At 36.1% G+C, this 72,089-nt stretch overlaps 1 pseudogene; it reads right to left on the reverse strand.

Annotated features, from left to right (window-relative positions):
- Positions 1–30,519: 30,519 nt before the first annotated feature.
- On the reverse strand, positions 30,520–32,833 carry LOC149153523 (uncharacterized; annotated as a pseudogene).
- Positions 32,834–72,089: the final 39,256 nt, after the last annotated feature.

The following is a 72,089-nucleotide window of genomic DNA, read 5'->3' on the forward strand; positions in this document are numbered from 1 at the left end:
TGATGACAACAATGATGATAGAAATTACATTAATGATGATGATGGGGATGATGACAATGATAATGATGATGATAATGGTGGTGATGATGATAATCATCATCTCTCAAAAATAGAGTTTTTATTTCTCATGAATATATCATATGTGTCTTAAACAGCCCTTTTTTAACACTCACCACATTTTTTGGGTTGATGATATTTCTTACGACATTTATAATTATGAACAATTGACGACAATGTTGATAATAATGATAATGACAATGATGAAGATGATGACAATGACATGAATGGTGATTATGATGATAATGCTAATGATGACAATAGTGGTAACAATGATGGTGGTGTTGTTGATGATAATGAAGATGATAACAATGATTATGATGATGCCAATGAACTTACAATCTTATGAATTCATGAACTTACTAGTTTCAAGACCATCTTTTGCATACGTATTACACACAATTTTCATGTACCTCAATTTACAAAAAAAAAAATTGTAATACAATAGATAATAATCACTCTCTAGTAGGGGAATAAATGGATTATTTCTTGTCTTTTCCTACTCCCTTGTGTTATCCTCTACAATGTCCTAGGTTGAGGAGGAGATCGAAAGAGGTAACCAAAAAAAACTTGCAGTTCAACAGCTAGCCCTGCTAAATCAGAGAGGGATATCTCTAAGGATTTCACAGTCAATGATTGGAAGAAATATGGATTTTAGGCTAGATATAATAGTTTTTGATGAGTTTTTTGGACATTTAGGGTTTTTGGATTGCTGGATCAGGGATGAGAAAAAGCAGCTAGGTCAAGGCCTCAAAGAGTTGCAGTTGCAGGCATAAGGAAGAGAAATATAGGAATGTCTTGTGATGGATCTGAGATTTTGGTCAATGTAGTGTAGGGTATGAGAAACTTAGGAGGTCATAATGAGCATGTGTGCCATGAATTCATTAATATAGAAGAAGAAATACATAGAAATGATTTTCCACATAAACAAAGATTTAAATATAAATAATTCTACCTATATAAATGTAAGGAAAATCATCGAGGAAATAAAAACATGTTAATAAAGATGGATTCATTCATAAGAAACTAACATAAAAAGAGAACGACATCACAAAATCACTGCACATGAATTCCTGAAAAATAGTTGTAACTACTCCTTTGATTAGCTAAGTGAAAGCACTAGATACAAATTCTCTCCTCAAATGTCCCACCCTTCTCTTTGAATGAGAAATGATACATATAGACTCAAGCAAACAGTTTCTCCACCTTTAGGGTTCGAATCCCTAAGTGGTGGAATAGTTTCCAAGAATCTCTCAACCAACAAGCGAGAGTGAGAAGGTCAAAAACAAACTCTTCTCGTAGACTTTGATTTGAGTTTTTCTTCATTTATGAGGCCTAATTAATCATGAAAACAAACTACAATGCTAATTTATTCATGCTTACATCAACAATACTTCAAACTACTAAATTTACACCACCAAGTTACCTTTGACCAAGTCAAACTAGAAAATCTGAGAAATTACATAGTGAAATTTTAAATAAAATCTCAGAAAATTGTAGAAGCATAGCGCCAGCTTTGAGGCCACTTTTAGGTGACTTCCTAAAGTCAAATTTGAAATTTGAAAGAATTGTAAACTAGCCTTATCTGTATAGTTTCTAAAACATCTTGAATGTTTGAAAATGACCCATGGGAAGGCCTTCAAAAACTGATTCATCCAAAGTGTCTCCAAAAGCACAGGGCCTGTCAAAAAGAGGGTCAAAATGTTGATTTTGACCCCTTTTTCTCAATTTTCTCAAAATCTGAGCCCTGTCTCAGAAATATGAGGAAATGGGTTTTTAAATGAGGGCATCACCTTTCCAAAAATTCAAGCCACTTGTAATTTTGAGATCTAAGGAAAAAGTGTAGCGCCAAGGCGATGTGTTTATGTAACTAGTGTATTTTCTAAATTTTGCACCAAATTTCACCAAAAACCAAAAATGCTCAGAAAATTCCCAAAATTGGTTCAGAAGTGCCAAATGAGGTATATTATGCTCTCATGGATGCTTCAGCAAGCATATCCAAGTTTTCCCTCTCATCTTTGCCTATTAGGGTTTCCTTAAGCTTGTTTTGCATTTGCTTGACCTTGAGGTTGCAAATCTTGTTTTTGGTTTGGTAGTGGTGGGCCATGTGCCTAAACATCTTGTTGTCTTTGTTAGCCTTGTCAAGAATCTTCTCTATATGGCCATTGACTTTTCCTAGCCAAAATTCTCTGTCTTCATTGATTTCCATAGCAATTATGTCTTCAGTATCCAAATCTTCATCTAGTAGGTTTTGGTCTTTTTCCTTCTGCAATGCTCTTTTAAGACCCTTTGTCATAGGCCTCTTCTTTCCAACTTGATTTTCTTTTCATCATTCTCATCATGCTCTAATATTCATTTTCCTTTTACCTCTTACTTCAACATCTTTGATTTCTCTTTTTCCATTATTAGCTGTTTGGCTTTGAGTTGATTGTTTTCTTGCTCAAGGAAAGAAATGATAAATATGGCCCTTGCCAAATTGTCCATGAGCTCTGTGATCTGGGAATCCTTCTCCTTGATATATTGTTGCAAGGTTGAATTCTAATCTTCTGCCTCCAAGTCAACTAGTTCAAAATCATGCTCAATTAGCTCCTCATCTTGCAAATGTGATCCCTATTGTGTTGATGCAGAAGGCTTGGCCCTTTTTTCAACTTGAGAAGTAAACATAAGTCTTTTTCCTCTCTAGAATATTTTGGTCACCTCAGGTCTAGGTGCCTTAGGAAACTCCTCTAATTTTCTTGATGACCCTACCTCCATTGGACGTGTTGATGTGTCTGAGTGATGGCTTGGTGAAGTAGCCTCATGCCTCTACAAAGTTGTTTCAATGAAGGTATCCCATGCTATGTTATTTTCTACCAACTGATGGAGGACTACAACCTTTATCAAACTATGATAAAAAAGGCTAGGGTAATGCTCTTTGTTTTTTATTTGCACCTTCTCAGACACTTTGATGAGACTTCTAGACAAGTAGTTACAGAGGTTAAGAGGTGTCATAGCTGTGAAATTCATTAGCAGTCTAATGTCGTATTGATACAATCTAGAAAATCTCCCCTCACTAGTGAAAATATTCATGATAACCTTCATCAGTGGTGCATATTTTTCCAACAGGTATCTGAATGGAATGATGTGTGAATCAGCCTCTCTGTAAGGTGATTTCAAGAAAGGTTTGTATTGCTCAAGGTCTAGGCTCATGCCTTTGAACCAATACTCCCCATGATTTGGTATCCCTGTGGCAAGAGAGATGGAGGCAACTAAGAATGTGAAATCAATACCTGCTATGGTGGCTTTTTCTCCCTTCATATTGATGGCAATTCAACCAGTGAGTTTCTCATGAAAACCTACTTCACTCACTCTTGACAAAACCCTAAGAAGCTAACATCTTCAAAGAATTGTCTAATGAATGGTGAAGAGTTGATCTCATTGAAATTTGTGGCCTCATACCTCAGAATCCTTCCCACTTTATAATTTTTTCTCTTTTATGAAGGTGAAGAATCTCATTCCATTTTGAAAATCCTATATGACAGGAAAATGGAAAAAACAGTGAGATATGAGTGAAGTGGTGAAATGAGGGAGTTAGGGAAGGGAAATTGTAACAGGGAAATTTTTGGAGATGGACAGGGGTTTTAGAAATGTTTAGGAAGTTTAATGAAGGGAAATGAATTAGGGAGATGAGCTAGGAAATTTAAACACAGTCCTAGCTAGGGAAACTGCCCAATTTGATATATTAGGGCTAAGGTTTGTAGGGAGGTGAAGTGGAATGAAGGGAAATTGTTTTTTGGTGAATGGGGATGATGAGTTGCATGCAAATAGAGGTATATGGATAGTGATTTTAGGGTTTCAAAGCTCCAACTAATCATTTCCAAGCTCAAAACATGAAACTCATAGAAAACCCTAGAAGACTAAACTCACAATCATTTCTTTGTTTTGCCAAAGGAAGAGAGGGAATGAAAATGAGTGTACTTACTTTTTATGAGGCTTAGAGGATGAAGAAACAAGAATGCTAGCTTCAAGTTTTAATTTGAGTGATTTTTGATGATTTTTGGGAGACTCTGTCCCGTACACAATGCAGTTCAACGGTGCACAACACCAAAACGCAGCGCAATGTCTCTGTGCACAGCGCCACCTCGAGAAACACGACGCCACCTGCAGAAACGCAGTGCCAACTTGCAACCCACTTTTGGAGGCCTTAAAATACTCCCAATTACGAACTTGATATCTCTTTGGAAATCTCTTGAAGTCTACTACAATATGGACACCTCAATAATGTAATTTGGACACTCTAGCAAGGAGAAAAATTATGTTTCCCAAGGTCGCTCCAAAAATGCATGGTGTCTCTAAAAAAAGCATAGTGCCAACTTGAATATCACTTTTGACTGCCTTCCTAGAGAATTTTTTGGCTGAAAGTGGTATGGTTTGAAATATTATGATGTATGCTACACAATAGAGTCCTTAAGCACTGCCAACACCTGATCCAAACCCCTGAAAAACTGTCTTGAAGTCATGCTAGCCAGAAGTGCACCAACTCTCCCGTAGAAAGTGTAGTTAGGGAATTTATTTAACATTATAAAACCTATGCATAAAATTAAGGAGGTTTTTCTTCCTTTGCCTATCATTGATAAAAACCTCTCTCACGTTTCTAAAATTATTCTCCATTTGGTTAGAAACATATTTTGAAGGAAAACTATCCCTATGAGAAATGATGAGACGAGGTAGTGTACTGTAGCATTGTCTTATTTGAAATAAAACATTACCTTTACCTTTATTTTTATTTCCCTAAGCTGCTAACTCCCTTTACCCACTGAATTAAATGATGGACATGTTTTTGTTTTGACATATGGTATCATGATGACACATGGAGTGAAACCCTAGACCATGACCTAAAATGAGGAATTTAACCATTTCATGACCCAAGACACTTAAATGAAGATATGATACCTCAAAGAAGACAATGACCATGACGAGTGATGAATACCATGAATAAGTTAAGGGAGTAGCAATGACCTAGACACAACAACCAATGACTAAATTTATTTTGAAACATAATGAAATGGTAAAATTTGACCTCGAGACCCTAACAAACCTTGTAAGAGCATATTTTATCACTGGTGATAGGCAGAAATGATTGACACTAACAGCTTGCACATTTCATGGTCCTCAACATCTCTTTCTAACAAGTTTTTATTTTTTTTCATGCTAGAGGATATACATCTCCTCTTGTTCAAAGAAAGGTGATTCTCCATTTGACTTTTTGATGTTTAACCAAAACGCGTAGTTTATTTATGCTAGTCATATGTGGTTTGATAAATTACTCATACTATATGACTCCTTTTGATCTCATAAACTTGTTGGACATACATCATATGATATAACACATGTCATTATATAACCCTTCCCACATTCTATACATGTTTAAGATGGCACATCAACCTTTTATCTTGGGTCGTGGTTTTCATGGAACAAATGAGCACACAGATTAGGGGTTGAATTTATGCTATGATGTGCTATTATGTTTTGATTTTAGTTCTTAATATATTGTTGACACTTGATCCTATGGGATTGGGAAAATATGGTGTAAATATGTAAATACAAAATAAGAAAATGAAGAGACCTTAGAATGTGAATTCCAAGGGTTTCTATCCTATGTGTGTATATTAATGTTCTTCTTAATATAAAATTTAAATATTCTTGAGTTACCATATACCTGGCTTGACATGGTATTAGAGTGCAGGTTTGCAAGTCCCAAATTTGGCATCCTTTTTCCTTTGTAACTCCTTTTCCATTAGTTTAACATGTGCCTTTGTCATTTCTTTCCTTGGTAGAATCATTTGCACTATGGAAAATTGAAATTCATCCACATCGACCTTAACGAATTCTCCTTTTGTCGCCTGACTATAACATTTATGTAGTCATTTTATGCACTATACACATTGGTTGAGTGCCTCCATCAGTTGATACAAGGTTGCACATTTTATGTTGTAAAAAGGTTGCAAAAAAAGTTTCAACACTTGGGTCCAATGGGAATGCCTTTCTATATGCTACAATAACTCCAAATTCCTGGGAAACTCCCTGAGAAACAAATTCATCAAGAGATGAATTGGCTAGAAATGATAATATATCGGATCCACCTTTGTTTGCACAGACAATTTCGTCAAGATTCACTCAGGCCAGTACATTTGACAAAGTTTCATCTTGTAGATGGAGGTTTAGATGACCTTCAGGTTTTGAACATAATCATGAGCAGTTTAGAAATTATCATCAACGTTTAGGTTCATTGCATGAAACTAGAAAAGTTGGATTGGATTCTGGAAAATTTACCTATGGACTTAGTGAGCGGAATAACATTGGATGACGAGCTAAAACCCCAACTAGTTTTCCCAAGGAGGGCAAGGTCGATGGCACTTGAGATGAAGGACAAGCAAGAAAAGAAACTGGAGAGGCTTCTCAGAGTGAAGAACCCCCAATGTGTTCAAGAATTTCTAAAAACCCTAAGGTATTTGTAACACATTGTATGTCTTCCTCCGATCTTTGGGACGATAAGGAAACTAAACTCAGAGCCAAAGAACCCCAAGAAGAGTTCTCTAGCCCCTGATAAACATCCTCAGGCCCTGGGCTGGACAAAACTAGAGGACCCAAATAGTGCGTGGCTAGAGAAGGTGTTAGGGCCTTCGAACTACTAGACGACCGCTTATTGAATTCTTAACATTTCATGCTAAAGACCAAGTAGGCCTAGAATTCGTGGTATGGTGACCTTCTATGTTGAATTCGAAATAAGAATGGATAAAATCCTTGGGACTAGCCTAAATTTGTTGAAATCCCCCTTCCTCTAGTTCATAATACACCAACTCCTCCTCCTCCACGTGGGTCTAATAGTAAGCAATTGACATCTAATATGAAAAGCATATTCGACAAGTAGTTGTGTGTCTTCAAAGGGTTTATCATGGTAGTCATATTTTCACGTAAAAAATATATATCATGTGGATAAAAAACTCATGGTTACAATTTAATCTTATTTTGCATTTTGACAAGGATATCAAAGCTTGACATTGTCTAGAGCCTGTTCACTCTTTGTCAAAACTACGCCTTACTCTAGTTTGAAACTCAATGACCGTTTTTCTGCCTATAATTTTTTCGTGGGCCTGTAGGGTTTCTCCAGTGTTGAATTTCTCTTCTATTTTAGAGATTTTTTAATGTCCTCTTTAACATTTTGGCTCCATAAAAAAAAAAAAAAAAATTAAAAACATAAAATTAATGATTATAGGTAATAATTAAACCATTCTAGATCCATATTAACTCTAGATCTACCAAGTTCTGCGAGATATGAATCAAATATCTTGAGATGCAAACCTATTTTAGAATGAAACGAGATTTGATCCCTTTGGGAACTTGGTAGATCCAAAGTTAAGATGGATCAAGACCAATTATATATAATGAAAAGAAGAAAAAAAATGACATGGTTTCCACCTTTCTTTTGAAAAATATTATAAGTATGTTTTCACCTTTTCTTTTGAAAAACATTAAAATATTTACAATATTTGAATAACTTAAAAAAATAAAGTATTTATTATATTTGAATAATGTTTTTAATAGTCTGATACTAGTTTTTGACCCATCTGATTAAAATGCTTTGACTCGTTGAATATCATCTTCTGACTCCATTTAAATTTATGAGGGTATTTTCCATGGAGGATTGATGGAAAATCAAACACAGTTAACATTTCGTTATCAACACAGTAGGGCAGAGCTACAGGAGGGGAGCCATTACACCCTCTCATCGATACGAATAGTACATTGGAGAGTTTGACTCAAGCAAAGATGATGAAGCGATTATTCAGTTTCAAGAAGAAGAAGGTTGGCCCAATTCCTCCATCCAGTGGAAGAGGCCTATGAGAAGGTAAGCATTTAAATCATTATTTCCTGTATAATGTAGCTTCCATGGATGATCAAACATAGTAGCTGTGCTAGAATCCACTGTGTAACTTATTTTTTGGTTGGGGTAGATGAACAAGAGAGCGATGTGATTAACGAAAAGATCATGAAATTGGACGTGGAGCTCTACATATACAAAGAGAAGCTCAAGAAGACCTGACCCAGTCCTTCTCACATCGCTATAAAGCACGAGCTATGTGCATCCTAAATTAGAAAAAAAGAAGTATGTATATATGCTCTGCATTTTTAACATTTGTGTGGGTTTTAATTTGTTCAAAATAACTATGTTTTAATTACAGAAAACAAAATTATGCACAACTGAATTTTGAGAATTTGGATACAAAATGTAGAATTGAGTGGTGCCTGAAGCGTTGTTGGGTGGGGGGGAATTTCTAACTAGTGAGTTTGGGGGTTCAAATACTGCTGGAAAAAAAACATAACTCATAAGCTAAGGTGGATGTCCTAGGTCATGTTGTGTGGAGGGGGTGTTGGGGGTTTGAGTCCAGTTGGAAAAGGATACATAGACTCATAATCTAAGGTGGTTGTCCCATGCCTCTGTTACCTTTCAACATAACAGGGACCTATAGACTTGCCTGACCTTAAAACCAATCTCCCATGTAAAAACTGTAGAAAAAATATACTGAATCTGAAATTTCCACCTCACTAATGTGAGGCCATGGATCTACTTCATAGAGTTTCCAACAATGGTGCTTAAACTATTTTCTTCCACAACCCTACAAGAAATATCAAATCTACCCAACACTACTAGTCAAACTCAAGAGTGTAGACCACAAAGACTTCACGCATATATCATTTCAGCAGCCCTAAGGGCAAGATCTATCTCAGTACACAGATATGAAAATCACTTCATTTAAAGTGGAAATATAACAACAACAAAGAGATTTTAAAGCTTCATTAAGCATGCTAAAATCAACATAGCATCTAGTGTTGTTGTCCCAATAAATCAACATACTAAAACAACCCTGAAATTTGTTCAATACTTGAAAAAAAAAAAATTGGAAATCACAAATTTAGGACAACAGTGGCACACTTCATATTATTAGAGTAATGAAGATAAAGTAAAATACCTCAACTCATCCAATGTTGGTACAACAAGTCCTTTCAGTACATCCTGAGCAAGGACTCTTCAATACATCCTTAACCCTAGCCAGGGCTTCCACAATCACTGCAAATTTGCAACCCTAACCAACATTACAAAGGCCAAGCAAGGCATCCCAACAAGCTCTACAAGCCAATCCCTTGAGCTTCCAAATAGGCCATCATCACACCAACTATCAAACCCCAAGATCTCCCACTTGCAGTTGTATCACATAAGCTATTAGAGCGATTCACACACTTGTGACCCATAAGCTATAATACTCAACACTTGCATCCCACAAGTCAAGGAACCCTAGTGCTAGTATCCCACAAACATTAATCCTTGTTACAAGTGTAATACATGATCTTCCAAGATTTTCCAAATAGCTAGCATCACACCAACTATCAATCTCTAAGATACAAAGTAGTTACTCTTAACAAAGGCACTTTCCTCCCTTTATATATGCTACAATCCTATGCTAAGTCAAGCAACCCTAGGCTAAGTTCACAAGAAACTAGCTTAAGTCAACAAGGAAAGCCCTAGATGGAGCTCTCCTCAGAGCAAGGTGTCCACATATCACACTATGGTTTTTTTGAATCCAAGGTGGTCACCTTCCAAGCTAGGTGTACACATGTCAAGTGCTCCTCCTCCAAGATGGTGCAATCTCCAATCAATGGTCCTCAACTCAAACTGTGTGTAAGGTGGTAACATGCTTCAAGGGCCAAGCACCCAACCTCCAAGTGCCTAACACCCCCCTTCAGACTAGTTACTCCACATGCCAAGAGCCAATGCTCCTCAACAAGTGCACCCTTGTAGAAGATGCCAAATGCACCACGTAAGCCAACTACCACATCAAGAAGTGTGCCTCCCTAGCAGTGATCCCAAGGAAAGCATACATCCAATCTAAGCTCTCCAAATGTAAGTAAAAAATAAACAAAGGGGCTAGGAAACCACAAGCCCTATACATACCATGAAAAGTGCTTTCCTAGCTAGCTGAAAACACTTTCAGACCAAAAGTTGTTACTATTATCCACATCACCAACAATAATAACACAAAAATGGAAAACCCCTTGCACACAAAATAAAGAAAAATCTCCTCTTACCAGATGTGCCTAGACTTGTGCGTCCAGTCTTTCAATTTTCCATATGCTTGCCACATCCTTCCAAAGCTTGCCTCTTCTAAACCGTTGAACTATAGCATCAACCCAATTGGATTTGATCTCCTATCACTATATTTTCTAGAAAATGCATGTTTACAAGGCCTAATAGAACCAAAATCAACTAAATTGTTCATAGATGATGGATCAACAATCTTCTAGAATATTTTACTAGTTTGAATATTCAAGAACCTTTTGCATACTTAAAATATTTGTAACGCTGCAATACAAATCACCCATGTTACATCAAAATTTTAAAATTTAAAGCTTAATCAACAGACTAAACAAGAATAAAATTGTGATGTGTGGCAGTTCTGGAATTTTTCTATGGTTGAAAGTGAATGGAGCATTCTCACCCATTAAAATCTAGCACCATGCTTCAAACTTGTAGTAGAAAGTTGAAATGAAAACACTAAAGAGAATCAAAGCAGGGAAAATTTTAAGGATGGAAATTTAACTTACATATTAGAAACCTTGGTGAATCTTTTTACTCCATAATATGCAAACTATAAAATGATTAGTGATATTTTAGTGAAAATATTCAAACTTCTAATGATTTTATATTATCTTTATAACATTTTGGCGATTTTTAAGGTAAAATAATTTGTTCTTATAAAATTTGGGCAAATCATTTTTAGGAAAAAATGGGAATTGACGAATCCTTTTTTTTTAGAAAAAACATGGAAAATTAGCCCATCTATGAATATTAGCCCCTAAAATTTTCCTTGAATGAAAGGGAATTTTATGACGAGAATGCCTAATCCTAAAAACAGAATCACATGAAAATATTGTAATCTTTCCTTCATGGGTGAGGCCACAGGAAATTAACATAGCCCAGCCATAGTCATGATCATTGGTGTTTTCCCTTGTAACTATCAAATTGTAATAAAATATTTATTAATACAAATAAGGCATAGATTGAAGTGAATTAGGAAAGTCTTTTAAGACATTGGTTTCAAGTTTCTCTGCAATTTACTTAGGGAAAAGAAAACCTCTATATGTAATGTTTTAAATCTTGACATTTTAAAGTAATTGAAGGTAATGAATGGTCTTTTCAACTATAAAATCCCTGTGGATATTGGTATTGCAGGAGTTTGAAGTTTTAAATGACTTGAGGATTGAGATGGAACAACTGCAACAAGGAATGATAAACATGCAACACATGTTGGAGGCTTGCATGGATATGTAGCTAGAATTGCAGCGTTTTGTTAGGCAGGAAGTTTCTGCTACTCTAAATTGTTCAAGCCAAGGCCAAGGTGAGTATGGTCTATGGAAATATGATTATGAAAACTGAACATGTTAAGATTGGGGTGAGGTATCCTTGTACTAGTATTAGTATAAAAGAAAGGTTGAATCAATCTTGTTGAGATTAATTATATGGTGAATTTAGCAACACAGTAGGGGACTCCTTGAGATAGATATCACATATAGCAATTTTTTTTAGTAGACTTTTGTTGAACTCTAGCTTGAGAAAAGACAAGATATGGTGAATTGTACTGAAAGGAACACAGATGAAAAGTTATGAGCCTTGAAATAGTAAGCAGGGGGGATTACAAAAGTATATTTCAAGATAGATGAATTGAAAAGCACATGCAAAACCACATAATAACGAGAACATGAAGGAGATTACAAAAGACCTAGATAGAACAATGGATATGACATTTTATGGCCTAAAAGTAGTAGAAAACAAAATTGAAATGTTTTTGTCTTTTAAATTAGGAAAATGGATGCCAGATATTTTGATGTTTATGCTATTTTGAAGTTAGGAACATAAACAATTTTAAAATTTTATGAGCTCTCTAATATTTTTGCAAACACCTGCAGAAGTGTGTTGTGATTTTATGTTGCATGTTTGTTTTGTCCTTCTATCCTTTTTCTACATGACTCAATCATTAGAAGCTTTAATAGAATTTTAAAAGAATTGTTTGATTAGTTAAATAAGAGATCAATATTTTTACTACTACATTTTGCGAGAAACATAGTTACAAAATATGAGAAAATACAAGTAGGAAACACAACTCATATTATAAGCTTTTTCCATATGGGGTATCCAAGAACTAAGGTTCTTGATGGATTATCATATCCAGAATATAATGCATTGATATATAGAAGATATAGAAAGCCAAATCTGAATTGAACCTCAAGTTTATGCTAGGAAGGGATTTGGAAACATAATTGTCATGATCTTGTTTGTAAGTCCTTATTTTGTAACCATTCATAGTTAACCTAAAACTAAATGTATCAGCCATGCATAAATGGTTAAAGATGCGTCATAGGATTAGATTAATGACCACTAGTGGGCTCATATTATGATATAATACTTGCAAATATCACTATTTCAAAACATTCTTTGGACTTTTTATTGGATAATAGGATTTAGTAGTTGTTGTGATATCTGTGTCAAGGATTTTAAGAGAAGCTAAGCTAGACTAGGTTAGGTCCAAATATATGACCACTCATATGGTTGTTTTAGATTGATTTATGCCAAAAATATTCTCCATCTTTATTGTGGATTTGGATTCTGGAATTATTAATTTCCTTCCAGGGTTGCATATATGTGAGGTTGTTGATATTCTATGGATATTGCATTATTCTAGTAAGAACCGATGTTAAATAATTGCTGCAATACAGACTCTATATATAGAAAAAAATCCCTATGTATATGCTATATTTCACAACATTAACAAATGATGCTTAGCTCATTGGTCTACTCATTATCACTTCTTATTTTCATTGCTTGCACATTTGCTTTTCTGCAAGTATATAAGGGAGACACTCACAATGGCATTAACATACCTCCTTCAAGCTCTAGTATACAGGGAAAAATAGTTTGGTTTGGGGGGAGCGAGCTCCTTATTTCAAGTGCTTAATATTTGTCCCTAGGTAGTAAGAAAAGTATCAAATGTGAACTTGGGGTAGTTGAATGAGCCCTACACTTTAGGTATATGTAGTAGTTCACAAGTCTATTTTAGCTTGAAAATAGTTTTTTTTTGTGAAAATGATGAAAATGTAATAGTTTATTCTCTCCTATATTTTTTATAAACCCCAAGTGGTTTTTATCATCCAAATGTAAAATTAGGTAAAAGTATAAAACATATTTGATAAAAATATTTATGTCGGTTTGTATTTATAGTGTCTATCTAGCCTACATATATAAAAAAACGGGTATCTACCAATCTGCTCATAATTTATCCATCTTTCTAATTATTGTGACAATCAAGGTAGTAATGAAGGCTCTTGTTGTGAAAAACGTTTGTTGTTGGTATACACATTCATGGGCATGTGTGTTTTGAGAGGTGTTAAGTAGCTCTTGAATTCTTTCTATATTTTTCTATTTAGAAGTATGGATATGTAGATATTTTATTATAGATAAAGGTCTAGGCTTAGATATATATATATATATATATATATATATATATAGATAGATATATTTATTTATTTACTTAGCATAAATATTTATTTTATTTGAGTCTACTTGTGATCATTTTTTATTTCACGGGCTTCTTTAAGATCTTGTAGATGTTACTATAAAGTTGTTGAAATTGTAACTAGGCTTGGTCTTCATAATGTATATTTATCATTGATGTATTTTTTATAATTTTTCAAGCATGTTCTTCATGCTAGAGTCACATCCTTTGGTGTTTCCAAAAACTTCAAATGTCTAATAGTAAGGTTGGAGTTTCCTACAAGAGTCATCTTCCTTATACTTTGATTTTTTGGCAACTTTAACCCTTCAAATATTGCCCAAACTTCTTTTCTGTTATTAGTTTTTTCTCCTATCCCCCAAGCACAACTAAACTCTATATTTTCTTTGGGGTTGATGTTAATACCTTATGCACCTAACAACCTCTCATTTTTTTAATAGGAATTGGTAAATTATTTTATCAAAAATGGTTGTAGTGGAACTAAGAACATTGTAAATACATATGTAAAGTGTACAACATTCAAGTTGTCCATAACTGTCCAAAAGATTATACAATGTCACTTATGTTATTTGAATTATTTTTCGAGATGTGTCTATTGCTAGAAATCCTATGAAAGACACCTAATATACTAATAATTTTAAGAGACACAGCCAAAAGAAAGGTGTGGTGACTTGTTGCTTCATCCAATCCCATGTGGATGAATGTCAGTTCCTATTTTTCAATATGCATGGCTTATATCATCTAAATTTTTGTAATCTAATCCTTGTTTTCCCCATAATTTGAATTCCTCTAGTTGTAATCCATTGAATGAGCATGCTTGTTAATGTTATCTACCAAACTTTTGAGGAGATTGCACTTTATCTCTAGAGTAGCTAACTGTTGTTTGACCTACAAAAGGGTATTTATAATTTTTGTGATTTGCACCATACCTTGTTGCTTGAATTCATTGAATTTGGTAATGAGAAAGAAGATGGAAGCTTTTTTTCCTTGTAGAATATCCTCATGAAACCTTAAAATTCTCCTTAACTTCAATAAGTCATGAAGCTTCATAATGCTCGAGGACTGGAGGCAATGGGACTAAGGGATAACATGCTTCTAGGCTTTGTGTTGAAGAGAGAATAGAATAAATTCATGGGCTCCAAAATGACAACACTTTTCCAACCAATAATGAGGCTTTTGAAATCAGAGAGCAATGCTATGTTCCAACTTATATCACAAGTGGAAAAACGTTTCTCCAAATGCAGAAACTAAACAGAGGGATCATAATCTCAAGACAATCCAAATAGAGGACACATTTGAAGCTACAACACTAAACCATTATTGAGTTTGAAAGGACACGAAATGGAGTTAAGCAAAAAAACCAGGGTGCCATAACTAGTGGCGAGATCCTAAGAAATTGTAAAACAAATATTCAAGATATAACCCAAAGCCTTACAAATTTTGTCGATGAAAATAATCTCCTCAGACCCAAGGTATTAATTTCTTAGGATTACTGCTAAAAGGGAAATTTTTGCATGAATTTGGGCGTAAAACAAGACCACAATCTCATTCAAACTATGTTGAGATTTGATGAGGATGAAAGGGCTGATATGAAATTATTCCAGTGGAAAAGATTAGAATTCCAATATAGTTGTAACTAGGGAAATCCTCCTTGTTCCAATGGTTTTCATTAGCTACTGCTTTGTATGGAATGTATAATTATTGAAGCTCACACTTTCCCATAAGGAAGTACCTAGACAATTGCTAAGAATGGGAGGATATGCCATGCTCAATTTTTCACTCCTTTAAATGCATGCTACAATTCTTCCCAATAATTGATATCTATTTCAAAGCTTTGTTCCTTTAAAATCTTGATAACTCATTCAGAAAATAAAATGACAGACATTCTAATAGAAATTTGTTGGCATTATGGCACAGGTTTGGAGCTATGGCATAGGTGTTGTCGTTGATGGCAACTCTCTTTGTTAACAGATCTCAGTTCAGGCTTTCAGAATGAAGGAAAAGACATATACGCAGGTTCATGTAGTCGAAGATGCGTATACACGCGGGTTAGACATTACAAAGGCGCATATGCATATACACGCACTTTCACACAAGGAAAAGCGCGTATATGTTGGAAAACTTACCTTTGGTCCGTGGTAGTTAGTCCTTGGTACTTGAACCTATGGTTTTGGACCATGGTATCTCGTCAGAAGTGTTGATCCCAAGTATTGGGCCCGTGGTATTGTGTTATTATGGTTTTGGACCGTGGTATTGAGAAAGGCCTAAGACTATAAAAGAGGAAGGAGATCATTTGGAAAAGTATCTTGGGAATCAATTGAATATCTAACATGTGCTAGATCTGAAGCTTTTGTGATTGGGGTTATGGTGCAGATCTGGATCTGAATGAAGGAGGAACCTAAGCGCATAAAGAAGGATAAGATCTATTGATGGGTCATAATCTTTAAATCTTAAATGATAGTATCTTTGTATGATTTTGATCTGTTCTGTGAGGCGCACACTTGATCTATAAATCTAATAATCTAGGTTATTTAGCATTTGACTATTTGAAAGAGTAAATTCTCCTTTATAGATCTGTACGCAGGTTCAGTGAAGCGAAGGCGCGTATACACACAGGTTCAGTAAAGGAAAACTGCGTATACGCAGGTTGCTCCAAACACAGGAGCGTATGCACACAGGTGTCAGGTTGTTTAAGTAGCGTATACATATTTTATTGTGATCTAGCTGCCTCTGTTTGTTGCTGTAGTGTTCTGGGTTCAAAATTTGGTATATGGTTACTGTTACTGTATTCTGGGTACAGCTGTCAGAGAAGTGTTTATTGTGAATCAGTTTTGTTCGGTGGAAAGGAGATTGGTTGAAGCAGAAATCTTGATGATTGATTGATGTTCATGGATCCAGTTTGAAAATTGATGAAATGAGCGTGGTCCCTGGAAGAAATAGAAGGTTGTAGCCTTCAGTAGGCCAACACCTACGTACTAGTATCTTGGCTAGTACAAGAGCTAAGGGGGTTGTAGCTCCCTTCCAGGAGAAGCTGGAAAATGAGAGAGGGTTGTAGCTCTCTGCAGGTTGTAGCCTGCGTACTGGTAAAGGACTGCACCAATACATTGTAAAAGGAAGTTTCTAATTAAAGAAAGATAGAGACAAATTGCAGCAAGTGGTTTTCACCCACATTGGGTTTCCACCTTATATCTTGTGTTCTTGTGTGTCACTGTCTTATGTTCTGTTTTACTGGTCTGGTTACTGTTTATTTCACTTAGATACACAGATTAATAATCAACATCTGAAAGATAAAGTAAATCATAAGCTTGCATTGTATACGCGGGTTTCCTTCTACATAGTTGCGTATATACGCAGGTTTTACTAACTGAAGTAGCGTATATCCTCTTATTTTTAAAAGGGAATATTTGGCTTGATAATACTGATTCACCCCCCCTCTCAGTATTATTTCCAACAATTGGAATCAGAGCAGGTCCTTCTGAAGAAGCTTGATCGCTTGGAGGAAGATCCATCATCATGAGCAACTACGAGAGAGAAGCATCTATCAGGACACCGATTTTTGATGGGACAAACTTCGTATATTGGAAGGTAAGAGTTACTGCCTATCTTCAATCTCTTGGTACAGAAGTCTGGGATATCATCGATACAGGGTACACTTTTCCATCGGCAACTCCTACAGATCCGGCTGAGAAGAAGAAATATGAAACAAATGCAAAGGCAGTCAATACCCTATTAGGATGTCTATCTCAATCAGAATTCGTCAAGGTTATGAAGTATAAATTCGCAAAGGAAATATGGGACAAGATTGTTCTGAGCTATGAAGGAGATGAACAGGTAAAACGAGCAAAACTTCAAACCCTCAGAATTCAGTATGAAAATCCTAGAATGCACAATGATGAAAGTGTGGCTAAATATTTCCTTCGTGTAGATGAGATTGTTAATTGTATGAAAAACTTGGGTGAAGAAATAAAAGAGGCTGTTGTGGTTGAAAAAGTTCTAAGATCTTTGTCCCCTAGGTTTGAATCTAAAATTTCTGCAATAGAAGAAAAAGAGAATCTACGAAACCTTACCATGTCACAGCTGCATGAGATTCTAACTGCTTATGAAATGAGGAAAGGAGGACCATCGGACAGGAGAGAAGTTGCTTTCAAGGCTTCAGGCAAAGGAGACTACTATGAGTCAGGACACGTGTCAGAAGAAGAAGAAGAATCAAATTTTGTCAAGAATCTTCAACGGGGTGCTGGAAGATTCCGAGGTAAGTTACCTTTCAAATGATTTGCTTGTGGAAGAGTCGGTCATTATGCTGCCAAGTGTCCTCATAAGGATAAGATTGACAAAGGGAAGGAACCTGTTAGATGGAACAAGAAACAAAATGCAACTAAGAAAAGTTACTACACTCATGAAGACAGTGATTGCCTATCAAATAGTGACGAAGATGAATGAGGTAATGATTATAAACTTTTAATGGCTTTTGAAGATGATGATTACATGGATGCTATAGATGTAGATGGTTTTTATGAAGAGATTTCTAGACTCAAAACATGTTTAGAAGAAAAAGATATGATCATTGATACTCTTCAATTCCAACTTGATGAAAAAGAAAAATTTCTTGAGAAGTTAGAATGTGAAATTGTTGGCCTTAGAAAAGGAATTGAGAAAACAAAGGCTCTTAATCTTAAATTTGTTAAAGGATCTGAAACTCTGGATGAGATTATCAATGTATAGCGTTCTCCACTAATCAAGACAGGTCTGGGGTATAATGGAGAAGCATCTCAAGCATCCACCTCAAAGAGTTATCTTGATGCAGCAAGGAGGAATGAGCAAAAGCCCAATGCAGATCACCAGGTAAAACAAGGATGAATTACATCAAGAATAAACAAAGACTACCAGGTAAATTAGGGACAATCCATCTTAAGGGTGAACAAAAGCTACAACGAGCCACTGGTAAAAACTTCTCAATTTGCTTCAAGAATGGATGAAAATAGAAACTACAATCATTTGGCTAGTAGATTTGATAATCGCAGAAGTTTCTTCAATGGCCAATGTTTCTCTTGCCATAACTTTGGTCACAAAGCAACTCAATGTGTTGCCTATAAGACAATCATGACTAGAGAAGCTCAAAAACAAAGAAGTATGATTAGGATTACGAAAAGGACCTATAACAACTTTTCAGCCCTTGAAAATGAAATTGAATGTTCTATTTGTAATAACTTCGGTCATGAAGATTCTGAATGTAGGAGCAGGTTTCGGTAGACAAAGGAACAAGCCTCAAGCACCAGAACATGGAGAATAAAGGAACCACAACCAAAAAGATGTGGGATAGATTTTTATGCAGAAGGACAGGAAAATCTATGGTACATCGACAGTGGATGTTCGAAGCATATGACAGGTGATAAAGAAAAACTTGAATCATATAGTGTTTCAGAAAAGGGAAAGAAAGTTTCTTTTGGAAATGATACCCCTGCAGTCATAAAAGGAAGAGGCACTGCTCAGTTGAAAGAAAAGGTCAAAGCTGGAAATGTTTTGTATGTTGATGGCTTGAAGCATAATCTACTGAGTGTCAGTCAGATGTGTGATCAAGGAACCGAGGTAATATTTTGATCAAATGGATGTAGTGTTCGTGATCTTGATACAGGAAAAACAGTGATCAAAGGTAGAAGAACTCCAAATAATTTATACATATTTGAAGAAGGACAACAACAATGCTATTTGAGCAAGGATGATGAACACTGGTTATGGCACCGGAGGTTGGGGCATCTAAGCTTTTCACAAATAAGAAAAGCATGCAAATACCAGGCAGTTCGTGGTCTTCCAGATATCAAAATTCCAGACAACACAATATGCAAATCATGTCAGTTTGGTAAGAAAACCAAAACTAACTTCCCTGAGAAGGAAGGATCAACTAGCAGGCCTCTTGAGCTAGTCCATACAGATGTATGTGGTCCATTTAGGACAAGGTCACCTCGAGGAGAAGAATACTTTATATTATTCATTGATGAATTCTCCAGGATGGTTTGGTTAGGACTTATGAAGCACAAAGATGAAGCATTCGAAAAATTCAAATCGTTCAAAGCCTTGGCTAAAAACGAATCAGATCACAAAATTAAGTGCCTCAGGTCCGACAGAGGTGGGGAGTTTACCTCAAATGAAATTTTCGATTTCTGTGAAGAACATGGAATAAGAAGGGAATTCTCTACAGCTAGGACTCCTCAGCAAAATGGAGTGGTGGAAAGGATGAACAGAATGGTCCAACAAATTGCTCGTGCTATGCTTGATGAGTCTGGAACTCCCGCAACCTTCTGGGGTGAGGCTGCATTTGTTGCGGTTGTTATTCTCAACAAAAAAAATGTCCGAGTGAACAACACTCAAACTCCTCATGAGCTCTGGTATGGTGAGACTCCTTCGGTAAAGCATTTCAAAATTTTTGGAAGCAAATGCTATATTAATAATAATGATGAACAGCTTGGCAAACTTGAACCTAGAGCAGATGAAGGCATTCTCCTTGGTTATTCTCCCCACAGAAAAGAATATAAGTGTTACAATAAAAGACTTGGAAGAATTGTTGACAACATTGATGTAGTGGTTGATGAAAAAGGATACATTCCTAGGCAAGTAAATTATGAAAATATTGAAGAGGATGAAGACTACTCTCCAAATCAGACTGATGATGAAGAAGAACCTCAAGAGGCACCAGAGGAATAGATAAGGATAGAAGAGAAGACTCCATCCAGGTATGTTCAGAAGAATCATCCAGAATCTCAAATTTTGGGGCAGAAAGAGGCAGGTATACAAACAAGAAGAACAATTGCAGAAGCCTCAAGCTATTTGGCTTTGCTCTCCTCCACTGAGCCACAAAATGTAAAAGAGGCATACAAAGATGAATGCTGGGTCAAGGCAATGGATGAAGAACTTGAGCAGATCGAAAAGAACAACACTTGGGAGTTGGTCCCTAGACCAAAGGATAAGAATGTCATAGGAACAAAATGGATCTTCAAGAACAAGTTGAATGAAAATGGGGAAGTTATTAGAAACAAGGCCAGACTTTTCTGTAAAGGGTATGCTCAACAAGAAGGAATAGACTTTGAAGAAACTTTTGCTCCCGTTGCTAGACTTGAGGCCATCCGAATGTTCCTTGCTCTCTCAAGCTTTCGAAAATTCAAAGTATTTCAAATGGACGTGAAATCAACCTTTTTGAATGGAGACTTAGAAGAAGAAGTGTACATTGAGCAACCAGATGGTTTCATTCTTGGGAACGATCCAAATCTTGTATGCAGACTTAAGAAGGCCCTCTATGGTATTAAACAAGCTCCAAGGGCTTGGTACTATCGTTTGGACAAATACCTTCATCAACAAGGTTTTTCAAAAGGATCAGTAGATATCAATCTTTATATAAAAATTGAAAATGACACATTACTAATACTTGTTGTGTATGTAGATGATATTATCTTTGGCAGCAATGAATAAGCTATGAGTCAAAGCTTTGCCTTGATGATGCAAAAAGAATTCGAAATGTCTTTGCTTGGAGAACTGACATATTTTCTTGGATTGCAAATCCAACAAAATGAAGGCGGTATCTTTTTGTCTCAAACCAAGTATCTCAAGCAGATCTTGAAGAAATATGGCATGGAAGATGCAAAACCAATATGTACCCCCATGGTTACAGGATGTAGCCTCAGTGCAAATGATGAATCAACAACAGTGCATCAACCAACCTATAGATCTATGATTGGAAGTCTACTTTATTTGACAGGTACCCGACCAGACATCATGCATGCAGTGGGAATAGTTGGAAGATTTCAAGCAAATCCTAAGGAAACTCATCTTCAGGCAGTTAAGAGAATCTTCAAGTACCTTCAAGGAACTCAAACCTATGGCTTATGGTATCCTAGAGATACAGATCTCACACTTCATGCTTATGCATATGCAAATTGAGCCGGAAGCGTGGATGACAGGAAGAGCACAAGTGGTGGTGCATTCTTCATGGGTTCCAGATTAGTATCTTGGTTAAGAAAGAAACAGAGTTCGATTGCTTTATCTACAGCTGAAGCGGAATATGTGGCTGTTGCATCTTGCTGCACTCAACTCCTTTGGATGATGCAGACCTTGCAGGATTTTCAAATCACTTGTACACCACCTATATCCATCTTATGTGATAATACAAGTGCAATCAACATTTCAAAGAACCCAGTCATGCATTCAAAGACCAAGCACATACCGATCAAGTATCACTTTCTCCGGGAACAAGTGTTGGAACAAAAGGTCAAATTGGAGTATGTTCCTTCTAAGGAACAAGTTGTTGATATTCTCACTAAACCACTGCCTAGGGAAACTTTTGAATACCTCAGACAGAAGCTGGGGGTAGTTGATGCAACATCTTGTTGTTAAATCTTGTCTGGTTCAAAGAAAAATGGGTGTACACGAGTTTCCTGAGGAGGATCCGCGTACATACGTCGGTTTGTGCAGAGACAGTCGCGTATATGGAGGTTTGATGGATATCAGTAGGGACAGGCTCTGGTTGAAGATATTATGATATGGGTCTGACGGAGACCATCCGGCACAGGTTCAGGGGGAGCAGATAATCTTCTAATGATGCATTGTTGGCATTAACTTAGAAGCTTTTGGTTCTAAGCTGTTGTTGAGTTCAAGTGGAACAAAGACAGAGGGAGAACAGAAGGAAATCTTGGTTGCTGATCTGAATGGTGATTGACAGATGCTGCTGCTATCAGTTATTGGTGACTTTCATAAGTATTTCGTCTCTATGTCATGTATCTCTTTTGTGGTATCTCTTTTATGGTGTCAAGGTCATGTAACGGCCTATTTTGGTTTCCCCACTATGCCTGGGATGAACATGTAATGAACTTGGTTGTCATATGTAGATTTCTGATGTATCCCCACTTGGTTGGGTGATGGATGTATGTATTGAGTCTTTTGGTGATAGGAAGGTCTTTTATGATGTATAAGTCATGGTTCTTCTTGAAGAACATCTTTTTGCAGATCTTGCCTACAGTCAGGGGGAGCATGGTCAGCACAGCAGGGCAGAGATTTCAGCATGTACTCAGGGGGAGCACAACCCTTTTCCCTTGATGAAAAAGGGGGAGAATGACTTTGAGGATCTTGGGGTTGCCATCAAGTACAAAGGGGGAGATTGTTGGCATTATGGCACAGGTTTGGAGCTATGGCACAGGTGTTGTCCTTGATGGCAAATCTCTTTGATAACAGATTTCAGTTCAGGCTTTCAGAATAAAGGAAAAGACATATGCGCGGGTTCATCTAGTCGAAGATGCGTATACACGCAGGTTAGACGTTACAAAGGCGCGTATGCGTATACACGCATTTTCACGCAAGGAAAAGCGCGTATATGTTGAAAAACTTACCTTTGGTCCATGGTAGTTAGTCCTTGGTACTTGAACCTATGGTTTTGGACCATGGTATCTCGTCAGAAGTGTTGATCCCAAGTATTGGGCCCGTGGTATTGTGTTATTATGGTTTTGGACCGTGGTATTGAGAAAGGCCTAAGACTATAAAAGGGGAAGGAGATCATTTGGCAAAGTATCTTGGGAATCAATTGAATATCTAACATGTGCTAGATCTGAAGCTTTTGTGATTGGGGTTATGGTGCAGATCTGGATCTGAAAGAAGGAACCTAAGCGCATAAAGAAGGATAAGATCTATTAATGGGTCATAATCTTTAAATCTTGAATGATAGTATCTTTGTATGATTTTGATCTGTTCTGTGAGGCGCACACTTGATCTATAAATCTGATAATCTGGGTTATTTAGCATTTGACTATTTGAAAGAGTAAATTCTCCTTTATAGATCTGTACGCAGGTTTAGTGAAGCGAAGGCGCGTATACACGCAGGTTCAGTAAAGGAAAACTGCGTATACGCGGGTTGCTCCACACACAAGAGCGAATGCACGCATGTGTCAGGTTGTTTAAGTAGCGTATACATATTTTATTGTGATCTAGCTGCCTCTATTTGTTGCTGCAGTGTTCTGGGTTCAGAATTTGGTATATGGTTACTGTTACTGTGTTCTGGGTATAGCTGTCAGAGAAGTGTTTATTGTGAATCAGTTTTGTTCGGTGGAAAGGAGATTGGTTGAAGCAGAAATCTTGATGATTGATTGATGTTCATGGATCCAGTCTGAAAATTGATGAAACATGGTCCCTAGAAGAAAGAGAAGGTTGTAGCCTTCAGTAGGCCAGCACCTACAAACTAGTATCTTGGCTAGTACAAGAGCTAAGGGGGTTGTAGCTCCCTTCTAGGAGAAGCTTGAAAACGAGAGAGGGTTGTAGCTCTCTGCAGGTTGTAGCCTGCGTAATGGTAAAGGACTGCACCAGTACATTGTAAAAGGAAGTTTCTAATTAAAGAAAGATAGAGATGAATTGCAGCAGGTGGTTTTCACCCACATTGGGTTTCCACCTTATATCTTGTGTTCTTGTGTGTGACTGTCTTCTGTTCTGTTTTACTGGTCTGGTTACTGTTTATTTCACTCAGATACACAGATTAATAATCAACATCTGAAAGATAAAGTAAATCATAAGTTTGCATTGTATACGCGGGTTTCCTTCTACATAGTTGCGTATATATGCGGGTTTTACTAACTAAAGTAGCGTATATCCTCTGATTTTTAAAAGGGAATATTTGGCTTGATAATACTGATTCACCCCCCCTCAGTATTATTTCCAACAAAATTATGTCTGGTCTACAGATAGAATGATCTACTCTGATGCATACTTCTCAACCAAATGTTTTGTTCCAAATTTTTTATTTACATGTTGTTAAATCGCCTCATGTGTCCATTTTTATACAAGTAATAGAAAGAAGACACTTTCAAATAGAGAAAATGATGTGTCTTACATGGATTAAACCATTTATAGTTTAATTGCTACCCAATGACAACTTCAATACCCTTTATAACTTAAAATTGGACCATAGGTCCAAGAAGAAGACATATGAGGCATAAATACATTGCTTGTCAAAGGGTATTATGATATTCTAGTTTCATTGAGGTTGCATGCATTGATTACTTCAGGTAAAACTTGAATGATATCCATAAACGATTAGTAGAGAAAGGGAAAATGCAAACATGTTTTTTAAGGAAAATGTGGGTTGGGATTGCTCATTCATATATAATAAAGGGAAAATACCCACATTTTAAGTGTATGCTCATTAATGTGGACTGATATTTCTCCTGTTGAATATTCCTTATGATGGAACATAATAGACTCTTGTTACTATGAGGTAGGAAAAACATGAAAATTCTAGAAGAAAGAAAATGGATATCTGATATGAGCAACCAATATGATTCTTATTCCAGTAAATCTAGTAATGTTAAGAAAGATGAAACATTGGTTCAAACACAACATTCTAAACCCATTTAGGAGTTTGAAAATAGAAGATCACACTCTTTACTTTCTAAGTCATCTTCATTCAATAGTCATTCCGATTTCCATATTGGGAAAATAGACAATGAAAGTTTTGTTATCAAAGTAAAGATGACAATTTATTAGTTGTAGATCTTCCTGTTGTTGAGGGGAAGTCTTGAAGCAATGATAGATTTTCTTTTTAAATCATAATTCATAATTTTAATTAATCACAATTTAAATATTTATAGGTCTCATTATTTATTAAAAAATATTTATCATGACAACTAAATATAACTAATATTTTCACTACGTATAATTAAATAAAATTCCTACATAGACTAATAAGGAAATATATTAAATTAAATGAAAAATTTAATAATGATTATGCACATTATTATAGATTAAATTAATTAATACAATATTCAAATTAATATTTAGCCAGCTAAGTTTTTCCCAAAATATTATTCACTTAAATACATATAAATCATTAGCTCTTTTACATTAAATATTCAAGATATTAAGCATTCCACTGATGATGGAATCACTTTGAAGTTCAAAACGTTGGGTTAAAAAACTCTTTAACAGGTCATTCCACACTCTTTCAATGATTATCTTCCTACAGGCATATTTGTGAAGAATACAAATGGTATATCTCGCTATAGTAAAGATTAATTTAATAGCCTCAATTTTAAATGCAATATGGAAAAAGATAATTGAAGGTCTTCATCTAATGGAAATGGTAACTCTCAAGAAGAAAACAATGTTCACAAAGAGATGACAAGAAGAATATAAAAATTCACACATGGGGATTGACCATATGATCATCAAAGCAATGCATTAGAGCACAATGTTGAATCTAGAAGGAATGTTAAAGCCAATGGTGAAGAAAAACTCTTAGAGCTTGGTAAGTTCCACAAATCCTTTTTTAGTAATAAAATCAACTTATATGATCATGTGGTGGGTGTGATGATTTATGAGAGATCATGTGAGAGAGAAAAGGGTAAAATTCAAGGCAAAGGTATGGAGGACCGAACAAGCATTTTACATCTAGGACTTTTGTAGTTGGATTTAAAGGGAAACAAATATAGAGACATTATTCCTTAACTGAATCAATCACCTCATCTTCGTATTGAAAAACCCCAAGTGTTGGGATACAGGGAATGCACTCATCAAAATAGGGAAAATTGTAAGTTTTAGGTAGAGCATAATTATCAAAATTAAGTAGTGCACTTTTTCTATATGGTGTCTCAATTAAGGCTTATTCTTGTTAAAAAGGACTATTGATTAGTTGTGAGAAAAAGTAATACGAGTTTGTAGGTCAATCCTAGAGTAGAGAGAAATATTGATTGAGGTGGTCTTTTTGTACTCAGTCTACAGAAAATTTATGACACACCACCCAACATGGGTAAGAATTTCATTGGTACAAAAAATTTAAAGGGAAGTCACCAATAAATTGCTGAAAATGGTTGTTGGAAGCAATGGGAATTAATAATCCTCACTCCATCTTGTAAGGAATATTTGATTTGGATCCTCCAAGCCTATTTTTAAAACTATGTAGAATAAGAGGATAATTTGTTTCAACCAAGACTAATGATGAGACCTCATTCGCTTGTAGAGGCAAGTCATGAAGCAAATATTTTTTGTATTTATGTCAGTGTACAATATGCAACGCACATTGTAAGGGACAATGCTAAAAATTGTAGGATAGGTACACATTTAATGGATAGAAGAGTGGGTATAGAGGAGAAGAGCCACAACAACACTCATGTGTCATTCATTTAAACTTTCAGCAGATTTTTAAGGTTTTCTATAGCATCATGTCAATACAAAGGAAGCTATTTGACATCATTTGAATGAGTAGGTACCCTATCCATATTAGTTTATGGATAAATTGAAAGAGTTATTATGTGTGTTGGAACTGACAAAAGTGTGAGAATTATGCATTAAAAGTATGCTTAGTTTGAAGGAAGTCAGTGTAATATTATGGTCAATTTATAGCATGAAAATAGAGTCTTCAATCCTATATGAAGAAAACATCGTACAATACCATGTCCATACTATGTTTTCAACATATTATTATCATTAGGGGATATATATTTTTGGAATAATGTATTGCCCATATTTCAGATTTAGCATGACTTTCAAGAATATATACAGTGAATCACCTTATGAGGAAAGTTGTTTGAGTTGAAGGGAAATCCTTAGCACTATGATATTGGTGGAAGAAAATGCTTTCTTATTTGAGTCTTCATACTTAAATGGTGATCAGTTTAACTTATTTCAAGATGACTACAATTTAATCTGGTTACAATAGAGCTAGCACAACAGAGACAGTGATAGTCATAGAAATCCCCACCTATTGATATGTCTATCTATTTGAAGAGGTCTGATCTACCCTTATTGCATTTGTAGAAATATTGTAACAATACCATAAATCCATATATCATTGTATCAAAGTTTGAAGCCATGATAGCATATAGGGCTTAAATATCCTATTTCTTATATATATATATATATATATATATATATATATATATATATATATATATATATATATATATATATATATATATATATATATATATATATATATATATATATATATATGACATGGTGAGAATGTGCCAGCTCAACGAAACTGTCAAGAAAACCTACAACAGGGCAGTTTTGTTGGATTATGAAAAGACACATGAGACTCAGGGAGTCAATGATGATTAATCAATTGTGGTTCAAGCCTACAACTGAATTAAGGCCTTTAAGGTGTATGCAACATTGTGCCAACTACAGATGCAATCTCCTTGAGACTTCACAGATGAATAGGACACAAAAACCTCTAGGCATGAGAAATAACATAATTTCTTGAATCTCATTGTGGCTAAAATATCTACAACGATTTATATATTTTGGTTCATGATCTACTATACCAATTTGTAGACAAAGATTTCTACAATCACTAATATTTCATTTTAGCTATAAAATGATCCTTATAAGTGCATACGAGTGGTGTACAGATGGTAATTGACAATATGTTGGCATGGAAACAAGAAGTGAAGCATCTATTACCACATTATAATTTCAGTTGCATAGACGTCTTAGCTAAATATTTTGGGAGACCAAAAGGATGGCCTTGAGATAGGTGAAATAGTGAATTTGAATAAACTTATAGATACATGAAAAAATGTATTGCACAACATGATGCACATGAGACATCAATATGCTTAGGCTTTGTGGAGTAGTTGAGATGGGTTGTTGGAAGCCGAATTAGACCCATTTCTTCTGTTGGTGTAAATATTATACAACCAACCCTATATCTCATTGAAATCCTCTTTGGATGGTGGCAAAGGAACATTTAAACATAATTAACAACATGGAAAGTGTGCAATCCATCCTTACAAGGAAGATTTTCAATTCCTTTTAGATGATTGACTAGGAAATGAAGAATTTTTTCTATCGCATTTCTCACCATTTACAAGGCAATGTGAATATGTCAAGGAGTTCAAACCATCCCACCACGAGGATTTTAACAATGCACTTATGAATGTAGTTCATAAAATTTATATGGCCATGTAATGGTGATACTAAAATTATCATTTAGTGAGCAAACCAAAGCCACAAAATTGCAAGTGATCAATTTTGGATTTTGGAAATGCACTTGCCAACCAAAACAAAGTTTTTTAAACTTCTTTTTATCTCAATTTTAATTGTTTATTAAATTGTACACTAGTGTAATCATGGCATGTACTAATTATTTTTTGTCATTGTTCTATAGGTATGATGATTGTCATGCTGGATTGGGATGTCTATAAAGGTGAAGCGTATTCGATAGGAGGATCGATGTGTTCTAGAATAGACCCATTAGTTGGCATACGTTCAATGATCCTGTTACAACCCTAAAGTTTCCAACAGAATTCTTGAAGATACTTTCTGAAGCTATGAAACAACTGGGGACTTCAAATGACCAGATAATGTGGTTGACGATAGCTCTTTTACAATTTTCTCCCTTTAGGTTTTATGAACAAATTATTACATTTCTTAAATTTAGAATTAGGGAGCCAATTGATAAATGTATGGATATGATCTCCCTGTGGAATAGGAAGCTATTTCACTAATCTAGATAATGCTACATTTTCATGTTTGTTTTTCAAATTTACATGAAGTCCTAAGAAAACCGAGATTCTTCCCGTTATAAATTTTGGAAATATGACCTGAATTCATTCAGTTTTGTTTGTAAACATGCTTTTTCTTGGGAAGATAGTTCAAAAATATTTTCATTGTCAATAATTGTTCCACACAAACTAGAAGGTTGCAATAGTAGTGCTACTTTCCAACTTCATAAGGACCTCAGTATTTTTATTGGCATCACAATGTTTCCTAAAGATAAAATTGATCTAGATTTTAAAGGGATGACTCTATTTTATTTTTATTTCATATGTAAAAGCCTTAGTTTTTTATATTGAGAGGCAATTCTTAAGCTTCTACCCCCTCTGACAGTATGCATCGTCTTCCTCTTCCTAATGGGTAGAAACTTACTATTCTTTGACTATAATGTTAAATATAAGTGTCATTTAAGTCTCAAAATATGTCCACCACGTGAGGCACACAATCTTCTTAGTTTTGAATAATTTTATTTAGAACTACTATTGTTATAAGTACATAAATCTTACTCTAAAGTTTATGGTTTTATTGGTTTAATAATTAATTGTTAGCAAAATTTGGATGTCAGCAGGTACATGGTCTAGGAGTAGATCTAGACACGCTATGTTTAGGGCCTTGATATGTGATTAGGGAGGTGAGTATTGAATTATTATTATTATTATATATTTTTTATTTCTATTTTTTTAATTTACTTATTTATTTTTATTTGTTTATTTATTTTTATTTTTCAGTCAAATTGCTTTTCATGGTGGTGGATTGATTTGACAACATATTGTGATAATTTTCATAATACTATATGTGGGTGATTTCCTTGGACACAATTTTCTTGGCTGTCGACATGGATACAAAGTATGCAGCTGGCTTATTCTGATTGAATGCTACTAATCTGAACAATAAATTTACATTTCTCTTCCATAGGAGGATTTTTTTGGCATTTTTCATTATATGTTGGTTGAAATTCCATAAGTCTTTGAACTCCATTTTCTCACTGATGCATATGACGTACCTGTCGTGAAGTTTAAGCTCAGAGGGATATCTATTTTTTTTTTAGCCAGTTAGCTTAAAACCTATGTTTCATTGAATGTTTAAGCTAGATAAGACAATAAATATTATAAAGTTCTTTGTATATATCTGACTTCGATTCTAGAATTTTCACTTCAAAAGTGGAAGCAAAGCTTTGCTTTCACTTCATAAATAATCTTAAAGTTATAAGCTCATATGATACTTGCGGTAATAATAAAGTCATAGATCTACATTAGTGGGGGATTTATTTTACAAAATGTATGCGTGCACGGGATAACACAAATATTTATGTCAAAAAAATCCCTTTAATTCCTTACCATTGTTTCTTGCCCTTCCTTTTTTTCTTGCTATTTTTGGCATGATTCCCAGTCTTCATGCTTGCATTTTCTGGTACACCATTACTAGTGTCAAAAATCCCAGATGCCATTAAATTTTGAAACCAATCAAGAAACACTTTTGTCATATTTTCATCTAGGTTTGTAGGTACATCAACGTTTGTGCCAACTGTGTGAGTTGAAGTGCCTCCTCGAGAATAATATTTTCCAATAAGGGTAATATTCACATGAAAAGGTGGCTTGGTTGTGTTTGGAGGACGCTTCATACCCTTCCAAATGGCTTGCTCAATTGCATCATATACTTTTCTTAAAACACAGGAATATGCACATGATGTGTCCACCTTTCTAAGCACCCCAATAAAAAATGTATGGCTTATTTTTTCAATTCATCCATCTCCATCTTTTTCTTGATGGTAATCTTGGCAATCTTAGCACCACCTAGCTCATGCTTTTGTCATGTCAATATGTATCCAAATATGTGAACCATTGCATTTTTTGGAAGCTATTCTTCTTGAATTTTATTGAAGACCATCCTTGTCATCCTCAACATTAGCACGCCTATATATAAAAGGGTTGTTCCTTCCGCTTCTTTGAACACCACTTCTAAACCACAAAGGTGTCTTACTAGCTCCTCCCTCCTTAGTTCATTATCATAAATTTTCCTCTTAACTGAATCCAATAGAACCTCATATCCATTTTGGAGTTTCTTAAAATATTCCTAAGATTTTATACTGTTGATATCTTTTTCAAGATGAACCAACATTGCCTTCTTCCTGTACTCCTTTTTTGAGACAACAATGTCTATGTTCTAATAACGAGATAAAATCAACACTGCGTAGAAATCAAGGCTATATAATAGTTAGAATAATTCCTCTTTAGAAGATGGATCTCCTCTAGCTAGGCCACTGGTTGAGGTCGCTCTTTCACTATCTCTAGACTGACTATACTGTACTGAGAGATTTCACCAAATTGTCTAGCTAAAGAAAAATTTCCTTCTTCACCATGAGGACCATTGTATATAAATGCATGACATAAATTTATTGCCCTGTCATTAGTCCCTTCGTATTGTGGATAAAAACCTCTCACTTTACCTTCTTTTGCATTGTTCTTTAGAAATTAAATCAAAATGTGACTAGCTATAAAAACCAAGTTCATGCACAAAACCATGCCAAGCCATCCCACATGAAATTTAGAAAAATATAAGGAGTACATAATTGTAATCAACAACGCTAGATGTTCATGATTCATAGAAAAACAATACATGTTGTTATAGTTTGTAAGCTAGTCATTTGAAATCTACCATGTATACATAGAACAACAATCCCAATAACAACCGTTGTCAAAATTGAAGTTGTGTAGCCAAAAACAAATTCAATTATGCAAACTACACCCATAATCAATAAATCCCAAGCTCAAAAAAACATTGAAAATGTCTGCCATGGCGGTGAAGCTAAGAAATTTGAACCAAATAATCACAAAAGAGGATTATGTGCCTAAACAATGAAATTAGTCCATGCCTATGAGACAATAGTCCAAATAGAATATGAAATGTAGCAGGAATAACCTCTCCAAATGCAATAGACATATGCAAAATATGGACCATGTATGCCAAATCCTATAAACAATAAATTAGAAATAGTTGCAATGAATGTCGTTAATACAAGATTTTGTTGTTGGATCCATTTTGAAGCTTGTCTAACATAGTATATGCACATGAAAATTTAATCATTCCCATTCCCTTTTAGTTATTGGAAAATGACATGCATCCCATTCTCCATGCTTTCTTGCATCTCAAAGTACTGAGTATTGGTGGCTTGAGTACGGAAATGTATGTCTCTGTTTCAACTTTTAGCATTCATCAACCTTTCCTCATACTCCTTGCCTCACCGTCATTAGTTCCATCACCATCTCCAAGAGTTATTTTCCCTCCATTTTCTTTGGATGTACTTACTTATTTTTACTTAGAAGAATTTATTTTTTACTTGGTTGTTGTCGAGATAGGGAAGTATTTCCCTTAGAAATGTTGGGTTCTGTAGGTGTTGCACCCTGTTTACCATCTCCGAAACCTATGTACCTATGTGATTTGGTCCTATAAACATTTCCCTGATTGTTTGGGAAATCAATATTCTCAACATTCTCACCATTGTTTCCAGATCCCTTGTGTATGATTGAAGTCAAAAACCTTGAACCCATTTTTCTTGAGGGCATACCAGTTGACTCTGAAGAGGTAACATTGTTGACTAATCCATTCTTTTCAAACCCCTTATAATGAAAGTTACCCTTTCTAGCCATGAAACCAAAATCTATAGGCCTTCTGATCAGTCCCATGCTAACTCTAATATGAATGATTCACCGCCATAGTCTTCCACAAAGGAAAGAACTACATATTTATGTTTAATATTTTCTTTCATACAATGGAACTAGAGTCTCAACATGGGGAGATATAAATGGATTTCAAACCTTGTTGGAAATGTTTTTGCCACTACCTGCTTCTACCAAGATCAGTTAGAGAAAAATTAGAGTCAAATGTATTCAATAAGTCGTTTGATAGCCAAAGGAACCACTTAAAAATGGCACCAACTAGGCATCGAATATGTCCATCGTTAGTCAGTAAATGAACCTTAGTCTACACTAGAGATGTTGCAGTTTGCGACTTTTTGGTTAAGCTTTCACCTATGTGAAGGAATAATAATTGGGATTCATTCCAGGTGCAAGGCCCTATGGAGAGGGAGGTCGTGAGGGATATCTATTGATTTGATCTATGCTAGCATATCACTTTGAGTTGTCCCTAAAATACTTTACTCCTACACATAGGATAAATCAAATATTCATATTCAGAAAATAATGTTATGGTTGGATCTAATTCTTAAATCATTTTTGCATTTCATTGGAGGCTAATTGTGGTGTCTCCCTCCTTCCACTAATTATTTTGTTTAGAATCAGTTCATATTTTTTAATTTGAGTTATGCATATCATATGATCCTAATTAGGGAATTCATTTCTGATTTACAACTTTTGTATTGGCTAGTATATAGGATTTTGATATCTCTCAGGATTCAATACTCTATGATGTTGATGAACAAAGTGCAAGTATCCTAAATGGATGCAGAGTTACAGATCAGATCTTGCACCTTGTCTATTTTTTTTTTCTCTTTACCTTGTTTCTAGTCACTGCTGGTTATCACTATGCATATATTTTATACATTTTCAAACAAATTCAAAAACAGTTTTCTTAATATACTTCATCCTTATTTTGTTTCATGATTTCTCTAATAAGGTGCCTCTCTTGTTCACCCATTGCTACTTTTTTGATACAGTAGTCAACTATGTCTTCACACAAAAAGGTGAAAAGGTAGTTAGGCTCACCAACAATATATGTGATTTACTAATATGAAATATCGATTAGAGAATCAAAATGTGAAAAAGCGAAAGAAAAGTGGGCTTAAGTGTTTGTTAGTTGTGTATAACTAAGAATTTGAATTGGTACAACAATATTTACTAACAAAGTATAAAAAAACTAGCTTGGAATTGTTCTTTGTACTTTTGGTTTAGACTATGATAAATCATTCAAGGATTTATGTCTATTAATTTGTTCTTGGTGGATCATAACTGGAGACATAAATGAATCTTTTTATCAAAGGTTATTGTCATTTTTTAACCAAAAAAACAATTCCATGGAACTTACATGCCTTATTTTCAATAAATTTGATGAGTGATGTAAAACTTAAAGGGAAAGCATTTGTATTCATGTTTTGAATGGAAATGCAGTGCCTTCTATAGGGTGTAATTGCGTGCATTCCTTAGTGATGGAAGAAAAACTCCATCTTATGATTTTCACAAAAGGAAATGGATTTAGTATGACATGGTGCCTTCTTGGTGCCAAAGGCTGTCGCTTTTCCTTACCTTTCCCAATTTTTCTCATATACCTTGATAGGTTCACCATTGAGTTATTGATTTTTCTAGTGGCATATTAACCAATAAATATTAGATTTGGAAACTGACCTTACATATCATTGTTTTCACATACTGCCCCTTTATGCTAATGTTTTAAACTTAGCCACATTTTTAACAAATGAAGTTGCATCCACTACATTATACTGAGGATTTCATCTGCTTTGTTGCTTTATATTTTTAAAATTTTCCTTATTGCTAAAGTTGGATGAACCTTTTGGGGATTAGTTTAGTCTAGACTTGTTACACAAAAGATATGTTAGGTTTTCTTTATTGGCTTTTCATGCCCGTGGTCCTTTCATATGAATTTAATCCAAGATTGGAATTGTCACTAAATATGTTAAAAATGTCAATAATGGATTCAAGTTATGCTTTTACAATAATTATTAGAAAAACCCCTCCTTATGAGTGGTATGGTCATCCTTCTATGTGACTAGAATTTATGAGGCACTTTCCACTGATATATGCATGGTTTCTTCTATTTATGCAGGTATTATAGTTTGGTATCCTCCATGGTAAAAACTGGAGAGTGGGAGAATGAAGATGATATCACCTTGCTAAGGAGGTATGGAGTCAAGCAATATTGATTATTTATATTAGTTGATTGATGAGTTATTTAAACCTAAGTTGGTAATATTTGAATTCGTAATGTTGATTTACTTGGCAGAGAAGCTACTGAAAATCTATGTTATGATAATAATCATTCCATTCTTCACTTAATACCTTGTTAGACAACTTTAAGGTCAACATTATCCTATTCTTTACTCTCACTGCAAAGCGATTGTATCATAATCTCTACACATAGGTGTCATTTTGGTCAAGTTATTTAGTCAATTGGCATTTTGCATTCAAATGACTCCATTCTTGCCACCTGCATGTGTATTGTGGAACTATCAGTACTAAGAAATAAATGTTTTAACATTTTCATTGATTTGAAGTCATTTCATTTATTTAATTTCTAAATAACCAAGACCTTTTTCAATTAATTTCTTCTATTGGGATTCAATATGTTAGTGGTGTTTCCCATGTTCTTTCTTAGACATGATGCAATTTTCATAAATTTGGTAAGGAAATGACATAGGACATTTTAGAAGAATTCTTTGTTTGAAACTGGGTTTACTGAAATACATTTAGTTAATAATATAACTTAATCCATTACCAAAATCTCAACCCTCATCGCTATCTTATTACCTAATGGTGTATTCATACCTAAGCACACACGTTTCCCTCACTTTTTAGAGGGAGAAGACCCCGTAAACTTACAACTAGACGTGTATAGATGCACTTAAGAAATATTAATGCTCATCTACTACTCAGAAATAATAACTTGTAGTAATGACAAGATAGTTTAATCATTGTTCAGTTGATTTGGTGGGACAAACCCTTGATAAACTTTATACCATTAAACCAACGATGTAAAGTATCGGTGTAACACCCTCCTCCTAGGTCTACCCAAAGTAACCATGCCAACTGGGGTAAACATGAGATGAGAGGCTACTATGATCAGATTTGATCTCCTATGTGACCTTAAGGAAGTGGAATCGACGGAACATCACATACAATCATCCAACCTCATCAACATAATGCTCAGGAGACAAGTCAACCAATGTGACAACCTGAATTTGGGTCCCATTGTTGTTTTGGACATCTTAGGCCATAGTCACTCTCATTCTATAGGAAAGGGAGTGACAAGAAACCAAAAGTTTCTTTCATAGGCATGGATGCCAAAGACTGTGGACCAATATTTCTAGTTCAATGCCAATGACCCTGAGATTTAAGCTGCTTTTTCTGGCCGAGAGCCCAAGCCACTGCCCATAATGGAATGATAGCTTGAAATCAAGAAAAGTATAGGGAAACAATGAAGCAAAAGAAATAAACTCAACAAGACCTTAACAAGATCCCTACTAGCCATGATAGGAATTTCGTCAAACATATCATTGACATGTAACCTACAAGTGTAAACAAAAAAATTAAGTGCAAGGATCTTATACTTATCTAAGAATAGATATGAACCATCATTCCCTCATGTCATTTGCTACATTATCATCTATTAGGTCATAGACACATTATCCATTCATATACAAGTAAAAACATGCTTAGAGCCATACATAGTTGTTGTCACAAAATATACATATAACCAACATAATAGGAAGAGAAATACCATGAACATATCAACCATCAAAATCCATATATACATCATTAAATTTTCATATGAAAATCAAGGGAATGAATTTCTCATTAATGGATTCAATAAACCAACCGGAGATGGGACTACCATGTTCCACTCGACCATAGAATGGCTGAGCCAAATATCTCTTCAGACATTCACCCCTATGCCATATTCCACAAATGAATGTGGGATATCATAGAACAAATAAATCAAGGCTCATCTAGGGATTCCAAAGGCCATCCACCTCATCCCATCAAACAATGATTCCACCTCATGGTCGGACATCACAAAAGCATCATCAGATTGGTCTCCATCCAAGCATTCCAGGGCTTCTAGAGCATTTGTCCAACCAAGGTTTCCAGAACTAGTAACTCAACCCACAACTTATACAGGGTTTTCAGAGCGTTTGTCCAACCAAGGCTTTTAGGACTAGTAAATCAACCCACCAAGGGTTTCCAGAGTGTTTGTCCAACCAATGCTTCCAGGACTAGTAACTCAACCCAAGTTGTTACAGGGCTTCTAGAGCGTTTGCTCAACCTGGGCTTCTAGGACTAATAACTCAAGCCAAGCTCAGGAAACATGAGAACCAACTAAAACAAAAATGAAAGAAACCCCACAATTAGCATGGATATCCAGGAAATGGAAAGGCTAGGCAATCCACTGCCAATCTAAGCAATCCTCCATGCCAATGACATATCACAACCATGAAACCACATGCGTATGCCATTCATGCCAAAACTAGTGAAGAAATCATACATGCAACTCTGTACCTGCAAGAAAATCTGATGTCGTTGTTGATGCCAATGCCTTCTTGCTCTTTCCTACTCTTCCTTTACCTTCTTTCTCCAAGAATCCAAGTATGCCACACCCTCCAAGAGTGCTCCAAGAAAACTCTAAGTATACAAGAGTATGAGAGAGAGAGAGAATAATGAGAGAGTCCCAGTACTTAACTGAAAAAGGTTACCAACTGATCCTCGGAAGCCTTTTTATGGATGAGACCTCTATTTTCTTCATTTTCCATTATTTTCCTTCATTTTCCTCCTCACATGAAACCTATGACCTTTCACCTTCCTTTCTCCTAATTTCCATTATTTTCCTAAATAAATATGCCAAAAATGCATTTCTTCCTTTTAATGCCTTAACCATTGCCTTTGCCAATTTCCTTAGCCATAGACAACCAAATGAACACCCCCTAGAATGTCTTGCCCAACATTCAGCTTGGAATAAGTGTCCCATTAACCGTGATTATTGTTTTTAACTTTTATTACATGGAATTTTCACCAGGGCTATTACAGAACCCTCCCCCTTGGGGGACACCATCCTTGGTGTTCAATCACACATATACCTTAGCAAACTCATACTGCTCATGGAGGTTTATAACACAACTCGATGCAGTATTTACAATGAAATATCTTCTTAAGAGAAAGACATCATGACAACATGACAACATACCACATAGTGGAGATTTATAACATAGATCATTACGATATTTACAATGATCATCCTGCTAAGTGCCAACTCATATAACATCATAACATCATGATAACATAACCACATGATAACATAATAACATGACACCGATACTGCATAGTGAATCCTTATAGCATAACTCGTTACAGTATTTACATCCATACATGGGTGTACATATAGCAACATCATAAAAAATATAGATACCAAAACATATGCCAAATCATATACCAAAACATATATCAAAACATATCCTAAACACCATGTCTAAGCACATATTAAAACATCATATAGAATATATCAATCAGCCATAAGAAAATATGAAACCACCATAAGAAAATACCAACCACCATAAGAAAATACCAAACCACTATAAGTAAATACCAAACCACCATAAGAAAATATCAAACCACCACGTCAAGTTGATTTTACTCAACTAGAAAACACGAAATGATACATGGCCCACATATGATCCTCCATATCCCATGTAGCTTCATCGAGCTCAAATTGCATCCATTTCAGTTTAACTTGCTTGATTGCTCAGTTCTAGAGCTGAGCACCTTTTTCTGCAATATACACTGAGACTCCTGCTATAATTCTCCATTTGGTTCCACCTGCAATAGAGACCAATTAATCACATGATCAACATCCTTAACATACTTCTTAAGAAAATACACATGGAAACAATCATGGACTTTCATTTCCGGAGGCAGTGCAAGTCGATAGGCTACCGTCCCAATCCTCTCAATGATGTTGAAGGGTCCACAAAACTGTGGTGCTAGCTTGGAACATGAGCCAATCCACAAGGATATCTTCTTCGGTTTGATGCATAAGAACACCTGTTCCCCAACCTGGAACTCCTTGAACTACTTGTTCCTATCAGTATAAATCTTCTTCCTATCATGTGTTGCCTTTAGATTCTTATTGATCACCTGCATTTCTTGTTCCATGTCTGTCAACATTTAGTCAAATCAATACTCTATTAACTGGGTCACTCCAACTGATAGGAGAGTTGCAACTCCACCCATACAATGCCTCAAAAGGACTCATCCTCAGTGACTCCTGATAACCATTTTTGTAGGAAAAATTGACCAAAGTGAGATACTCTTCCCACTTCATTAGCTGATGCATCACATACATCCTCAATATGTCCTCTAATATCCTATTGACCCTCTCTGTATATCCATCCATCTACAGATGATAAGTTGTACTGAAGGCCAAATCTATGCCTAAACCTGCAAACAAATCCTTCCAAAACTTGGAAGTTAACTTTGCATATGTGTCTGATACAATATTCTTTCATTGTGAAGTCTAACCACATCTCAGATGAATATCTATTCTACATCACTAATTGAGAATGTAGACTTCACTGGAATGAAATGTGCAACCTTTGTCAACCTATCCACACTAACCATGATGGAATCATGTTGCTTCACTGTCTTTGGCAACCCTGTGATGAATTCCATGGAAATTACCTCACATTTCCATTCTGGAATCACAATCGGTTGTACCAGTCCACCTGGATGTTTATACTCTTCTTTCACTCGCTGATAGTCAAAACACCTCGCCACAAACTCTGCTACATCCCTCTTCAAATTTGGCCAATAATAATATCTCTTCACTATTGTCAGTTTCTTCTGATAGCCTGGGTGACCTAAATATGGTTTCGCATGAAACTCCCTCAAGATCACCTTCTTGAGCTCACCGTTATCCGGTACATATATTCTATCTTAGAACCTGACCAATTCATTGACAGTAAGATGATAGTCCATGCCCCATGCATATGCATCTGTACCTGTACCTATACATGTACTGCCACCTATACATGTACTGCCACCTATACCTGTACCACTACATGTACTATCACCATGCTGCAACCTGTGCACAATCTCCATATACCTGACATCCTACTATCCTACTTGCAAGATCCTATCCTCTAAATCTGTTCCATAGGAGCTCATAGCTACCAAGTGATGTACCTGTATCTGTCTACTGAGAGAATCTTCCACCGTGTTCTCCTTATCTTTGATGTACTTGATCTCGAAATCAAAATCACTGAGTGTGGCCAACCATCTAGCCTGTCTAGCGTTCATATTTGGCTGGCCAAATAAATACCTCAACCGAATTTTATCACTCATAAGCACAAACCACTGCCAAGAAGATATTGCCTCCACATCTTCAGTGCATTTATGATCGCTGCTAACTCAAGATCATGTGTCAGGTAGTTCTACTCCTGCTCATTTAGTTTTTGGGACTCATAACATACTACCTGTCTATCATGCATAAGGACTCCACCAAGCCCTCTCTTGCAAGTATCTATGCATACCACAAACTCTTTATCCAGATCAACAATCTATAGTAGTAGTCAATTTGCCAAAAATTACTTAAGATGCTCAAAGCTAGCCTCACACTCCTTAGTCCATTCAAACTTGTTACCTATCCTTTGCAAGGATGTAACAGGATAAGAAATCTATGAGAAGTTCTTGATGAACCTCCTGTAATATCTTGCAAACCCATGAAATATCTCACCTCATCCACACTCTTAGGATCTACCCACTCCATGATGGCCCTTATCTTCTTTGGATCTATTGCAATGCCTTGGAGACAACATGTCCCAAGTGGTGCACCTCAGTTTGAAAGAAACTACACTTGTTAAGCTTAGAATACAACTGATGCTCCCTCAATAACCTTAGCACTGCTGCTAAATTTTTGGCATTCTCTTCCTCATTTTTAGAATATACTTGTATATCATCAATGAACACAATAAAAAACTAATCCAAATATAGACATAACACATTATTCATCAAACACATCAATGTATCTAAAGAATTAGTTAAGCCAAATGGAACAACAAAAAATTCATAATGCCCATACATGGTCCTGAACTCAGTATTGTAAATATCCTCCTCTTTGATGTGTGCCTGATGACATCCAGATCTCAAGTCAATCTTTGATAACAATGTTGCTCCCTTCATCTAATAGAACAAGTCATCAATCCTAGGCAAAGGGCACCTATTCTTGATAGTCACTTTGTTCAACTGCCTATAATCAATGCACAATATGAGAGTACCATCTTTCTTCCTCACAAACAAGACTAGTGTGCCCCAAGGTGATACACTTTCCCTAATGTATCCCTTATCCAACATTTCCTTCAGCTGCAATTTTAACTCAACCAACTCAGGTATGCTCATCCTGTAAGGTGATTTTGATGCTGGAGCTTCCCTTGGCCCTAACTTAATCGAAAATTATACCTCCTTGTGAGGTGGAAAATCTGTAATGTCCTCAGGAAATACATCCTAAAAGTGGTGCAACACTGGATATCTGTTCAACACATATGCATCGTCAACCTCCTTACCCTTATCACTAGAAATGTATAATGCAAATAACTTGCACCCCTTCCCGCAGCTACACTTTTCTTGCATAGCTTTCACCATCCTAACTAATGTGGCTTTCTTCTTACCTTGCAAGACTCTTAGTTCTCCATTGTCATCAACAAACTCAATAGCTTTGTCATAACAATCAACCTTGGTTCTATGTAGATACAACCAATCCATGCCCAATAACATATTGTATGAAACCAACAGTAATACATTTAAATGTGCTTCTATAGGCATACCATTTAAGTCAAATGTGCAATCTCTTATCCAATTATGCACTCGCTTCTTTGTACATATAGCCAATTGTACTAACTAAGACTCTCCATGCAACTCCTTATTAAAACCACACTTATCCACCAATTAAGGACTAACATTGCTATAATTAGATCCAGGGAAAATCAAAATAGAAATAAATTGATCACAAATATTATCATCCATCTCAATGATAGATGCCCAGTGTTCTTCCTGCATGTTTTCCACGGCCGCATAGATATGACGAATACTCTGGCCTACATCTCCAACAGTTTGTGCCTCCTGTGCACTGTATATATGAGGTCTACCACCTTGATTCTACAAACAATCTCTCCTGCAACGATATTTTCCACAAGTCCAACACTCTATAGGCTTCCATCCTTTGTCCTTATTCTTTTCTTCATATCGATGACCTTGTTCTCTATCTAATGCATTAAACCTCTTAGGTGGTGCAACATTATCCTTGTTATATGTACCCTACGGCCTTGCTCGCTTTTTATACCATTTTCCTTTATTCTTTACAATACCTCTCCATCCTGACTTAGTCTCAGTGTTGTGCTTCGATTTTTCATAACAATGCTTTAGCTTTCGAATGGCATCCTCCAATGATCTAGGCTCATCGAAGTCAATCCTATCTTTGAATGCAATTGGTAGTCCACTAATGAATCTTTTAATCTTAGCCTTCTCGTCCTTGAGGTAAGGCACATTCCTCAAAAGTTCCAAGAACTTACTGATGTACTCATCATCTGCCATGGATCCCATCTTTAGTTCATACAATTCATTTTCCCTGTCATCAAAGTATCTCTCTAACAGATACTTTTTCTTGAATAATCGCTCAAATTCACTCCAAATAAGATCTTCCTCATTTATGTCCCTAACATTCTTCACATCTTCCCACCAGATGTCTGCTTCACCTTTAAGACTAAAAGTATCCACTCTAGATTTCATGTTCTGTGAGAAGTCATGCAACCTGAAGAAAATCTTCATACCAAGTAACCAAGCCTTTGCATCATGTGATCTCTTTACCTCTCCATCAAAAGTAGGTGGTTTTTCTTTCTTAAAAACACCCGGCAAATATTCCCTATCACTCCTCTTGTAAGGATGATAACGATGATGAGTGCTTATCTGAATTAGAAATAGAGTCATACATGTGTATATCCCTTCTCCTCTTTGGAGTTTCCAACAATCTACCATCTTAGATTGTGTCCTTTCTATCAGATCGGTGACCTCCATGTGATCTATTGCCATATGCCCCATTAGTTTTTTCTTCCTGCTCATCACTAATCCGAAGTGGTCCTTTTTGCTGCAAATCTGACAAGCTCTGGAGTATCACTACATTTGCCTCTGCTAGCTTTTCCTATGTTTGTATGATTCTGTCATTATCTACCTTACAACTCTTTATCTCTTTCTTTAAACTTCTTAGTGTCACTACCAAATCAGAAGAGTTACCAACGCCATACTACTCTTCGAATTCGTAGGGAGAATCTTTGTAGTCAACCATCTTTCTAACCATTTGATATTTATTCCTACAAGGCATAATATGTCAAATAAATGAAATCACAATAAATCAATGTACCTCAGTATACCTCAGGGAGGATACCTTGTCTGCAAGATCACCAAATCAGTGTGATACATGTATAACATAATCATAACATCATATTGACATATGCAAGTAAATGTATCAACTCATAAACATCATTCTAACTAGGGTCCAGTCATCAATGCAAGGCTATATCAACAATGCATGCTATGACCTCATGCATGACAAAAACCATTACTCCATTATACACATTGTTACATGCAACCAACAATATGCATAAGAAATTCCTAACCAACTACAAATACGCATAAACACATATAGTCGAACATAATTGATCAGTTCTTGCAATCAGACTACAAGACTGATACATGTAATCCAAATATTCAAGAATGTAACCTAACATACAAGAATGTAAGTAGGCACCATAAAATCAACACGTAAGCAACATATAATCCATATTAAACCAGTCACATGCTCATGAAAATTACTCTTCATGAAATCAATATCAAATTCACCATGATAACCATACTACAAACCTAATCAATCATCAAGAAAATGTAACAAGTATATAAGTGTAAGCGAAAGACATGTGATTGACATGCATACATGGACAACACATTCAACCCATCCAGTCCGAGAGTTGAACCGTGCTCTGATACCACTCTCGAACACCCTCCTCCCAAGCCTACCCAAAGTAACCATGCCAATCGGGGTAAACATGAGATGAGAGGCTACTATTATTAGATTCAACCTCCTATGTGACCTTAAGGAAGTCGAATCGATAGAACATCACGTACAGTCATCCATCCTCATCAATAGGGCCCTTAGGAGACAAGTCAACCACTGTGACAGCATGTCCCTGGGTTCCACTGTTGTTTTGTACCTCTTAGGCCATAATTGCTCTCATTCTATGGGAAATAGAGTGACCAAAAACCCAAAGTCTCTCTCATAGGCCTACATGCCAGCAACTGTGGATCAATCTTTCCAGTTCTATGCTAGTGACCCAGGGAATTAAGCCACTTTTTCAGGCCTAGAGCCCAGGCCACTGCCCATAATGGAATGATAGCTTTAAATCAAGAAACATACAGGGAAATAATGAAGAAAATAAAATAAAATCAACAAGACCTTAACCAGACCCCTACTATCTATGATAGGTATTTCCTCAAACATATCATCGAAATGTAACCTATAGGTGTAAACAACAAAATTAAGTGTAGGGATCTCATACTTGTCCGATAATTTCTATGGACCATCATTCCCTCATGCCATTTGCTGCATTATCATCTGTTAGGTCATAGACATATTATCCATTCATGGATAAGTAAAAACATGTTGAGAGCCATACTTAGCTATTGTCACAAAATGTACATATAACTAGCATAATAGGAACAAAAATACCATGAACATATTATCCATCAAAATCCATATATACATCAGTACATTTTCAAATGAAAATCAAGGGAATTAATTTCTCATTAATGAATGCAATAAACCAATTGGAGATGGGACTACCACATTCCACCTCACGGTCTTACATCACAAAACCATCATCAGATTGGTCTCCATCCAAGCCTTCCAAGGCTTCCAAAGCGTTTTTCCGACCAAGGCTTCTAGAACTAGTAACTCAACCCACAACTTATATAGGGCTTCCACAACGTTTGTTCAACTAAGGTTTCTAGGACTAGTAACTCAACCCATCAAGGGCTTCTAGAGTGTTTGTCCAACCAAGGCTTCCAGGACTAATAAATCAACCTAAGCTATTATAGGGCTTATAGAGCGCTTGTTCAACCTGGGCTTCCAAGACTAATAACTCAACCCAAGCTAAGGAAACATGAGAACCAACCAAAACAAACAATGAAAGTAAACCCACAATCACCCTGGATATCCAAGAAATGGCAAGGCTAGGAAATATATTGTTGATCTAAGCAATCCTCCATGCCAATGACATATCACAACCAAGAAACCACATGCATATTCCATGCATTCCAAAACTAGTGAAGAAATCATACATGCAACTCGGTATTTGCAAGAAAATCTGATGTAGTTGTTGATGTTGATGCCTTCTTGCGCTTTCTTGCTCTTCCTTTTCCTTCTCGCTCCAAGAATCCAGGTATGCCACACCCTCCAAGAGTTCTCCAAGAAAACTCTAATTATCCAAGAGTATGAGAGAGAGAGAGAGAGAATACTGAGAGAGTCCCAACACTAAACTGAAAAAAGGTTACCAATTGATCCTCGGAATCCTTTTTATGGATGTGGCCTCTATTTTATTCATTTTCCATTATTTTCCTCCTCACATGCAACCTGTGATAATTCACTTCCTTTTTTCCTAATTTCCATTATTTTCATAAATAAATGTGCCAAAAATGCCTTTTTTCCTTTTAATGCGTTAGCCATTTCCTTTGCCAATTTCCTTAGCCACAAACAACCAAATGAACACCCCCTAGGATGTCTTGCCCAACATTTAGCTTGGAATAAGTGTACCATCAACCGTGGTTATTGTTTTTAACTTTTATTACATGGAATTTTCACTAGGGTTGTTACACTCAATTGCTACAAATAAAATTATTAGCCAATTTCTTCGAATTGAGTGAGGGTGGAGATTGTCCATCTCTAGAGTCACTCATTAGATAAAAGGGTGAGTCCTCATGTTTCCCTAGAATAGTTTCCTTTCCATTTCCTTCCTGAGTGATCAGAGTTGGAATACTCTATATTCCCAGCATTGGGTGGAGTTGCTAAGAAACCTCAGGGTGGAGACAAATCTCTAGAACCCCTGACATGAGGGTGAATATTTTTATCTTTGGAATCCCTTACTGGCTAATGGGTGGAGATTTTTATCTTTGGAATCCATTACTAACTTATGGGTGGATATTTTTATCTCTAGATACCCTTGTTGGCTGATGGTTGGAGTAAAAACTACCTCTAAAACCCCTATATAAGCCTTCAATTAAAACAAAATATGCAAGGTGGGGGTGGGACAGACATCTGGAATCCCTAGTCTGATCATTGGGATAGGTTTTACAAGCTAGGGGGTGGAAGCTGCATGGTTGGAAGTTGTTAATGGTTGGGAGGAAAATCATGAAGCTGATCCATATGTCCATTCAGAGGTATCCTACTAACAATGATGCTCAGAATTCATCTAAATAGTTCACCACATCTCACGGTTAAAAAATTGCAAGTACTTCTTAAATTTCATGATATTTTGTAGTTACTTTGATGGAATATATAGGTGTAGAAAATTTGTAGACATGCACATTGTTGTACAATTAGTCACTATGGCTACCCCATATGATAAATGTATTTCCCCAAGGGAGATATTTTACATGACCTATGGGTCGATATTGTTCTTAGGGAACATTAAACCTAAGGAAAGGTCTGGAAAGGTCTTAATTATCATTTAGACTAGGTACTTTAATAGACCTTATGATATTAAGGTAGAATATTTTTATTTCCTTGACTGTAATTCATGAGGTTCATAGTAAAATAGCCCAGTGTTCTGAGGACACCTTGAGTGACATTACTTATTTTATGCACAAAACTGGGCATATCAATGGTGGCTTGCTATAACTTCGTTCCTGATGTAGCATTGATTGAAGGTAGCCTATGATAAATTTTTCCCTATTGGTTTCTTGTATAAGATCAGTTGTTATTACTACTATTCCTAGCATTCATTTTTATGCAACCTATCTAATAATTGCAAAACTACTAGTCTTTTCATAAATATGTATATAATCGAGAAGAGGAGCTCATACTGTATTATTCATTATAATTTTACTAGAATTCCTTCATAGACAATAAATAAATTTGGGACTGTATGCAATTGTTGTACCCTTCTAATTGTGTAGCCATCGAGTGAAATAGTTATGCATTACTCTATTACAAGCATTTCTATAGACAAATGATAGATAAAATAGAATATCCTTGTGTAATCACAGTTGGGCATGTTGTCAAAGTGATGCTATGGTGTATTTCTCATTGCCTATGGTGTCATAAGTAATAGAAACATATTGTTTCTAGATGTGGTGTCCTTTATGGTTAAGCATGATGTTATTATTTACATTATTCTAGGGTACACAACAATGTTACCAAACCTATGTAGTCGTGTTTTGTTACTAGGAAGAATGTATTGCTATAGCAACAGGGAAATGGTCATTGTTGAACTGATCATCTAGTGGATCAACACTATTATTGTCACCAACGTGTTGCCCATTGATAACCAAACCAGTGGACTATCCAAACTTTGGTATGTTTGTGTTAATCCATTGAAATTAGATGTGCATTATTCTTACAAATTTTCCAAAAGACAGTTGAGTCATGGAATATTTTAAACTGTAATAGTATCTCAAGACTATTTTGAACATTTTACGTAATTTCATATGCATAGGTTGATATTTGTATGAGATACATCCATCACTTGAGTATGCAACCATTTTAAGCACAAGTACATAGACAATCAATTCTTGATATGGTATTTGTAGCATTAGGAACTTAGAATGTTAACTGATGGTTCAATTTCAATAATGCATATGGATTGTAACATAGAAAAATATAGGTATAGATATTATCTGTCTTTTCACATGCCAAGTGGTACAACCATACTTAATATAGATTCTCTGTATATTGATTTGAACTAGGTGTATCACATCCTATCCTTAATGTTGGTCTCAGGTTCCTTAGAGATTGATTTCTAAAGGTTACTATGATGGTATGTTGCCTTAAAGGATTTGTGTATAACACCTACATAACATCTTGGTATATCACTTCAAGCTTATATTAGGGTGAAAATTTCCCTAGTCGCTTTAAGTTCTAGCATGTGGAGCTTTGGAATATGGAATATACCTCTAAATATTTCTAAAATATGCAAACAAAACCTAGGTTTTCATTGCAAGCACCATTATTGATTTCCATATATTCATATATGTTAAGAGAATTTATTCATCATGATACCTTATTAGTAATAAGCTCAATATCATGAATTGCACATTTGGAAATCTGGTGGATTAGACATAAATCTATGTACATAACTCATAGAATTGTTCCCTGATTACAATTAATTATTCTAACTAGCACATGAGTCTACAAGTTAAAACCATTCTACAATTAACACATGTACAACCAACATATAGGTTGAAATTGCAGGGTTTATTTGTGCCTGTAGTAGTCATTTCATCAATGTTATAGTTGCTCCTTATGCCATATGAGTTGTAAAAACGGGAGGCCCACAACATGAAGCCACAAAGGGGTTGTGCCCTTACTAAAACGAGGTGATTAACATTTGTAATGGAAATAAAATCACACCCTATATATCCATATGGTTGTATAAAATATGTTCACACCAAAAACAAATTAAATTCACTTAGGTTATAAGTTACACCTCATGAAATCATATGGATTACATTGTAATCTTTGAGAACCTCTCTATTACAAATGCATATGAGGGTTGTTAGTATGTGATACACCCTCTATGTATTTAACGTAGTGACCACCATATTAGTTATGGGGAAAAGAGTCATCTCCATAATTTACACATCTAGTCCTTCAAGGAATGGTGTTACAAAATGAGTAACCCACGTGTAAAAGAAAACCTACTTGATTTATAAATATGCCATGACCATGATATAGCCTCACCAATGCTGAACTTAGACCAATAATAATAATAATAATAATTTAGGAGGGGGTGTTACAGGTATGGTACAAGATATTCAGTAATTGTTTTTGTTGTTATCTTCTGATATCTTTGTGATGGAGCTATGATAATATTCACAAACCATTTTTAAATAGTTGTGTACTCTACAATTATGATATACCCTTTCATATGTGGCATGGTCTAAGATTTAGCATGTTGACCTCTTTAATGTAGGGTTTTCCTATTGCGTTGTTGGTGACCTACGATTCCATGGAAATCTTGAATATCCTACAACTTATGTATGATGAGATTGTTATATCGTGTAATATAGCTTCTCTAGGATGACATTGTTGTATCATGTAGTCTATTGTAAGCTAGTTGAGACCGATGATAACTTGAATTATCTACCAATTTATTGTAGAAGTTGAGGTCGATTGTTTTCCTTTCAAATTACAAATGGGATGATTGTTTTCATATTGATTCTTAACCTAGTAATGATAACTTGAAGCATGGTGGTGAATTCTTGTTGTGAGTCCATTGTGTAGAATGTTCACAATTTGTGATTAAGAAGATTATGCACTTCCGAATTACAATTGTAATTTGAATTAAAGCTTCTATTAACTTTTAATTTACCAATGGTGCATGGGCATAATAAGAAACATTCACAATAGAATATGAAGGACAATTGGGTACCTACTTCATATGCATTAAAAATTTCTTCTACTACTTAATGTTAATTACAAGCATAATCTAAGTTGGATCTCCTATATATCTTAAACCAAAATTTCATTTTATTTTTAGTACTATTATATGTTATTGTATCCTACCTCATTTTATGGTTAGCATTGTAACCAAAATATGCATTGTGCTATGGAATTAATACTAACATGTAATATTGAATTTGTTTTTCAAGAATGCTATAGGTAATGACCCCAAAGATGATGATCCAGACTATGCTAAACATACATTAAATATAGAAGACGATGATGATGAGGATGGTGATAACGTTGGTGATGATGATGATGATTATAGAATTGGTGATGATGATGTGGATGAAACTGATCATGATGGTTAGGATGATGATCACGTTAATGATCATGAGGATGATCTTGGTGGTGCTAGCTAGTGATATCTTGATGATCTTGGAAATTCCTATTTTTAGATGGATGCTATGAATTTACCTTAGAATAATGGTATCTATGAAACATTTTGATTTGGTTATCATACATTGAATTTTAGTTGGCTTGATTAAAGATGATGATGATATTATCATTACTATCTTGTTACTTTATGTATATATTGAAAATTATCAACATTATTTTGATGGAGAATTTATATGTATGATGATATTACTATCTTTGGATGGATGTTGTGAATTTACCTAGAATAATGATATCTGTGAAAGATTTTGATCTTGTAATCACACATTTGAATTTTAGTTGATTTTATTAAAGCCGATGATGACATTATTAGTATTATCTTGTTACTTTATATATGTGTTGAAAATTTTCAATGTTTTATGATGGAGATTCATTATGTATGATGATATTACTATTTTTGGATGAACATTGTGAATTTACCTTGGAATAATGATATTTGTGATAGGTATTGATTTGGTAGTCATATATGTATATTGAAAATTGTTAATGATTTTTAGATTTAGAATTATTATATATGATAATATTGTTATATTTTGGATGGATGTTGTTCGTTTCACTTAAATTTATTTCCAACACTATGCTATCAATTTGAATTGTCATATCTTCTTTAATGATATTTAGAAATTGCAATATATTTCACTATGTGATTGAAATTAGTGAAAGGAACCCATAAGGGGGGTCATAAATGGAAAGAAAAGTACAATATAAACAAGAAGCAAATGTGGATGTAAATTTGGTGTAACCATGGATGCAAAATTGGGAGTAGAATTGGATGTCAAACTAGGTGTCAAAACAAGATGCAAGTAAGGATAAAAAAAGGGTTTTAAACTAGAAGTAAAAAGGGTGCAACACTATACACAAATAAGGGAACCAAGCATGGAATACAAAAGGATACCAAATTGGGTGCAAACAAGGACACACAAATGGACACCAGACTAGATAAAAAAAAGGACAAACAACTAGACGTAAAATTGCATGCAAAAACGGATGCCAAATTGGGTGCTTAAAATAAGAAAAAAAGGATGCCAAATGAGTATGCAATGAATGGTGTAAAATTTGGATGAAAATTTGGGTGAAAAAATGGATGTAAGAAAAGACACAAAAAATATGAAAAATGGGGATAAGAAAAGGGTGAAGCCAATGGCGCCATATTGGATACCAAAAATAATGCATAACTAGATGCAAATTTAGACTTAAACCTAGGCACAAACTGAGATGCTAACTTGGACACAAAATGAGGTAGAAAAAAGGATGCAAATTTGGATGCCGAAAAGGATCCAAAATTAGACAACAAGAATGATGAAAAAATGGATGTAAAAAATGGTGCAAAATTGGAAACATAAGTAGAAATTAAAATGGTGCAAAAATGGGCATAAAAATCATTCAAAATTGGATGCAAATTGAGATGAAACGTTTGATGAAAAATGAGGCACAAAAAGCGATGCAAAACTTAGTGAAAAAACAAATGCAAAAGTAGATGTAAAAAATGGCTCAAAATTGAACATAACATTAGACAAAAAATGGGATGCAAAGGTGAACGCAACACATGGCTCAACATAGGATGCAAATCTAGATAAAAAATTGGATGCTCAAAAGGATGAAAAATTGAATGTGAGAAGTGGTGTTAAAAATGATGCAAAATTGGATGCAACAAATGATGAAAAATATGGTGAAAAAAGGGATATAAATGAAATGCAAAAGTGGATGTAAAAAGTGGTGCAAAATGTCAGGCCAGGCAGTAACTCCAATTGGCAGTAAAACTGATTCATCCTATTTCATTAGGTATGCTATTGTTATATACAAAGGGTGTGACTGCTCAGTTCATCTCCTGATGACTATTCACATTCCTAATTTAACTATTTACATAAATTCACCCAATCGCAGAGGATTAGGTGTCAACATTCCCCCCCTTAATCTGAAGGGATGCTGGTGAGTCCAAGCATCGTACTGAATCTTTCAAGCTTTTCTCTTCCAAGCGCTTTGGTAAAGATGTCTGCAATTTGCTCATTTGTGGAACAATGACGGAGATGGATTGTTTTGGCCTCAACATGATGTCAGATCAGATGATATTTAGTATTGATGTGCTTTATTCGATCATGGAACTTTGGGTTCTTGGCAAACTTTATTGCAGAGGTGCTGTCAATCATGAGTGGAGTTGATTGTACTTGTTTTACCTGCAAATCTTCAAGAATTTTCCTAAGCCACACAATTTCTTTTGTTGCTTCAGCTGCTGCCACGTATTCTGCTTCTGTTGTGGAATCTGCTGGAACTGATTGTTTGTGTGATCTCCAAGAGACAGCTCCTGATCCAAGACTCATAGCATATCCTGAAGTAGATACCCCAGTTTCTTTGTCTCCATCGAAGTCTGAATCAGAGTATCTGATCAAACTGAAGTCATCCACCTGTGTGTACTTGATTCCAAAGTCTTGAGTTCCCTTCAAGTACTTTAGAACTCTTTTTGCAGTAGACCAATGTCCCTAACAAGGCTTTTGCATAAACCTGGAGAGGATTCCAACAGCAAATGAAATGTCTAGTCTGGCAGTAGTAAGGTAGTTGAGACTTCCTACAAGCTGTTTATACTTTGTTGCATCCTCAAATTCCTTTCCTTCAATAGATGTGAGCTTTAAGTTTTGTTCCATTGGAGTAGTAAGAGGATTGCACTCTGTCATGCCAAATCTGTTTAACAAATCTCCAATGTATTTCTTTTGAGAAAGAAATATGGATTTTGGATGTTGGGTTACTTCAATGCCAAGATAGTAATGAACATAGCCCAAATCAGTCATTTCGAAACTTTTCCCCAATTCCTTCTTTATGGATGCAATGTAGCTTTCATTGTTCCGGATCATTAAAATATCATCTACATATACCACAAGATATACAACTATTTTGCCAACTTTCTTGACAAATAAAGTTGCATCATCAAGATCAAAATGATTGAAGTTGAGTTTCAGAAGATGCTCAGTTAGTTTTTCATACCAGGCTCGCAGTGCTTGTTTGAGGCCATACAAGGACTTCACAAGTTTGCATACTTTATGTTCATGTCCTTTCACAGCAAATCCTTCAGGCTGGGACATAAAACATTCTCGTTTAGATCTCCATTCAAGAAGGCAGTTTTTACATCCATTTGATGGACTTTCCAACCGTTCTGAGCTGCTAGTGCAAAGAGTGTCCAGATGGTGGCCCATTTTGCTGTGGGGGAAAAAGTTTCCTCATAATCGACCCCTTCCTTCTGTGCAAAACCTTTTGCCACAAGCCTAGCTTTGTGCTTGTCAAGTGAGCCATCAGCTTTATACTTGTTCTTGTAGACCCACTTGCAGCCAATTGGTTTGGTTCCAAATGGAGGATCAACCAGCTTCCAAGTGTCGTTCTTTATGAGGGCATCATACTCCTTTTGCATCACTTCTTTCCATTCATCATGAGAAGTAGCTTCTTTAAAGGAAGTTGGTTCAAAATATGTAGACAAGTTCAATTCACAATCATAAGAAACATCCATATCAACAAGTGAATTAGAGTCATCTACATCACCTCCATTTTGTCGGTTTGAATTTATGGTTCCTGTTTTTCCAATTTCATTAGGATGAACACTTTCAAGTGTCTTTGTCAGCCACTTTGGGGGACCTTTCTGAGATGGTCCAGGCTACTCTGTTGATTGAGTTGGGACTGAATCAAGATTGAGTCTCCCAATTCTATCAATTACATCACTTAAAGCATCATCCGTTGTTGGAGTTTCATGCGGGGGAGAGTGTTCTTCAGAAGAGGATTCGATTGAGTCTCCCAATTCTATCAATTACATCACTTAAAGCATCATCCGTTGTTGGAGTTTCATGTGGGGGAGAGTGTTCTTCAGAAGAGGATTCCACATGTTGATCTAGTATAGGAATCCCCCCTTCAAGATGTGGAATCTGATTATCAAATTCTTGAAATGATTTTGTTTTTGCGAATTTATCCAAGCGATCAAGTTGCCGCTCAACAACATTGTCAGATTTGGATGATTCAAGAAAAATTACATCTCTAGATACAACAAACTTTTTATTTACTTCATCATAGAGGCGATATGCTTTGGAGGTGTTTGAATACCCTAGGAAGATACACTTACGACTCCTAGCACCAAGTTTGTTTCTATGTACCTTTGGTATCAAATCATAACAGGTGGAACCAAAGACCCTGAGATGTTTTACCGAAGGAACATGTCCATACCACAATTCATAAGGAGTCTTGTTTCTTATAGCATTAGATGGACATCTATTGTTTATACATGCAGCACATAGAACAGCATCAGCCCAAAACATTATCTTTACATTTTTGAAGAAAAGCATGGATCGTACCATATTCAAGATTGTTCTATTCATTCTTTCAGCTACACCATTCTGTTGGGGATTATAAGGCACAGTTGTTTGATGTTTGATCCCATGTTGGCGAAGATAGTTTTCAAATTCATTTGATGTATATTCTTTTCCATTATCAGTGTGAATGGACCCAATATGAGATTGTGCATCATTTTCAATCCATTTATGAAAATTCTTGAATGTTTGGAAAGCATCAGATTTGTTCTTCAATAAATAAACCCAACACATTCTGGTGTAGTCATCAATAAATGTCATGATATATTTATTTCCATTTGCAGAAGGAACAGGCATTGGACCACATAAATCTGAATGAATAAGTTCAAGCTTCCTATGTTCTCTTGAATGTGAATCATGAAAAGACTGTTTGCTATGCTTTCCTAGAATGCAAGCATCACATTGCTTAAGTTTTCTAGGAATTGTAGGCAAACCAGCAACACCATTTTTCTTCAATAAGCGGAGACTGTCATAGTTTAAATGTCCAAATCTAGCATGCCATAATAAACTTGATGGAAGTGTACCTTCTTCATGATGAGAAATATATGAGAAATGTTGTGCATGAGCAGAGGTTCCTTGCAGTTTGAGAAGCCTTTCTTCTTCTATTCCCCTCATAACAAGTGAGTGGTCAGATGCTTTTCTTACCTCAAGCTTGCCATCAAACATATGAATGGAGTGACCTTGCTGGCGGATGTGGACTAAGGACAGCAAGTTTCTTTTGAGCTGTGGGAGATATAGAACATGATCCAGAAGAAAGTCTGGAAGACCAGGCAGTTTAAGCCTGATTGAGCCAAGCCCTGATGGCTTGATTTTTGATTGATCTGCAAAGTATACTGCTCCATCAACATTGTCAGTGAAATCTTCAAAAAATCTTTTCTATGAGTCATGTGACAGGTTGCTCCTGAATCAAGCAACCAATCATTTTTCCAGGAAGCAAGTGAAGCATTAAACAAATCTTCATTTACTCCAATGTTACATTGTGCCTCAACATAGTGAGCGGATTCAGGTGCTTTACCTTTGTCTGTATCATCAGTTTTACCTTTCTGTTGGTTTATTTTCTGCTCAATTTTGTCCCATGGTAGCTTGCATGTAGAGGCATCATGTGATCCATTTCTTTTGCAGTGAATGCAGTGCAGATCTGCCTTTTCTCCTTGAGAATGTCTGCCCCCCTGCCTCTGAAATATCTTCCTCTTCCTCTTCATCCACCTCTTCCTCTTTTAGAATCTTGAGTAGGATGCTTTTCTTTATGAGCAAGGCACACAGTCTCTTCAAAAGATTCAGGGGTTGTCTTCTTTTGAAAAGCTTTCTCTCTTTCAGCAAACTTTTTCACAAGAGAGTCAAAGGTTATATCTTTGAGATTTCCATTTGCTTGCAAAGACTCAAGATAATTGGAGTAAGTAGGATAGAGTGCCTTGAGAAAAGCAATAAGAGGGATATCCAGCTCAACCTTAGTGGAATTGATATCATGCATTATAGACTTTACTTCAGATGCAAGAGCAAGAGGATCATTATTTTGCAGTTCAAGAGTGAAGAGTTTAATCATGAGCTGAACAACTTCAAGTGCAGAATGTGAGTCATAGAGTTCTTTCAGCTTTTGTAAGGCTTCAAAGACAGTTGAATATGACGAAATATGGCGACTCACTCTTCATTTACAGATGCTGCGATTAATGCATAAGCTTTGCTGTTCTTGTTTTCCCAAATGACAAGCTCTTTGTCTGAGGTAGGTTGTACTGGGTCTTTGTCTCCTTCTCCGACACACACTCCTTTCCACAACTCATTGAAGATGAGGGTGTGTTTTATCATCTGGGACCATTCAGGATAGTTCTCCTTGCTAGTGAGACCTATTCCTACCATGGAGATGATTGAATGCATTCTGTAAAAAAAAACACTTCTGCTGATAAAAAAATACTTCTGCCAATATACAGTAAAATTGTACTCAAAAATTTCTGTGTGAAACAATCTCGGTTGTTTAATTCATATCACAGTCAATAATCAATCATTCACCGCGAGCTCTACAAAGTTGGAGCAGCAACGGCATCAACCGCGAGCTCTACAAAGTTGGAGTAGCAACAACATCACAATTTCAAGCTCTGATGGCAGACATCTCATGTAATCTGAGAATGTTTTAAACACAACATTAAACATCTATATTCTAAAGCTCGCTGAAAAGACTAAAAAATGACCATAAATTCCTTTGATTCTCTAGACCTTGAAGCCATGGCTGTTTCTCTTACCATGAACCATCTCAAATTTTCTACCCTATGATCGAACATATGGTTTAGTGTGGCTGTGCGGAACACCTGGTGCTCTTCCAAAGTGCCTGACAAAGATAATTAGAGTCCACGTAACAAGACTTCCTTCCAGCGTTAAAACATATGGCAGCGTTAAAACATATGGCCACGCAACAAGACTTCCTTCCAGCGCTAAAACATATGGCAGCGTTAAAAATATATGGCCACGCAACAAGACTTCCTTCCAGCGCTAAAATATATGGCAGCATTAAAAATATATGGAGACCGAATCTTTCCACTGCTTTAAGGCTTTAAACCATTAGCCACAAGTGTGTACTAAACATGCGTCTAGGACTGCTCATAGAAGTCACTCTTAAGAGATGCACACAGTAATGTATACATATTGTTTAACAATGGGACAGCGTTTAAAACATATCGGACAACGTTTAAAACACATGGGACAACGTTCAAATATACAACGTTAAAACATATGGGACAACGTTCAAATAGACGAGCTTAAGGTATCATAAATCAGAATGAGCGTTCAATAGACAGCGTTGTCAATGATGTCGAGTCTTCCAGCTCCCAATCTAATGGCGTGATTTGCAAATTGATGGTGCGATTGACAGATAGGCGAGGGCATAACAGAGTAAGGGCGGCTAGATTTCAATTGAATGGACACAGCGTTTCAATGAAGGGTATACAGTGTTTCAATGGAATGAACACAACGTTTCAATGAACAGTGTTTCAATTGAATAGCGTTCAATCCAGCGTTAACACAGTGTTTCAATGAACATAGCGTTTCAACCAGCATTGATGTCAGAGCAGCGTTCAGTGCAAATGGGCCCCATAATGGAGATTCGAACCTTGACTATTCAGTTTCAGATGCGGTCAGAGACACGCTGCGGCTTATGAGAGACAGATGCATTATAGAGAGCATTATGGACAGAGCGCAGTGGCGTAGCAGAAAGGAATATGGACGGATGCGTTAAGGCAATGATACACAACGTAGAGGACAGAGGTCAGTCAGAACAGTGCTCAGGTCAGAACGACAGAGGACAGTTGCAAAAATGAATGGAGTTACAACTATTTTGAGAACTGGCTCTGATACCATGTCAGGCCAGGCAGTAACTCCAATTGGCAGTAAAACTGATTCATCCTATTTCATTAGGTATGTTATTGTTATATACAAAGGGTGTGACTGCTCAGTTCATCTCCTGATCAATGTTCACATTCCTAATTTAACTATTTACATAAATTCACCCAATCGCAGAGGATTAGGTGTCAACACAAAACAATATGCAAAATGGGCACCAAAATGGATGCAAATTTTGGTGCTAAATCATATTCAATATATGGTGCAAAATTGGATGCTAAAAAAGGTGCAAAAAAAGGTACAAAATTAGAAGAAAAAATTGGTGTAAGACTAGATGCAAAAACTGGCACAAACTATATGCAAAAAATGGTGCTAAATCCAATTAAAGATGGTGTAAAACCCGATGAAAATGATTCCACAAAACTAGAAGCAAAGAATGGCACATAATTGGAAGCAAAAAACAATGCAAAAAAATATGAAAAAATTGGCACAAAACTAGAAGAAACACCAGAAGCAAAACCTGTCATAAAACTAGAGGTAAATTCTGGTGCAAAATTGGAAGAAAAAGTTATCATAAAACAAGGTGCAAAACTCGATGCAGAAAGTGGTGCAAAATTAGATGCCAAACATGACGCAAAATCTGATGCAAAAAAGGATGCAAAATTTGGTGTAAAAGGGATGAAAAATATGGCACAAAAAATGATTCTTTAAAAATTGTACAATAGAGTCATATTTAGTGCCAGGATGCTCATCCCAATTGGAAAAGAATGCACTAAAATCTAGCACAAATTTCATGTTTTGTTGCAGTGAATTATGTTAATACAACATAAAAAATCAATAGAGTTTACAATTAGATGTTGTTCATGTCCCTTTTAATGATGCCAATGTCAATGATAGTCTTTATTATTTTGAGGATGACAATGATAATGATTCCATCCCTCCCCAAATTGGACCAATTGAGTGGTATGATTTTTTCTGCATTTGTTCTGTTTATTAAGTGTTGAGGAGTAAAAATGTGTTGTGTTGGTATATTGATTATTGAAACCATTATAATCAATATGGGAATTTCAAAGGAAGAAATACATATTACCCTATGGTAATATTATACTCATTATAAGAATATGAATTATATGTTTTTGTTCATTTTTCTATACCTATTTAACATTCCCAAATTTTAATAATCATACTCATTTGTAAATTAGGAAAATACCTAAGGATAAGGGCATTAATACTTCATTTTTAGCTCCAAGTGATAGTAGTGATACTCATAGCAATGGTAATGAAATCGATACTATATTTCCTTCTAATGATGGTGCTAGTGGACTAGACCCAAATACAATGGAAAAGGATGGTAATTATATGCAAATGTAGGATGGAAAAATTGCCATTATCAATGACTTATTTACTACACTCTTGGAGCAGGATGTGCCTCAAGAGAATGATGCTAGCTAGATTTATCATGATAGTAAGATTTGACCAATATTTAGTACATTAATTTCTATTTTTAAAAGGAATTAGAGGGAACATTCTCCTCCCACAATTTCATAATCTTCCTCAGACATATAGGAAGATGTTTTTTCTTTTGAAATATTTAGGGACAAAATATAACAAAATTGATGCATTCGCTAATGATTGCATGCTTTATTAATAATGGAGATGACACTACAAAAATAGAGGAATTTTATCCATGCCTTACTAGTATATATCAAGATGGTCAAGTGATGAAGAAAGTGCTTCATGAGATTCTTCATTTTATTCCCATCATTCCCTGTTTCCAACAATTATTTCAATGCAATAAACTCACTTGATTTTTGGAATATCATGCACGAAATAGAAGTGGAGTTGATTATATGTAGATTTGTGTTAATTGTTCCCTATGGAGTGATCCATTTGCAAGACGAATTCACTACTAATGATTTTAGTTCATTTATGAAGCTTAGATGCATTTCCTCAATGTGGCTAACAATTGTTATAATAAAAAGTATTCCCTATAGATATTGAGGAAGAAGAAGCACATAATGTTGAAATTGATTGTTCATTCAAACTAAATCCCTTAACCTTTGAGTTAAAGGCACACCAAGACTACAATTCCTAATATTATAATATTTTTCTCACAATTTATTCTTATCAACCCACAAACTTAATATCCCTAGAAAATTCTTTTATACATTATCTTCCTTTTTACAACCTCTCAATCTCTTTCCATAATTTATATAGAAATGCAATGATCCAAAATTCCTTTTTTTAAACTCTATTTACCCGCAATAATGTACATTAATCTAATAATATTACATACATGTAATCCTGTAAACATATCTAGCTGCATGTGCACCTAACTTTGTTTATAAATGAAATTTCACATATTTAATTAAATATTTATTGATGTAAAATATTTAGTTACTAGGTGCATATATTTACCTAAATATTTTATTTTCAAATATTATTTACTAGATGCACACAATGAACTCATCACAAGAAAAACACTTTTAACATAATATACTAGTATGAAAATGCAAGATGTGCATACATGATCACTACTTCACATGTGCATTGATACTAGACAATAAATCAAAATTCCTAACAATAAAAATATTTTATAATGCAAAATTAATAAGCAAGTTAACATATCCTCGAAGGTTAGCTCAATTGGTCGAGTCCCTGTCGTCAAATAACCTTTGTTATTGAGAGGTTATGGGTTCAATTCTCTCGACACTCTTAGGTTCAGGATTTATGGTTGAGGCAACAGGAAGTGATCCCTTTGGGTGGATCTACCTAGTACAAATATTCCTTGGACGTAATGGTCACTGATCTCTATGGTCCGTGAACCACATATAGAAATAAAATAAAAAAGAAAAAAGAAAAGAAAATTATCAAAACCTTAATATGCTACATACTCTTTTATTTCATGAAGATTGGTGCACATAAATTTGATACAATTAGGAAGTTGTGAAATATACACATAACCCACCATCATTTTTGTCACACTTTACCATTCATAGCCACTAGCAATCCACTCTTGGTGCTTGAGTGATCCTACTCACCATGGCATGAGACTATTTGAAAAGACTAGACTTTTGGATGTCAAAAGTCATGTTAAGGTGTTAAAACAAATAACACTCATTGACCTTGACATGTATCATCAAAAGGCCTCATAATCACATCACAACTCCATGGAAATATGAGTAAAACTCTATCCCTCTTCCCAACTTTAGGTAAAGTGATTTCCTCATGGTATCGCTTTCATTTGTAAAATCCCCAATGGTTCTAATGGGTATATAGGAGCTAGTATACAACTAAAGATCAATTAAAATCTTATTTGAAACCCATTTTATGATATTTTTACCAATGTTCTTCATGGGAATGGGTTCCCACAATATCTATTGCTAAAATGATAATGTAGGCCCATGGAGTGGTTGTCTTATCAAGCTCTCACTCACATCATAACAACAAAACTTTAAGCCATAACATGCATCCAATCATAGATCACACAAGTAAAAAACGATTGTTGCCTCATTAATATCATATGGTCATCATAAATCAAATATATCCATTGTAACTACCGTCAACAACATCTATCAAATCATAGAGTGTGTTGGACAAAACATAAACATTTATTTTGTCCTTAGATGCATAACTTACTCATATTAAATTTTAATTGAATACGTATATTGTACTTGTGTTACGAATTAGCATTAACTCATCATTAATATCATGACAATGTACATCAGATGCAAAGCTAGATTTTAGCACTTGCAATATCACGCCATCATAATATAGTATAAATTCTATTTTCAAAATAACAATTGATATTCATGCATGTTCATGTCTACGTATAAGCCAAAACAACATAAGAAGTGCCACCTTATAATGTGCTCATCTATAAGATCATACATCCATAAAGATACATCTTTTTCCATAAATATAAGTCAACGAATCTAGACATGTCATGTGAGGTCTCAATTAAACATCAAATCTCGGAAGTAGCGTCATGTAAGATATAAAATTTGATTCAAATTACATTAGGTTTACAAGCCATGAGTCAACTAGAGTAACAAAAACAAAATGGATTTTCTCATTAAAAATAATGAGAAAATATCAATATAATATTGATCAAAATCACATATTGTATATCTATGGGTTATTGCGATAAGAGGTGTATTTTACATCCTAGTATGAGGGCAATGTGTGATTTCGTTGTACTAAACCTCGAGTTGACTCATGTCCTTTTTAGAATACGAATATAATATTCTCTAAATAAAAATATGAAGTCTATAATAAAAAATAAAATGAATATACATGTTTGGTTAGTTTTAATTAGCTTGCTCGCTCTCTTAGTTGATATTACAACCCAATATGAAGGAGATATAAAACTTCTTCACACTCACTCTCGACCATAAATAAAATATTTCAATATCCATATGAAGTAATATGATTTTATAACAAATTTAGAGAGAGATAAAGTGATTAAAAATAAAAATGGAAATCTTACATTTTCTCTTTTGAGCATTAAAAATATATAATTCTTATACTTTTTAAAAGATATTTCAATACGCCCATGGGGCGTAGAATAGATAGTGATGGGGTGTACTGTTAAGGAACTCTATGATGTGAAGTTTGCTCGTTCGAAACTCCATGGGAAAAAAACCATCCATGTAAAGAGTTGGTGTGGCCCAGGATGATTGCAATCCCTTGGTGATTTTGGCAGCTTAGATGACCTTAGGCTGCAGTTTCTCAAAATAAAGTTGAAGTGTGTAGTCATCTCAGGACTCTTACAACTAAGCCAAAAGGAAAAAAAATTCAATACAAAACTTCAAAAAATTATATGAATATTAATGCCAATTTATTTATATTAATATCAATTTCATATATATAATTACTAAGAGAATGTGTGTGTGTGATTATAATGTTGACCATAATAAAATATCCCAAATCTATAGATAAACGAAGTAATTGATTCAAAATTATAATATAAAATTAATATGTTTTATTTAATTATTAATAATTAAAAAAATCAATGTAAGTTATAAAAAAAAATGTGTACAATGTAGTTTATATATAAAATCCCATGTTAGATAAAATATTTCAATGTCAACTTTATATATATATATATATATATATATATATAGAGAGAGAGAGAGAGAGAGAGAGAGAGAGAGAGAGATCAAATTTGTAGGAATGCAAACTTTTTTCAAGTTTCGAATTATAACATTGGTTTGCACCTCAAAAGATTTGATACCTCTCGACGTGTGCTAGGTTTGTGATTAAAATGAATCCATACTAGCATGGATCTATAAACACACACATAACTTATTTGTTAAGTGCCATCAACTCACTAAGTGGCTCTTGATGACATTCCGAGGAATAACTAACCTAGCTCTTGAGGACATTCCCAGGAATAGGGTCAACATCTCTCTTCAACATACAACAATCTCATAGTTTATGAAATTCAGCTTTTTAATGTGATGAGAGGTGCAAGTATGACACTAGGTCTCATTTCTATAGTGATATAGAGAATATATAGCTTAAAAATACTCTTTAGAGTGATACACAGATCTATGTTGCACCATCGATTGATGTTGGGATGGGGTCCCCTAGGTCTGTTTTGGGGTTAAAAACCCAAGTTTTGATGTAATTTTTGGTAAAAAAATGTAAAGTCTCCATGATTTGTGGATGCGAAGTCCGTAGGTTATTAGGAGTAAAAGAGGTTTTAGCCCCTTACCTATGTAAAGTTGAGTCAGTCTTGAGTTCCACCCTTAGTCCGCGGACCATGGGATTGTATAAATAGGTGTGTCTTAGAAAGTCTAAGGAAATAATTTGATATCGATGGATGTAATGGGTAGATAGAAAATATCATAGAGGAGTGAGTCATAGAGGAGGGAAAGGCTCTGCAGCTGAGTGCACAGAGGCCCAGAGTAGTGTCTGCAACAGAGTGCGCGAACCCTTGCAGCTCAGTGCGCAGGGCAATCTTGAGTCTGTAATACCATATTGAAGATCAATAAAGAAGACTATTGAAGAATTCTTGTGTTTATTTGTTTACTTCTGTTATTTATGAATGCAATATATGCCATGATTGAATAATGTCTTTATGAAATATTGATCTATTGATGCGCAATTGTAAGGAGTAAGTCTTGATAACTGTACGCAATGCATGTTAAATACTCCCGCGAAAATTATAATACACTCTGTTATGTTTATTAAATACTTAAGTAGATATATGCGAGCTCTGATCTAGGGTTATTTTATGGTTTGCGTAAGTGGATGATTCATCTATTTAGGGTCTGCAAAGACCTATCGTAGACCTTCACGAAGGTCTAGAGGCTATTTAAAGGAAGTTGCAATACCGAGCCCTAGGGGCTTATAGATCTGCGTGAAGGCATATCTAGGGCAATAAAAGACATCGCACTAATCTCTGCATGCAGAAACTTGGTTCTAGCATCCTCCATACTGCTTTGTGTGAGACTTCAGCCTGTGCTACACGGGTTGATGCCAAAAGGGCTAGTAGTGTAGGGTTTTTTTGGCACAATTAACGTTGAACCTGGGTCAGGACCCACTAAGCCAAAAAATGGTTCCATTCCCAGGACCGGGATCTTCTTAAGGAGATGTGTGATATCACATCACTGGAATCCGACCAAGAATGAAATTGAGAAGTGGTTGGATAGAAAAATTCACGAATTCACGATGCAAGAGAACAGGAATCTGCACCTATCGAAGGAGAAGTGGTTGGAGAGATATTTGTACACAGAAATACATGAAATTTTCTTCTTCTCCTTCCAGATCAAACTATACGAGTGGATAGCTAAGTTAGCAGACGACCAAGGAAGGTGGAGGCTTGATGGTCCAATAGTGTGGACTCCGGAGCTAGTGCGAAGTTTGGAAGCCTCTGAAGACAAGATCACATGTGTTGTTGACCACTGGCTTGATCGAATTATAAGAGGATTTGTTACAGAGATCATGGTTGATACCCCAGTCAGCTACAATGAAGCAGAGCGGCGCTTCTTCAAGGGACCGCGAGGTAAGTATCTAAAATCTCTGAATATCTGGATTAAAATTCTCTTGTGTGGAGAACTGGTTATTCCATTGCCTTGATGTTTGGAGCTATGCGAAGTGGAAAAATCTTTAGAAATAAAGAGAAATCAAGTCCTGAATATAACCCGTTGATTGGACCTCCTTCGAGTGATGACGAGTGAATAGTACAAGCCTCACCGTGGAGTGTTGTCCAGCTAATAGGACAAGGTTTTCTACGGATACATCATCCATCCACTCCACCTCCACCTTCACCTCCACAACATACACCTTCGCCCACACCTCCGCCATCACCACCATTGTTCAACATGTAAAACTCATTAAAGCTGCCAATTTTCAAGGGTATAGGGAGCGAAGATACATATTAGTTCTAGTTTGTTGCAAATGATGTGTAGACCACGCAGCAGATCACTGATGATAACATAAATAAGGCATAGTTAGTTACTACTTTGCATGATTGCGCACTAACATGCTATATTAAGTATTGTGTTGATCATCTTGTAGCAATGATAGCAAAGACTAAGGATGCTATAAACAAAGAGTTTAGTAAGCCTAAGTCTGACTCGCAGTCAGTGGTTGGATTTAAGGAAATCACGATGAGGGTTGATGAAACACCTTGGGAGTTATATTAAAGGTTGAAATGTGTGATACGCGAAGCTAATATGTAGCTCACAGATGGAAAACACCATGAATGGTTTATAGCCTTGCTTTTGCCCCACCTGATGATTTCTTTGTCACAGCATAAGATAGGAACTCAGGTAGAAGCCCTGGAAATCACAATGATATTGAGCACGACACATATTTAGGACATGACTTTGGGAGTCCAACAAATTCACTTGCAGTTGCAGAACCTCTGCTTGGAATTGTAGAGCTTGAAAAAAGAGAAGGAGGCCAGGGTAGAGTTGCGTGAGGAAGTTTGGTGTCTGAAATGTAATAGCTAGAGGCATGATAAAGATCACTGCCCTGTCTTCGCAAATTATATTACACAGGGGGACCAATTCCCCTGAGGCTAGAAGCTCCAACAGGACCAAGTGTGGGGACTGCGTTATGGTGTGCTATCTACCAGGTGGTTGGAAAACATGTAACCAATAATTATCATTTGCTGAAAAAGTTTGTTCAAACATCACAATAGTTTTTTGCGATTTCTGCAAATCGATGGGCCACGATGAGCACCACTATCGCAGTTATGAGTTGATGATGGAAAGGACACCTACCTACCGAATGCATGCAGAAACTCGGCCTCCAGAGTAGGGCATCTGAGGATATGAGGGACAAGGATGAGGACGATGAGGAGGAGGGCCTGGTAGAGGTCAGGTTTAGGTTATTTGTTACAATTGTGGGATTCCAGGGCTCTACGCATGGGAGCGTCAGAATCAGACATGCCCGACATGTCAGTATTGCAACCAATTTGACCACAATATAGAAGAATGCCCTATGTTGATAGCTAAGATGCAAGAGAAAAAGGCGCAACCTTAGCAACCTATGTAGAAATTACAAATGATGGGATCTAAGCCCAACGAAGAAGATCAGAATGTGAATATAGTGCTGAGGAGCGGAATAAATACTGGTGATGACAAAGGAAAACAACCTGAAGAGGATGGATGGGTCCACAGGGCCCTAGAAAAGGAAGTTGGTTTTGATCTGGCACAAGCAAAGGACACATTTATGGAAGCCAAGAAAAACTTCACTGAGGCCTCCACCTCAGGAAGCCAGAGTAGAATACCACAAAATAACGCAACTACAAAAGTTGATCCCTCTGTGCTTACCACGTTCTTGGAAAACTGTATGAAAATTATGTGCGATAGAAAAGATGTGAAGGGCCTGTAGGAGTTAATAAACAAGTGTGTTGGTAGGACACCGCGTAGTAAGAAAATTTGGCAAAAATAAGGCAAGAACATGGCGTGAGGTGAGGTTCACCGTGCAGATAAGAGATTATGAGATGGACCAGGTCATTCTGGATCTGGGGTCTGATGTTAATGTTTTTCCTAAATAGACATGGGAGAGAATGGGGAGACCTGTGCTGCAGTGGTCTTCGATCCATCTTAGAATGGAAAACCAACAGAAGATCAACCCTATGGGATGACTACATGGAGTAACGATGGATATAGATAGTGCAAGAGCGTTAGATGATTTCGGAGTAATAGAGATCATTGATGACAAAAATCCATACCCCATGCTCCTTGGACTTGATTGGGCCATATATATGAATGGAGTCATCAACTTGAAGAAGAGGATGATTTTGTTTGAGAGAAAATCACTTCGGGTTATAGTACTGTTGTACCCTGCAGAAGGACTGCGCTATACTGAACCGATCCGTGACTATGAAGAAAGTGATGATGACTTGGATCATATCTACAAAATAATTGTGCGAGATCAAGACTGGATTAACCCAACAACTGATGGGAGGATTTCATGGGACCAGAAAAGTTCTTGTACCTCAGATTCAGATGAAGAATTAAAGCATTGGTAGAATAGGTTGCATGAAGTATCTACGCTATGCTACAACATGATGAATAAATAGTTGCACTGTGTGTCATTGGAGGTAACAAATTTACCTTATTATGATGGTTTAACTGATGTAGATAAGTTTTTGGATGCATTTGAATGAGAGGTCCCTGAGGATCACTTCTTCCATGCGTTATATTTGGCACTGTGTGCTACACCCGCACGATGGTGGGGTACACATAAAGATAACTTTGATGAATGGCAAGATTACAGGAGGATGATGTGGTTGCAATTTGATCATCCTAAAATTTGACTGACTGAGAAATACGATGAGAGAAATGATCTGCCCGATCATTTAGCAAAGTGGACTAAAGCTTATGGAACAAAGCTGCAGCCGAGTGGGTGCACTTATTCTATCATACTTTGGAACCAATTCCTATGAATTGGTATCAGGAAATGGAGCTTCGCCATGGCACCGCAGAGTGGGATATATTAAGGGAAGGATTCTTAATGACCTTCAGTTTTGAAGATGGGTTTGAAAGCATTAATGAAGCTTTACAGGAGATTAAGGCAACAATATTTAGAATTTCACAGGAACATTTGGAATGGGTTCAACCAGGTTGGAGCACTGAGCTGCGCCTTGCGTTGGAATGCTATAATGTGACCACTGAGGGGGAAAATGAAGATCCAAGAAATATCAATATCCCAGAGGCAGAAGGCCATCCCGAGGTTGAAGGTCCACAAATAGAAAACCCAAACATCACTGCGCCATTGAAAACCAAGCAAGTGAACATTGGTACTAAAGTAGAGCCAAAATTTTCAAAGATTAGGGATTACTGAGATGATGCCACAATGGATAAAGTCATTGAGTTACTCCACGAGTACCATGATCTTTGTCCTACCAAGTTTTCAGACTTGAAGGGCATAATAGGCGACTTGGGTGTGATGAAAATCACTTTGAAAATAGACACGAAGCCTATTAAGCAGAGGTCGTATTGCCTTAATCCCAAATACAAGGAAAATGTTCACTTGGAGTTGGATAAGATGATAGAAGCAGACATCATTGAACTTGTGGAAGAATTTGATTGGGTGAGCCCGATGGTGGTTCAGGAAAAGAAATAGAAGGGGGAAATAAGGATTTGTGTAGATCTAAGGAAGCTTAATGATGTATGTGTCCATGATCGTTTTCCAACATCGTTTAATGATGAGGTATTGGACAAATTTGGTGGGAAAGAGGCCTATTCGTTCAATGATGGATTTTTGGGGTACCATCAGATCAAGATCACGCCAGAGGGTAGGAGAAAAAAACCTTCGCAATAGAATGGGGTTGTTTCCAGTACATCGTAATGCCGTTTGCACTTAAGAATGCGCCTGCAATATTCTCTCGCACAGTTATAACGTAATTTAATGATTTCATTCACAAGTTCTTGGAAGCGTATTTTGATAACTGGATGATGTTCAGTTTAGTAAAGCACCATGTAGCAAGTGTGCGCCTGATACTAGATACGTGCCACAAATAACAGATCATGCTAAATATGAATAAGTGTCTATTCTATGTCCCCTTTGGGATCTTGCTGGGTCATGTGGTGTGAAAGAAAGGATTGATGGTGGACCCTGCCTTTGCAAGTGATTATACCTTCCTTTGTTGTTTTTGATGTCAACATGTCAATGAGGGCTTGCCTCAGCTCTCTCCCTGCAATGGAAACTTCCATGGGATGCTGGGGATGTTTTCCCATCATTCTCTTTCCTCGACGAAGTCTCGGACGAATTTGACACCTTTGAGAACTCTCCTTTAGTGTACCTCAAGCTTGAAAATTGAGGTTCGGGCATAACTTCCAAAGGTTGAGTGATGCCTTGGTTGTTAACACCAAGCTCTTTCTCCTCATGCCTTGTCTTTGTAAGGAGCCTCATATTTGTCCCTGTAATCGGGATCTCCAAATCTCCAATAGACATCATACTATTAGAAGATGAGATCGAAAGGAAATCAACATCTTTTACCTCCTCTTTCGATTTGGAAAGATCTGATGAGGGCTGTTCATCATCCGTTGTTGGTGGTTCGCTTTTCCTTCATATCCCATTCTCTTTAGTAGTTTAGAGCTAATTCCTGTGGTATGATTTTCAAACACAACGAAACCATCATCAGGAAACATACATGAAGATGGAGAACTACTTCTTACCTCACATGGGTCTTGCTGCAGCTTTTCCAAGGCCTCGTCCTTTGCTTACAACTGTAGTAGCAAACTATGCTTCTCCTCTTTCTCTTCATGTAGACGCATCTTCAATTCATCATTCTTTTTTTGAAGATTATGTTTGTTTTACCTCAGTTCCTGCATGGCCTCTTCTGTGGCTTTCAACTGAAGTTGTAACCACTCCTCTTCCTCTATTTCTTTCTGTAGAGTTTCATACACAATTTCCACTTTCTTGGAAATGTTAAGCATGGTCTCGTACATTTCTCTTTCATCCTCTGTCATTGCACATTCCATTGTTCACACTGCAATTCAAATCAATGCAAAGACCTACTCTGATACCACTTGATCCAGGTTCAGGTGTGAAGAAGGACCTTTCCAAGACCTTTTAGTTTCATGATGTGTTAAAATTGCTTTTTAAAAGAACATTAAGGAATATATCTGCATGCAAAAAAGAAGAGGAACATAATAATCATCAACACATGAAAACATAAGCCGTTGATAATGAAGTTCGTCCAAGAGGGACTATGTCTCCGGACCCCAATCAAGGTGGTGTAGGCTGCTGCATTATGTGATGTCAATAAAGGTGATGTACATAAGAGATGATGTCTCAATCATACAAGGAAGAAGGCCCTCACGCAGGAGTGGCTCTAAGAGATATCCCACAACTTGGAACTCTCAATCAAAAGACTCGTATCAGTATGATACAAAAACATGCATGGTGAGCATTCCACCAACATGGCACAAAAGGGATGTCAAAGCAAGACACATGCATGACGACATGTAATAAACAAGAGTATCCCAACAACATACAATAAGGGATCTCAATGCATAACATGAAGAGTTATGACAGCAAGTACATCATATAGAAGATTTCGCATAACACGAAGCAAGTAATCATGACAACAACAAATAAAGAAGATCCTGCATCAATATCAATCAAGGATTTGCAGCATAATGTAAAAGAAGAAATATATGAATAAATCATATAGCTCACACCACCACGGACCATTTGAAGATATGAATGAAGAAGTCGATAAAACAATCCACGGTGAACATCTGTTCACATTATCAATGTGCAGGTACAGTCTACTACCAATCTATCACGACCTCATCATGAATGACCATATGAAGAAGCGGGGCATCTGAAACAAACTGTCAAAATGCTGAATCTTGCTGAATATCAATTCCACAACATCGATTGCAAGAAGAAGAATCGATCAAATGAAACACTCAAAGAAGAATTAATCAAAAGATGAATCGATCATAAGAGGAATTGCTCACAAAAGAATAATCGATGATGAAGAGAGGAATGGCTCTAGACTCTCGGCTTCTGTAGCTCTCGAATATCTGGCTTCATAGCATTCTAGCTATGTCACTGAAGCTCTACGATCTGTCAGACTTTCAAGCACTCTCTAATTTCCATGCTTCTCTATAGCTCTGCGGCTCTGTGGATTTGAAGTGTTACTCTGGCTTCATGCTTCTTTGTAGCACTATAGCTCTGTGGACTTGAAGCATTGCTCTGTGGATTTCAAGCTTCTCTGCATATTCAATCTCTCAGGCCTCTCTCCATGCAATCTCTCCACGCAGCCTCTCGGGCTCTCTGTTATACTACCCTCGCCCTCTGTCACGCAGCCTCTTGCTGCTCTCAGCTCTCTGCATCCATGCTCTCGACACTCTAGCACAGGCTTTCAGGCTCTCGGGCTCTTTCTAGCATGCAATTGCTCTCTCCCTTCTCCTTTCACCCCCCTCGGCTATCTGTCAGCCATCGTGTTTTATAACAGGTTTGGGACAAGGTTGCATAAAAATCAGGGTCTGTTGCTTAAGAATGGAAGTCATTTGCATAGAAGCATCGGTGGGTGCAACAACCTTAAAAAAAAATAGTTTTTTTATCATTTTACAGTGATAATACAAAAACCCAAAAAACATTGAAAAACATTGAAAAGTCCGAAAGTTTAGATTTCAAATATTTATAAAATTAGCCTTATAATGCCCATTGGGTCCGCACCTAATCTCTTATTGCTATCACTTGAGCTCGGGGTCCTTCCTTAGGCATCCGCTGACACCAATCGCTGATCACCAATCATTCCGATCACTGATATTGGCGATCGCCAAGTGCAATCACAATCGTCCCAAGGTCCTGGTCCTCGGCCTTTGGGTTTTGTTGACGCCGATCCTCCATCATCGATTCGCAACGTCGATATCACCGATTTCCTGTCCCCGATCCAGATTAATCGGAGATTGCTGATCAGGGGTTCCAAAGGCCTGCCTTAGGTCCACCCTTGACATGATTCCTGATGTGATTTTCCTTACTAAGGCTTTAAATCCATTTCTATGAAAAAACCCCCTTTTTCAAAGGAACTTAAGGCTAACACTTTTCACGATAACTTCGTCATCTGGACTCGGATTGACGAACCATTTGCACCTCCATGATTAGGAAGACGATCTCTATGCTCTATTCCTAGTTAGACATCATTTTGATCACTTTGATTTTCAAGCATTTCCATGCCATGGTGTCTGAAGATCCACCTGGATCAATCCTCCCCACTGAGGAGCTTTTTGGTCCTCCAAAAGCATAAAAAGTAATATGCATCTTTCTTTGTACCCTGTCTACATCAGAAATGTCCTAAAAAGGTCTCACTTCCATGTCCTTCACCTTTGTTCTTTAGAGCCTTAAGCGACGAACC

The sequence above is a fragment of the Pinus tabuliformis genome, chromosome 9, assembly GCF_031772625.1.
Source record: "Pinus tabuliformis cultivar Carrire ecotype Pingquan chromosome 9, CPIR1, whole genome shotgun sequence".
Classification (NCBI taxonomy): Eukaryota; Viridiplantae; Streptophyta; class Pinopsida; order Pinales; family Pinaceae; genus Pinus; species Pinus tabuliformis.